This window comes from Sesamum indicum, linkage group LG13 (assembly GCF_026168435.1).
Source record: "Sesamum indicum cultivar Baizhima isolate 11 linkage group LG13, ASM2616843v1, whole genome shotgun sequence".
Classification (NCBI taxonomy): Eukaryota; Viridiplantae; Streptophyta; class Magnoliopsida; order Lamiales; family Pedaliaceae; genus Sesamum; species Sesamum indicum.
The window spans coordinates 11,858,159-11,928,722 of NC_142669.1; the positions used below are offsets into that span (position 1 = coordinate 11,858,159).

At 34.4% G+C, this 70,564-nt stretch overlaps 8 protein-coding genes across 13 annotated transcripts in view; 3 read left to right on the forward strand and 5 right to left on the reverse strand.

The window, feature by feature from the left end:
• The first annotated feature begins 8,929 nt into the window (after positions 1-8,929).
• Positions 8,930-12,498, forward strand: LOC105176818 (diiron containing four-helix bundle family ferritin protein, putative (Protein of unknown function DUF455)). The gene is made up of 7 exons (XM_011099735.3): positions 8,930-9,496; positions 10,374-10,615; positions 10,692-10,788; positions 11,328-11,511; positions 11,600-11,681; positions 11,789-11,834; positions 11,962-12,498. Exons 1-7 carry the CDS (start codon positions 9,053-9,055, stop codon positions 12,031-12,033), a joined length of 1,167 nt encoding a protein of 388 aa, XP_011098037.1. The 5' UTR covers positions 8,930-9,052; the 3' UTR covers positions 12,034-12,498.
• Positions 12,499-17,545: 5,047 nt separating this feature from the next.
• LOC105176816 (uncharacterized) lies at positions 17,546-20,505 on the reverse strand. Its single transcript, XM_011099734.3, has 2 exons — positions 18,938-20,505; positions 17,546-18,241 (listed from the first exon to the last, which is right to left on the reverse strand). Exons 1-2 carry the CDS (start codon positions 20,396-20,398, stop codon positions 17,864-17,866), a joined length of 1,839 nt encoding a protein of 612 aa, XP_011098036.1. The 5' UTR covers positions 20,399-20,505; the 3' UTR covers positions 17,546-17,863.
• A 3,586-nt stretch (positions 20,506-24,091) lies between these two features.
• Positions 24,092-29,479, reverse strand: LOC105176815 (uncharacterized). 5 transcript variants are annotated; one of them, XM_011099733.3, is made up of 7 exons: positions 29,332-29,479; positions 27,484-27,638; positions 25,875-26,649; positions 25,706-25,756; positions 25,503-25,592; positions 24,654-24,802; positions 24,092-24,580 (listed from the first exon to the last, which is right to left on the reverse strand). In XM_011099733.3, the coding sequence occupies exons 2-7, from the start codon at positions 27,568-27,570 to the stop codon at positions 24,392-24,394; spliced, it is 1,341 nt and encodes a 446-aa protein (XP_011098035.2). In that variant the 5' UTR covers positions 27,571-27,638; positions 29,332-29,479; the 3' UTR covers positions 24,092-24,391. The 5 variants fall into 5 exon arrangements, with proteins under 5 accessions (XP_011098035.2, XP_011098031.2, XP_011098033.2 ...); XM_011099729.3 differs by having other exon boundaries at positions 25,706-25,792; XM_011099731.3 differs by lacking the exon at positions 29,332-29,479 and adding an exon at positions 28,776-29,277 and having other exon boundaries at positions 25,706-25,792.
• An 8,970-nt stretch (positions 29,480-38,449) lies between these two features.
• Positions 38,450-44,611, forward strand: LOC148784512 (uncharacterized). Of its 2 annotated transcripts, none has more exons than XM_088877162.1 (8): positions 38,450-38,823; positions 40,511-40,623; positions 41,704-41,753; positions 42,323-42,556; positions 42,752-42,904; positions 43,685-43,780; positions 43,894-43,914; positions 44,336-44,611. In XM_088877162.1, the coding sequence occupies exons 1-8, from the start codon at positions 38,534-38,536 to the stop codon at positions 44,501-44,503; spliced, it is 1,125 nt and encodes a 374-aa protein (XP_088733288.1). In that variant the 5' UTR covers positions 38,450-38,533; the 3' UTR covers positions 44,504-44,611. The 2 variants fall into 2 exon arrangements, with proteins under 2 accessions (XP_088733288.1, XP_088733289.1); XM_088877163.1 differs by having other exon boundaries at positions 38,683-38,823; positions 40,516-40,623.
• Positions 44,612-45,406: 795 nt separating this feature from the next.
• On the forward strand, positions 45,407-52,228 carry LOC105176814 (Adaptin ear-binding coat-associated protein 1 NECAP-1). The gene is made up of 8 exons (XM_011099728.3): positions 45,407-45,702; positions 48,330-48,361; positions 49,889-49,989; positions 50,081-50,153; positions 50,338-50,369; positions 51,192-51,282; positions 51,542-51,653; positions 51,739-52,228. Exons 1-8 carry the CDS (start codon positions 45,598-45,600, stop codon positions 52,051-52,053), a joined length of 861 nt encoding a protein of 286 aa, XP_011098030.2. The 5' UTR covers positions 45,407-45,597; the 3' UTR covers positions 52,054-52,228.
• A 940-nt stretch (positions 52,229-53,168) lies between these two features.
• On the reverse strand, positions 53,169-57,326 carry LOC105176813 (Heavy metal transport/detoxification superfamily protein). Its single transcript, XM_011099727.3, has 3 exons — positions 57,194-57,326; positions 56,007-56,088; positions 53,169-53,656 (listed from the first exon to the last, which is right to left on the reverse strand). The coding sequence occupies exons 1-3, from the start codon at positions 57,197-57,199 to the stop codon at positions 53,295-53,297; spliced, it is 450 nt and encodes a 149-aa protein (XP_011098029.2). The 5' UTR covers positions 57,200-57,326; the 3' UTR covers positions 53,169-53,294.
• Positions 57,327-59,752: 2,426 nt separating this feature from the next.
• Positions 59,753-64,686, reverse strand: LOC105176812 (S-adenosyl-L-methionine-dependent methyltransferases superfamily protein). Its single transcript, XM_020698881.2, has 9 exons — positions 64,403-64,686; positions 63,947-64,091; positions 63,439-63,529; positions 62,956-63,153; positions 62,620-62,858; positions 62,344-62,475; positions 61,419-61,486; positions 61,257-61,318; positions 59,753-60,417 (listed from the first exon to the last, which is right to left on the reverse strand). The coding sequence occupies exons 1-9, from the start codon at positions 64,528-64,530 to the stop codon at positions 60,284-60,286; spliced, it is 1,197 nt and encodes a 398-aa protein (XP_020554540.1). The 5' UTR covers positions 64,531-64,686; the 3' UTR covers positions 59,753-60,283.
• Positions 64,687-65,712: 1,026 nt separating this feature from the next.
• LOC105176811 (Ribosomal protein L1p/L10e family) overlaps positions 65,713-70,564 on the reverse strand; it is a 10,688-nt gene continuing 5,836 nt past the window's right edge. Inside the window, exons 3-10 of the mRNA XM_011099724.3 lie at positions 70,512-70,553; positions 70,317-70,422; positions 69,551-69,615; positions 69,433-69,471; positions 69,247-69,354; positions 69,052-69,139; positions 67,722-67,768; positions 65,713-65,976 (exon numbers count right to left, since the gene is read on the reverse strand). Coding sequence (XP_011098026.2) covers positions 65,899-65,976; positions 67,722-67,768; positions 69,052-69,139; positions 69,247-69,354; positions 69,433-69,471; positions 69,551-69,615; positions 70,317-70,422; positions 70,512-70,553 — 573 coding nt within the window. The 3' untranslated portion in view covers positions 65,713-65,898. The remainder of the gene's footprint in view (positions 65,977-67,721; positions 67,769-69,051; positions 69,140-69,246; positions 69,355-69,432; positions 69,472-69,550; positions 69,616-70,316; positions 70,423-70,511; positions 70,554-70,564) is intronic.

Here is a 70,564-nt window from a genome sequence, read left to right on the forward strand (position 1 = left end):
TTATTGGGGTTTTTCCATAAATTTGACTTTCACTAAAAATTTTATTATTATGTTATTCATCGTTAGGTAGCAGACGCGCTGAATCTTCTGTAACTTATGAAACCTCTATCTCTAGTTTGTCAGATTGATAAATAATTGTGCTAAAGTTTTTGAAGTCAGACCCTTTTAGGTGTTGTGACTAAATAGCATTTCCTCATTACATAATATATAGCCATGTGACTGAACTGATTCAGCTACTCTAAGTGACCAATGCCTGCATTCTAATTTCTCTTACATAACATGTGGCTATTAGCACTATGTGACCACATCACTAAAGGATATGTGGATCGTAGAGATGCTGCAACAACCAAGAGAATAGTTGACATATGTCATCACTACAAAAAAAAAAAAAAAGCGGGATCCTCTCTAATTGGTTGTTGATAGCCTTTTGAAAAATTCGAGTTCCACATTGGAGTTGGGAGGAACCATCCTAACAGAATCCCATTATGTATAAATAGTTGTTGGAAAAGATTATAAGAAAGCTAAGAAGTATCAACAATTTTTATTAAAGTAATATTGTCTTGATGAGTATGATAATTAGTATCATTCTTGCCATTATGTGTTTGTTATGCTTATCGATTACGTCAAAAAAATGTTTTAACGTTACAATAAATGTTCATAAACTAATTAGATAACCCATGTAGTTGGGCTGCGCATCGAGTGGCAGCTAAGAAACCAACTTTTGATGGTGCTCTAAAACATTCCAAGTCGATGACCTCAAGACTGGGCATCAAGGGTTCTACATAAACTTGGTGAGTGTTGCATTTTCTTGGTGACAGACGTTGGGCGTTTATGCAATTTTAGTAGGTTAGTTGACAAGGTGGTCAACTAATTAAACTGATTCGTGGGACTCGTTATATGGAAGCCTTGGAGGCTTGGGTGGTATGACTGAAGTTCCAGACGTTGATAGTACAGAATTAGTTGTCAGACATGAGGAACCATGATAGTCACACATATGATGGATGTATTTTGCATCTGGCAAGAGATGATTGTATCTTAGACATAATCATTATAAGTCTTGTTCAGTGTAGTTATAATGTGTAGCGAGGATGGTTTTCAATAAGAGAATCCATCCTTAGTCAATATGTGATTGAAGTATCTCCTATATCTCTAAGACGCATTCGGGCTCTTAGAATCTATAGCCATATTGATTGGTCGAATAGAAATGGTATTCTATGTCAATTAATGGAGCAACAGTAATTTCGAGTCTCGAGCATAAATGCCTAATCCAAAATGGGAACTAACATCCAATTCCATGCCGTGAGCTAAGGCAAGAGATGGTTGTTGTTTTCTTTAATTGGCTATCGCCGTTGATTCCAATCTCCGTGTACGTCCACGTAAGATTGAAAATATCATTCACACCACACCGAAAATATGGGGTTTGTCCTCGTGCAAGTAAGGAACAAATTCAAAAAGAGGGGTGGAAAAATTGCATTATTGCTTAGTGTATTTTCAAATTTACCTAGTTATTGACTTGGTTCTAAATAAAAAAGAACACAAGAGATGGAGATGGATGATGGAAGAAATTTGTTGCACCCTTGGTAGAGGAAAGCGACTAGGCTAAGAGTTCTTTTAGTGTAGGGGGAGTTGAATTAAGTTGGGAGCAAAAGGGGGAAGACCTAGTCAACTAGATCATTTCCCCATGAAGTTCCCATAAATTCTCCCCTCAAACTAAAAAATCAGCACTTAGATTATTCCTGCAACCATTCTTCATGCTCAAAATCAAGACTAGTTGACCTAGAAAAGATCAACGTGGGCTAGAGCTTGCATACACTTGGACCTGGCTCAATTAACTAGCCCAATCCAATTAAATTGAGTTTTGTAACTTATTCTGTTGGGCTCATTATTTAATACAATAAATAAAATACCCAATAAAGAAAATTCATGTTAATATTCGATCCAATTAAAAACTCACAAGTCCACAATGCAATGAATTAATTAATAAATCTAATCCACTTAATTAATTAAGCTCCATCAAATATAATTAGTTTCTAACCCCATTTTAATTAATGAATTCAATCCACTAATTAGACAAGTCCATTACTAATTAATTAATGAATTCAATTCACTAATTAATTAGTTGAAGCCCCTTAAAAGTTAATTCAACCAATTTATAGTACTAAAAATCTATTTGATTGGAAATCTCCTAAGATTAGTACTAAAGAAATTTATAAGAAGTCATTTATTGATTTTAAATCTGCATATACTATAAACACTAGAAAACAAGTTTTACCATTAGTGTCAAATCAACAAAATTTTTACATTTATTTTTAAAATTTTCAATTATTAAACATATTAAGAATGGATATACATTTTTACATATTGGTCTTGTTCAAATTTCTATTAAACCTTTAACAAGAGAAGGAGCCAGTGTGTTCCTCACTTTATGAGATTATAAACACCTATTTCCATGACTCATTACCTTGTTGAGACCAACTTTTGCTATGGTCCAATTTATTTCAATTCTTTTCCAAATTTTACCATCTCCCTGAATGACCTCTATATTATTGACATTCTTACTTTAAATGTAAAAAAAGTACAATTATAAAATGAAGTCAGGATCTCACATTTATGACATATTTTATAGGCTTCATTATAAAATAATAGACACTCGTCTAGATATCCTTGTTATATCACACACCAAGTCACCAAGTCAAACAATATTTTTGGAAATAAATTGAGCCAAATCTAATCTTATGGTCCTTGAGACAAGAGAATGAAAAAAATGTCATCTTACCAGTAACATGAAATCTGCCTCCTGGTTCTATACCGTCATCTTATCTATAGAAAATTCAGAAATTGACCAAATTGCCCAACATCCTGATGGATCGGTAGGAGTTAAATTTTGTAGACAAAATTCTTTAAAAAACAATAGGAGTTTCTACTCTCATCCTGCTACTCTTTCTAGACATTCAACCTTAGAAGCTATTAGACCTACTACATCAAAATTTCATAGTATAAGAATAGATCAAAACCTTGCACAACCTATTTACCAAGACTATGAAGAATCTATCCAAACAAGATCTCCAAATTATGCACCCTCACAAATTCTAACTATTACTAAAGAATTTTCAATTAATAAAGATTTTCTAAAAAAGATTTCCTTTTTGAGGAAAATGATTCTAATAGAAAATGGTTCATGAGTAACTTTTCTGAATCTCAAAAAGAGCAAACATCATATCTGAATGGTACGAGTCTATGTCATACATTAAACAAAATATTTCTTTTTACCTTATTTATTCCAAACATATGGAGAAGATACATTAATAGTCATCCAAAAAACTATCAGAAAATGAACGAAACTTGATGGGTTAGTAATCTCCAATAAACATCCGACATAGAGGAATCGGGAATTTTCATAAAAGGTCAAGTCATTAAGTTCCTTCCTGTTAGTGAGCTAACCACCAACAAGGTAAGTACTGTTCAAATCAAACAGAATAATTTCTCAAATTTAATCCCCCATTCTATAGGAAAATAAATAGACCAAATTGAGAATAGAATGAAGAAGTTTCAGAAAAAAGAGATTGGATTTCATCATTTTCTTCCATAATTACATCCAAAGATTCAAGCCTTTATGTTATTGCTGATAGTCTTCCTTTTCAAATTTCTGATTATATACCAAAATTAAATTAAAAAAAAATCCATCCTTCTAGGGATCCAAGAAAGCTTAAGAAATTTAGGCAAAGACAAAGTCATTAACACAGTTGAACAAAATCCTGAAGCTTCTGATAAAAAATAAATTCCAAATTCGATTACTCTGCCCAACATTTACAATCTTATAGGAATTATTACAAACCAACTCCCCCAGATCTAAAAATAAAAGAAGCCCAAGATTTTAGGTCCTTTAATGGAAGTTCAATTTATGAATGGAATTTAAATAATTTATCTTAATATCAAATTCTTAACTTACGTAAACAAATGGTTATGGTATCAAATATTTATAAAGAAAGAGCAGGCCTAACTTATGAAGATACTACGAAAAATCTTATTTTAGAATTTAATGGTCAATTAAAAGGATGATGGGAGTCTAGAAACTACTGCCCAATAAAATTACCCTACAATAAAAAAGAAAATTCCGTCCATTGTTTTATCCATTTCTAGGTTTCAAGATGACATATTAAATCAAAAGTTTCTTTTAAAAATAGATTGTAGGGCTGCAAAAGATGTGCTTACAAAGGATGACAATAATTTAGTTTCAAAATAAATTTTTGCTGCAAAAGATGTGCTTTATTATCTATTTTTTATTCTGACACTGAATATATTAAGGAGACTTATAATTATATTGTTGACTTTTGGACAAGAGAATTTTTGCAGTGATGTCAAAATAGAAAGAAGAATCAAAGCTAAAGGTAAGTACTTTAGCAAAAACCCTCAACACAAATTCTCAAATTAGAATATCTTTCTATTAATACTCCAAATACACTAGAAAAATTGCAATTGTTGAAACCCCAAAGTTCTCAAAATCCAAAAACATTGCGAATTCTGCCCTTCAATTCAACCAAAAAATCTCACCCAATTAGCTTCAGAAGTCCTGTGTCAACCGCAAACTGCTGTACAAATCACAAACAAATTTACACCATTGGGAAAATCAATTCCTCTTGACCACCCAAACTCACCCAAACATACAAAGATGCTGCAGGGACTTCTACTGCTAGACCAACCAGTTCACCAACCAATTCCCGAAATTCACCATAGCTTGAAAATTTAGATTTCCACCTTGACTGTGTTATTGAAGATGAATGGTATCAGAGCTATACACTCCTGAATATATCCATATTAAGAAGTTCATAGTTTGCGAATCGGATTTCGACACGTAATAAGTCACCTTAATTAAACATTTGTGCCACGATAAATTATTGTCTGATCCAAAAGAGTAAAATATGAATGTCTAATAATATGGATATATCCAGGAGTACATGGCTCTGATGCCATTCGGTACTAGGATATCACAACCAAAATAAATTTGAATATAACAACCATTGTTGAAACTATGTAAGTAAATGTAAAGATCTTAAAAAATAAAAATATAGAAATAATTATTATAACAATTATGAAATAATAATTGATTAAAAAATAAACTATGAAGCACAAGTTGGAGATATAGATAGTGAAGAGAAAAATTTATTGATTATATTTCTGAATTGGAATATAAGGAATTTTTACAGAACAAAAGGATGTTCAAAGATATGAATTATCAAAGACATCCATTTTATGTATTCTTGATTATTTACAAAAGAGCTTGATAAGAAACAATTTCTAAAGAGTATTTAAGAGCAATATTTTGAAACTCAGCCCGTACCGGACGGTCAAATTGTTTGGACCTTCGACCCGGCACAAAACAAGCCAATTGAAACCTAAAAACTAGAAGTGCCAAAGGACCGTCTTTTTTTATGGAAACAGTTCGACCCACTAGTTGAACTGGTACTGGATTAATGGAACTGGGCGGGTCAATTTCAAGTATAAATAGATGATGAAATCCCTAATTTCTTTCTCAACTCTCTGCGTTCTCTGTTTCTCTTCTTTGTCATACAAACCCAAATCCCACCAATTCCGATTGCCAAAAGAGAACCTAATTTTCCCTTAATTTCTAGAAAACATGTCTGGAACTGGAAGTAATTCAGATCATAGAAGGGTAATCTTTCTCCAGAAGAAAAGGTTGAAGTTCACTGCAAAAAAAGGCGGGATTTGGGGCGGGTTTTGGAAAGGTTATAAGAACACATAACTTATTTGGAGCGGACTCTGGAACAAATTGAAATATGTCCCTGCAGATAGCATTACAAAAATGTAGGAATGATTTATGGGAAACTGTTCCACCTTGGGACGATAATTGTATCGGTCATTGGATACCGTTCCTAATATCGATTTAGTCGAAAACAGTTAGGGACGGGGTTTGAAATGGTTACATATGTTTTTTAGGTGCAATTTTGGAATGGTATTTGTAATACTCGTGATTTAATTTTGAAACTTTTTTTTTTTAAATGGGATCAATTTTGGGATCGGTGTTTGGAACATGTTTTTGCAACAGGTTATTGAATTTGGAACACATTTTTGGAACTATTTTAGTAATAAACTTAGGAACGGTTTATATAATTTGGAACACATATTAGATATTGATTAGTAATTTTATTTGGACCGGTAATATATTAATTTGGAACGGTTCATCCAGTTTAGAAAAACTTTTTGGGATAGTCGTTGTAACGGATTTTGGAACGAATTTTTTAAAAATTTGTAACATTTTCTTTAGTATTACTAAACCCATTCCCAATTTTTGAATTTTACAATTTTTTATAAATTATTAATATATTTAATAAATTTGAATAAATAAATAAATTTATACATTTTAATAAATTTTCATATATAATTAATTTAATTTAATGAAATTTCAATTAATTTTATCTATAAATTTAATTAGTTGAATAAATATCAAACAATTTTTCTTTAATAAATTCAAGGATTCTGTTCAACATGTTTAAGTCTCTATTTTGGAGTAATTTTATACTCTAAGATAGGAAATGAAATGGGGGTTGTGTTGTTTGTTGCTGATGGAGATAAGTAGCTACGAATCATCTGCTGCAATAGTGTGATTGGAAGAAGTCTGTAAAACAAGGGCTTGGACGTTGGCAAGGCGGTCAAATAAAAGTATGAATTTTATGGAGGTTTAATTTTATTTCAAAGATATGTTGGGCCTAACTTAGAGCAAGAGATGGAGTATAGGGCTTTTATCATCAAAAAGACAAAATGGTCATTATTTTGGTTAATGGACCAAAATTGTTGATATTTGAAAGATATAGGACTAAATTTTATACTTCAAAAGTTAAAGGATGAAAATAAATTTAGGACAAAATTAAAGGATGAAAATGTTTCTTTTTCCAATATTATTTTTTCCCCCTTTTCCTGCATAACTTAATGGTCACATGAGCTTGCCATCAGGAATCTAACCATGATACAAAAATGGAAAATTTCCATTTCTGCAATATCATTTCAAATCATAGTACAAATATTATAAAATATGCTATAATGCGGAGTTAAAATTACAATTTTCTTGAATATATCCAGCATATGAGAAATAAATTTGGGGAAAAATCCAAGGACAACTTCTGCGGTATTGAAAATATTCAGAACAATCCTTGTAAAAAATAAAGTATCAGTTATAGTCGTTGTGTTATAAAAAAGAATAAAAAAAACCTTTTCGCCCAAAATCAGGGCTACACGCGTGTTGACTGTGAAAAAAAAAGTGCTTTTCTCTCTCATTGTTTCCTTTCTCTCCCCTTAGTTTAAGGGCTAACTCATTCCTCTCTTCCCCCAACAAACTTTTTCCCATTTCTTGCATGCCCCTCAATTTTTTTTCCTTTTTTCTGATTTTGAAGCCATGTCCACACAATTAAGTGGATCGAAAAAAAAATAGAGGATGCAAGGAAGTGCGGAAAAAAATCAAGGATACAAGGAAGTGCTCGATTTGAGTTTTTCAGCTTCACCATTTTGTGGATGCAATTCAAATGCAGAAAATAGGGTAGTGAAATCTTTAAGAAAACCTTCTATAGGTAAGTTGTATTATTGTTGTAGATTTCAAATTTGTAATTTTTTTCGTTCAGTACAACCCAAAAGATCTACATGGGCACCAAGTGGGTTTTCGATGAACTTTGATTTTGGAGCACACATTGTACAAGTGGACAATGCATTTACAACACATGAAGATGAAAAAGATGGGTTTTATATAGATGAAGTGGTGTTGAAAGCATCAAACAGTGTGAGATAAAATTACACTGTTCAAGGGAACGAAAAAGTAATTACCAGTGTTAATTTTGGATAGGAATTAGTGCAGTTTTATCATTTGTGGTTTTTATTCTATTAATCAAGTAAAACTCAAGGATTATTGTAATTGCTTTTCTAATTTATCAAATTGGCAATTGAAATGTGCAAAAATTGACAACAATGTAAAATGGTATAAAAGAATGTTGTAAAAGACATTGAAAATGTGCACAAAATAAAAAGTCTAATTTCATTGACCACAATGTAAGCCAATTATACTAAATGTGCAAAAATACATTTTAGGCCAAAAACTACAACTGCAGATTTACATTCCCAGCCAAAAACACTAAATTTTTTAAACAGCTAACTCCATTTACAGTAACCAAAATGTACATCCATCTTACATAGCTTCACGGCCTCCATGGCATTTTATTGGACCTCACCATGATTCTTTCCATAACTTGAAAAATTGTTGGCTTTTTGTTTCTACTTGTATTTCTAGATCCTCTTGATCTTGCTCCAATAGTGTATCGGATCAAAGCAACATTTATGGGTCCTTGATAGCCACTTTCTCGTTGTTAAGAGAGAGAGAGAGAGAGAGAGAGAGAGAGAGTTCGAAGCAGTTGCAGTAAAATACAAAAATGAGGAATAATTGCCAACAGAACTTACAGTAGATGCACGTGTGCATGTTGGCAAAGTTTTTGCACTTGGTCCTCCTCTTGTTTTTTGCTTTTAAAGTAAAAATAACATGTTGATATTTGAGTAATAACTAATAATTATATTGAAAAAAATATATTAAGTAATAACTTACTTTGTGTTGTTGTTATAGACTAAAACGACAACTCATGCTCTTAGCTTGCTGCAGGGATTTGGGAACCTTGAATAGGTAAATGAGTTTGCCTCCAAATGAGGATTTCTACTCAGAAAAGAATTTAGGGGGAAAAAAATAAATTACTAATGGTTGTATTGTAGCTTTGACTTTGGATATGATGGACTCTTGCAACTGTCTTTATTGTGTCCTCTCCCCAAACACGTCTAGGGTTGGTCAAAAATTCCTCATATATATAATGGGACATTTTAGTTATTGTTTTCAAAGAAGTACGTTAGAATTTACCAAAATCCAGTGTGATTCATTATTGAAAATAAAGGGATAAAATTAATTTTTTATTTTCTAGGGGGAATTGTTTTATCTTTTAGCATATGACAGGATACAAAATGAATTTAACGCAATAAATTTGCGAGAACAGAGTAATTTCTTAAAGTGATGCAGCAGCTCAAGTTCAGAACGATGCTCTCCACAGCCATACATAGATTCAGTACCCACCTTATGCTACCCCTCCTGCCACCTAGGGGACACCGCCGGAGCTTTTCTTCTGCAACTTCCATAGACTATCAACCACTCGAGCACCACCCGCAGTGGTCCGGTCTCCACCACTGGCGGCGCAGTCCACTCAACCATGACCGCTATTGGGGGCCCAATGGCCCAATTAAAGGACCCAGTGAAATTGAATTCAGCTCGCCTTCTCCTCCACTACTGAGTTCTTGCTCTTCATTGGCAGAAATGGGCGCCATTGTCCTCTCCACTGCGGATCCCCTTACAAAAGCCGAGCTCTCTCACTTGGCCTATACAAAATGGCGCCAAAACAGCTTGCCTGTTGGAGTGTCTGAAGCCCCTCCTAGTCCTGCTCGCCCTCCTAAACCCCAACTGGTATGTTATTCCTATATTTTTTATTATTCGAATTATTTGATTCGTCCTTACTGTGCATGCTTGTATCTTTCCCCAAAATGATTTACTTTTTAAGAAACAGAAGCTGTAGACTGTTGAATATTGTTAACTTTGCATATTGGCTTGCGTTTATCCTTCTTTATGAAATTTGTTGATTCGCTCAATTTGTGATGGACGGTATGTTATCAAGAATTTCAACTGAATTTTTGCTGCTTTTATGAATGAATTAAATCGAGCAAACTTTTCTTGAGCTCTTAATGCCCTGTAAATCTCAAATATGTTGTTCATATTTCTGGTCTTTACAAGCCAGAAAACGGGTGAAAGATGAAAAAGGGTACTTCCTTGCTATTGGTCGTCGTAATCTTTTGTGGAGCTTTTGGTTATTGTTCTGATGTCCAGCACGCCCTAAAAGGTTGGACCAAGTGACCTATGCATTCATGTATCATCCATCTGGCAATATACTTTGAAATAAATGAATGGTTTGGGTTGCATTTGATTTCCATTTCTGCTTCCTGTCTTCATATTTAATGAGAGCTCAAAATATGGAGGTATCTGATAAATGGTTTTCGTTCAATTAGTGGGGTGCCAAAAGATGATTGTTATAGCATTCCTCCTCCATTTTTCATAAGGATAAGATATTGAATTTGCAGCAAATCGAAAAAAGGAAGATAAACTGATGAAGAATATTTGCTTTCATTTTCACTCTTTCCATTATTTACCCTGAAATTAGAATATTACTTAGCAGTCGCACAGCAATGGTGCTTTGGAAGTGTATTTTCCTTTGTCCAATTGACTTTTTAGCTTGTTCTTTTAGGCATGCTTATTACTTTCATTGACTGATGGCATCTTCTTGGTGCAGGTTTCCCCAAAAGAAATTCCACCTCCAAAAAGCTCCGGTTTGCCCCTTAATGCCTATCTGCTGCATAATCTCGCTCATGTTGAGCTAAATGCCATTGATCTTGCTTGGGATACTGTTGTTCGGTTTTCTCCATACGTTGAGCTCCTTGGTGAAGGGTTTTTCGCTGATTTTGCTCATGTAGCTGATGATGAAAGTCGCCATTTCAGTTGGTGTTTGCAGAGACTGGAAGAGCTTGGAGTAAGGTAGAGAGAGCTTGAATCTAGTATTTTGCACTCTGGTTATTTTGCTGACAACTGAATTATTTGTTTCTATGACTAGCTACGGCGACATGCCAGCTCATAGTTTTCTGTGGAGGGAATGTGACAAATCGTCGGATAATGTTGCTGCTCGGCTTGCAGTCATCCCATTGGTTCAGGTGCTCTCTTCAATTTCCTAACTGTGACGTAGTGATTCTAGTAATTCCTGCAATTTGTTTAATCATATGAATAAAAAAGAAGTAATTCTGTCTTTCCCTTAACCAGTTTGACAGTAAGTCATTGTCACGTCAATTTGTTTAAAAAGTTCCTTTGTTCTTCAGTGTTTTTCACGAGACAAAGTAAAAATGTACAGAAGTTGAAAGCCAAGTGTAAGTGTGGCTACTTTACCATTGAGCTATTCATTGTGCAGTGTTTCTGGTGGTGCATCTATCAAGTTTTACTGGATAAAAATACATTACCATCAACATATTTTGTGCTTGTGTTATCTGAAATCAACTAAAAAGTGGGAACCTGTAAGCAATCTGACCTAATAAGGTAGTATAATAACAATCTTCTGGTTTAATATTGTAGTTGAACATTTTAAGTCATTTCTCCTTTTCTATTTGTTTTTCAACATGCTATAGTCAACTGAAGATTTGCTATTGAAGCTGTGGTAATTTGCAATACTGAAACTTTCTTCATTTTTATGTCTGTGTAGGAGGCTAGAGGACTGGATGCTGGACCTCGACTTGTCAATAAGCTAATTGGCTTTGGAGATCACAGGAGCTCTAACATTGTCGCGAAGATAGCCGATGAAGAAATAGCACATGTGGCAGTTGGTGTTTATTGGTTTGTATCAGTTTGCCAGAAAATGGGTCGTGCTCCTGGTTCTACTTTCACAGGTCAAATCTTTACCCCACTCATGACCACTGTAAACACAGAAACAATCTTTGGATAACCTTGTTAAAATTTGTCTTCCTTATTTAACAGATATTCTAGAAGAGTATGGCGTGGAGCTAAAAGGTCCTTTCAATTATTCTGCTCGAGAGGAAGCTGGTATCCCACGAGAATGGTAGACTAACACACTTCAATAGATTTGGGGAAGATCTATCTTTTCCCAATTAATTCATTTGCATATAAAAATAGGATGGAACTAAGATGTGTTATAATGTTTTCTAGGTATGATCCTTCATCCACAAACGAAGGTAAAAACAAGTTTTCTGAGGTATGCCATCCTTTTAATATTGATTTGGTATAATAGTAAATTTTATTAGGAAATAGTGTTAAACAGGTCTTTAAGAATTTGGTTTGTCAATTGAGCTAATTTATCGAGAGTTTTAACATTGTTGCAGGTATACGATAGGCTTGCTTGCATAATTTCCATGGAGAAAGAAAATTCAAGTTTGGGAAAGCTACCTAAATGATTATAACGCAAGTGAAGTTTATTAGTCGCTACAAATGGCTTTTCCAACAGCATGTATGCTTCCCTGCTTAAGGTAAATTGGATCTATTTGAGCATAATTTTCTCCAAGGTGGGAATGAATAATTTGTGAAGCATTGCGAGGACTTCTTGAGAGTAATTATGGAGTAAGCATCAGCCTCTTTAAGCCATTTCTGTAGCTCTTCTTAGGATTTAGGATTTCTGAGTTAAATTCTGTTACTAGTTTACACAGTAGAAAAGAATTTTGTCCCGGAGTAAAAACTCTGGCAACTAGGAGGGATGATCATGGAGCACAGATTCAGCTAAGTATAGAGTTCTAGAAGTGATATCTTGTAATTGAGTAAAAAATTGTATATATATAAGATGTCGCAAAAAAGCGAGATCGACTAAATTTGTATTATAAAGGTGCTATTCAACATGTTTTACACAAAAGTTCAATACAAAGTTATTCGCTTCCTTCTCAAATGAGAAAATGAGGGGTATTTATATTAACACGAATGTGTGCTATTTTAGGTAGTTATCGGTAAAGTACTATTTTAAGCGTAATCTACCCCCTATTACATGGCTATGATTCATTAGCCAAGGTTATTCTAGTAATTTGTTGTGTCACATCAATTTGATAAGTTTTATATTGGACATTCCTTTTGGAGAATATCATTTTTGTTTTATTTGACTTGATTTCTTTCCTTCATTAACAGTCCCCCAATTCTTGGATATCCTTAAGATATTTAGGAATTAAATTGTGATCTCGGGCTCTTCTTCGGATCTGGCCTGTATTCGTATGTTGTTCAGGTTGTGACTTTTCTCTATGTAATAACTGTCTTCTTCACTTTTTTACTCGCTAGGAGAGATACTTTCTGCTTATAAGCAATTCTCTTTTCTTCCTCCCACTTTATTATTACTGTTGTCTTTCTTTTATGTGGGTTTGTGTTAATTAGCTTCAATCAGTCGACAAAGCGCTTGGGGAACGATTAGGTACCCGTCAAGGTTAGATAGCGATTTGTCTCATGTAGAGGATGCCTTAAAAACTATGCACAATGAGGATGAGTCGCAGTTGGGTAGGCACTGCCATCGGTGAGTTGGTGGCGAATAAATAGGAGGCTCGTGATCAAAGCACGTTATATATTTTACAAGCTAGAAACCTTTAGCTCTTCTATTAAATCTCTTCCTCTCAATTGCTCTTCTAAAAGTCCTCTTTTACAATAAAATTAAGGGTATTTATATTATGTTAGTCAAAAATCTATTGGAGTGTTGGGGGGGGGGGGGGGGTAAAGTCAATTTTACACCTTCACCAGCAACTAATTTGTTAATACAATTTACTATTTAGGGGTAATCTAAAATTACAAGGTACTTCAAATCGTACAATTTTGATCTCTTGTGGGTTTTTATAAAAAAGATTTTCTTACCTTTGATTATGCTTTTTGTCTCCATCAGTTTTTTAATATTCTTGGGAATACTCAGGAATTAAGTCATACTCCTTTTTTGGCTTAGACGTGGTTCCACTTGTAGTCTTCGCTCAACTGTGTTTGTCGTAATCCTGATTATATAAGTTAAGACTTTTCCACTGTACCACTAAAAAATTGCATTAGCACAGGCTATACTAAAAACAAGTAGTAGTGGCCAAGAGCGAAAGGGTACGCACTTTGAGGCTCGGTGGAAGCAAGCATCAACCAAATTTGGGGAATGCATGTCGAGGCTGTAGTATCTTGCGTCAACTTGATTCAGGGCTAGGGTGGAGTAGTTTTTTATAAGGAAGAAATCAAATTTTGTTAGATTTAGTTCAATCGATGTTTTACTGAACTGTTATGGTCCATACTAAATAGTAAGTTTTTGTCCTGCAAAGTATTTGAGTTTATGGGATGGTCTTGCATATCAAGTAGTGGTAGTCTGGTTTATACTGGATATTGTAAACATCATTTGTAATTGTATTTTTCTTATTGATTATACTTTAGTCTTCCGAGGGTTGCCTAGAAATCTTAGATACCTAAGTAGTATAGGTTTCTGAGTCTGAGCTCTCAATTGGATTACGATTCAAAAGGACGTGAGGAAAAATGATGAGGGATCAGTTTGAATCAACGACTTGGAGCTGTGTGATTTATGGAGTTCAAACTAGATTTGGAACGTCATATAATTGAAATTTTCATTTGGACGAGTTTCAAATGGAGTATGAATAGGTCAAGAACGAGCTTGAGGATTAGTAGGAATTTGATTATGTTCCTAATGTTTATGTGCGTAACGTCTTACTCATATGGAATAAAGTAAAGATGTTAGAAAACACTAAAACATAAACGTTGCTCACGCAATTCTCTATGAAGGAATAGATTCCTAATTTTAGGGATAAATGTAATATGTATATGGAGTGAGGTTAACATCATTATATTTTTTTCCTTGACAAGTACAAAATTATTATATGAAAATGTTAAATGAAGGGTAAAATTAAAAACTTATGTAATATGCTTGCTAACATCAACACTTTTCATTCAAATCCTAACAAAGGATAGCCTGCTGTAGATAGTAAATTTTTGCAGGGGGTATAAGTGTAATTTTAGAGGGAATCTAAGTGTAATTAACCCTTATATGCATCTTTTTTTCTTCTTATTTATAGTTGTAATATTATCGGAATTGCTTGCATTTTTCCCGTAAAATGAATGGTATCAATGGTTATTCTTTGGCTTCTAGAAAAAATAATAATAATGTTTTTAGTTGGTAGTAATGGGGGTTCTTTTTTGAAAAAAATTCCAACATGCTAGGTGGTTTTTCTTATAATGAGAAGTCCTGGACATTAAGGAGTGACAACATAGGGCAAAGTCATCAAGTTTTTATGGCCTCAAGTGTTATAATTCTATATTCTTATTCAGATTATACTTATATATTTTTATGACCTGAAATGTTATACATGTATATTTTGAAGGGTGTAATTGTAATATTTTTATATGTAGGTAATGTTAAACTTTTTAATCCTAATATTAAAAATATGGCCCATGACCCATGATAAGTCTAAGCCCATCTATCCCTAACTCTCAACCTCACCTGGATGACTCAGGCCTACTCGTGACTTTGGCCCATTTGGCTGGCTTAGCCCACTCTTGTTGGCCCATTGCCTCGACCCGCTTTGACCCGACTAAAAAGTGTACTTAACCCTAAAACCTTAACTCTATTCTCATTCTGCCTCCCTTCTCTGGTTCTTCTCTCTTCATTCTCTTTGTCCCTGATTTCCATGGCCTTGGAACTTATCTTCCACCGCCCCTTTACACCCTTCTCTTCAAAGCAGAACCACTATAAATTTAAGTGTGGTTTACAGGTTGTTAAGAGACAAAAATCCGCTATCTTCCTCTTCCTCCTTCTTCTACCCAATTATGTGTTTTGTGAGGAAATTCTTTAATTAGCCAAGGTTTCACGTTTAGGTTTTGAGCAACCGTGAGTTTGGCTACTGATCTTAGTAACCGTGGACTGTCCCTCAACAGATTTGGCTATCTGAGCCTTACTTGTGATTATTTATTATTTATCTTACATTGATACTATTAGATCTATAATTTATTCTTTATACTGTTATATATTTGTTTGTAACATTGGTCTGTAGTTAAGAGGTTTGGATACCTCACCATTGTTCTGTAATAGTTGTGCTAGGGATTTTACTAAAGGGTTTATATCCAACACTATTGGATTGAAATGTTATACGAATGTTAGATTTACATATTTCTCATGAGTGGTATTTTTATAATATTTATTTTTGTCCGTCTTAAATGTGTAGAGGTTGGTGGAGACCATAAATGAGGTTGGCCCTCATGGTGCAAATAGGAGGTATGCAAGACATATCTATGCCAATTTCACAGTGCATTGAAGAGGTATTTCTAACAACCAACCAAATCATAGGATGCACTAGCAGTAACAACCCCACCAATGCCTACACTACAAATTTCTTCATCCCAAACATTGCGCAGCACAAGCAAAGGTCGTTCAGTGTATACGGTCTACCGTCAAACTTTTAGAAAGGGATAGGAGGAGCAATAACAACCAGGGTGCTAAAGAGTCAACCCTGCAAACAATTGATGTGTTTTGAACTACTCATGAATTGGCATTTTGAAACTAATGATGTTAGGTAAATTCATATTACCCCTCAGACACCAAAATGTTGAAATAGACCCATGTGATAAAAAGTATCATATAACCCCTGTAAAATTTAAAAAGGTGTAAACTAGCTTCTAGTGTATTTGAACATGAGTTTGATGTTCCAATAACGAAAATACTCATTTTAAGTCAATTGCCTATATTTAATCTGATTTAAATTAATGGCCCAGATTTAATTATGCTTATTAAAAATCAAAGTATATTATTTTAATATATAAATAATTATATATTTTTTAATATGTAGATATATATTTGTATGATATATTCTAAATCTAGTTTTCTTCTCTTATCGCCCTGTTGTCCGACCACCTTTCAGAGCAAGCTTATACCTTTGGAAAGCCAATCTGACAGCAAGAATATTGATACCCCAGCCACTGCAAATCCAATCCGTTGGTGAGTTATCTTAATTTTTATGCTCAAAAAACCTAACCCGCGCCCCCATCTTCTATCATTTTTTTTTCCGCCTTCCGACCACCTCTTGATGCGTGCTTACAACCATTGAAAGCTCGTCCATTAATGAGCATTTTGATACCTCACCCACTGAAAATTTCAATCCATTGGTGAATTATATATATATTTTTGTTCCACAAACCCTATCTCATGCTCCCATCTTCTATCGTTTTTTTCTCCACCATCCAACATTTCTCAACGCAAGTCTACCACTGTTGGAAAACCCGTCTAACGACAAGGATTTTGACACCCCACCCACTGCCATTCTCCCATCTATTGGCCAATTATCTCCATTTTTTCATATTATATTTTTTAGGTGTCTTTATATATACATATGCCTAAATTATATTTTTTATATTATATTTTTAAAATATGCATAACTTAAAAACATGGGTAGTTTAATCATTTAAGGGCAAAATATATATAACCAATCGCACTTTGTGTGAAATACAACTCCAAAGGCAAAGATATATGTGCATCTTTTTAAATTTTACAGAGTGTTATATAATTTTAATTATAGAGATTTATTCGAACATTTTGAGTATCAAAGAGAATAATATCACTTTATTCAATTAATATTTATATAAAAATCGATGTGTTTAAATGACAAATCGAGACATCGATTTGAACAATATGTTCATAATTATTGGAATATTTTTTGTCAATAGTATGAATTACTCTATTTTGTGATGTTATTTTGTTATTTTCCTCATGTATATTCAATAGAATTTTGTGCAATCTCAACAGGCTGTTAGCGCAAGCTGACAGTTAGGATGACTTACATTGAGGTCCAAAAACTGTCAGATGGTGTGTAAATATCAATGCAACAATTACACACCATTTGACAGTTAAGATACTCACATTGAGGTCCAAAACCAAAACTAGTCCTAAAATATTTTTAAAAATTCAGAAAAATATACTTAAAAGGACATTCTTATCATTTCAATATTATTACATCCAAAAGAAAAATTTCGAGAATCAAACCCATCACAGAATTGTGAATCTCAGAATTTCCCTATGAGGCCTATCATTCGTTGATTATTTCTCCTCTAAATAAATGCTATGCCTTGAATATGAGAGAAGAACATCGTCCCAGAACATGTTAAGATATGAACATAGAGACCATATGTACAAAGTAGTTGTAAAGAAAGCATGACAGCCACGCGCAAGCTCGACACTGCATATTTATTCAATTCTATTCACAAACATGTCTGAAATTAACCTGAAACCTCAATTCAAATGCCTCCGCCGGGTCCTGTATATGGCTCATCTTTGCCCAGTGCTGTTTCATCTTTCTGTTCAATCACTTGAGCTGGATACTGCCCAACAAGAAGATCCTTCGTTGTCTGGCCGATCTCCACTATAGTTTCCCCAATGGCTCGTACGATGCTGCCACCCTGTTGCTGGACAGCACTCTCTCCCGGCCGATGCTTTTCTTCACCTTCTCCTTCTCCTACATGTTGTTGCTTCTCCTCACCTTCTCCCATATGTGGTTGCTTTCTTTCAGCTTCTGGTCCTCCGTGACCGGTTTCCCGGAATTTCTCGGACGGCATTTCAACTTGGGCTCTTGTGTCATGCTGCTCCGTGCTGGTAAATGTTTCTCCCCCTTGAATCTAACAAAAAGGTACAATGCTGTCAGACTCTTGTTTATGTTGTGGATTGCTACCTTACTAGAGAGGTGAAAGAACAAATCTCAAAAGAGGTATACGGACTCGTTCCGAAGTCCGGGAATGGGATTTATCCTTTCGAGTATGCAAATGCGACTAATCTTATCAGCCTACCAGGGGTCCAAGATAACCTGACGATGTACGATATACCTGATCACTCCGGTACTTTAAGTCCAGCATAACACAAACCATGACTTCCAAGGTTGCTAAATTACGAAAGAAATCAATATACAATGGAGGAATCAACTATGTCGGACCCTAAACTCTGTGGTTAGCTGCGAATTCTGTATAGGCTTAGTTCAAGCTTCTGGACTTGATTCCTATGGCTCGTAGTCTAGTAAATCACCATGAGCGAAGGCAGATATAAATAAACACGTTCTTAAGAGGTTATGACACATCATCCCATTTGCCAAATATAACAGACGAACCCCCCATATATTGTTGATGATGAAATGATCTCAAAACACAGTGTCAAACAATGAAAATTCTTGATTTGTTAAACTCCAAACAACCGGATAATGCGTATGTGTAGTTCTTCCCTGTAGTAAGTTTACCTCGTAGCCTATAAGCATCAGAAAGCATTCCCAAGAATCAATCATCGACAACATATGAACACATCAAAGCAAAACCAGAAACTTATACCTTCTCGGGTGATGATTTTTTCTCCTGCAAATCTCTCTCAGCCTCTGCCTTCTTCCTAGCTGCATATTCCGCCCCTTGTTCTTCCGTCGCCACTACCGCATCCTTAGCAGCTGCTAGCTTCTCCCCGGCATAGCCTGCCACCGTCTGCCCCGCACTAGCAACCTTATCTTTCGCCGCCACCACTTTCTCACCAGTGTACCCTGCAACACTTGAAGTAACACCCGCCATCGTCTTGGTGGCCTCAGCTACCTTCTCCAGAGTATAGTGCGCTGCCCCCCAACCAGCCACGACAGCTTGACCCTTCACATCGGCAGCCACTTTTCCAGCATATCCCGCTGCCCCTTTGCCACTTTCCACAGTCACATCCTTCGCAGCGCCAGCTTTTTCGCCCAGGTATCCTGCAGTAGTAACAGTAGTATCCACTGCAGTATCCTTTGCCACCTTGGCTTTCTCAGCGGCATATTGAGCAGCAGATTGCCCTTTTGACGAAATCACATCCTTGGCCGCAATCGCCTTTTCTGCTGTATAGTCTTTTGCTTCCATGGCCTTCTGCGCTGTGTAGTCTTTAGCCTTCTGGCCTTTTTCTGCAGCTAACTGAGCAGCAGATTGCCCTTTCGACGAGATCACATCCTTTGCCTCCATCGCTTTCTGCGCCGTGTAATCTTTAGCCTGTTGGCCTTTCTCAGCAACAGATTGCCCTTTCGAAGAGATCACATCCTTTGCCTCCATAGCCTTCTGCACCGTGTAATCTTTAGCCTGTTGGCCTTTCTCAGCAGCAGATTGCCCTTTCGACGAGATCACATCCTTTGCCTCCATAGCCTTCTGCACCGTGTAATCTTTAGCCTGTTGGCCTTTCTCAGCAGCATATTGCCCTTTTGACGAAATCACATCCTTCGCTTCAGCAGCCTTTTCCGCGGTATAATCCTTGGCCTGTTGACCTTTCTCCATGGCCATTTCTTTTGCCTTCTCATATCGCTCCTCAGCTGCTCTAATCGCCTCCATGGAATTCTGCTGGGCAGTCGATCTCAAGTTGGAAATCTCTTCCAAAGAAGGCCCCCCTTTCCCCTCTTCTCCGCCTGCTTTGCCGTGCATTTCTTTACTCCGATCATGACCAGCTTCAACCCCAACGTGCTGTTGTTGCACTTGAGACCCTTTCTCCGCAGCAGAATGCATTTGAGAACCCATTTTTCCACCTTCTTCAGCCTTCTTTTCTTTCCCAACTTCTCTCTCTGATCCTTTCTCTCCCCCAGCAGAATACTCGATCCCTCCAACTCTAACAGGAACAGCCTCAACCTGGAAATGGATTCTCTCACCATGAAGAGGATGAGCAACATCCTGCTCCCCTCTCGCTTTCTCTGCAAGAGACTCAAAATGGGTTGTCATCTTTGGAACTCTGTCTTTCTCCACCTCAATATTACGCTCATCCGTGACGTTCTCTCTTCTCGCTTGCTGTGAAGCCATTGTTGAACACCTCAAAGACAACACAAAACACACTACTATAGTCTATGATGTATGTAGTTTTACTTTCTTGGTTTTGCTGTGCGATTTTACGTGGGTTGTGAAGCAGAAGTGATCCTATAAAGCAAGACACAGTACCCTGCGAGGAGGGTTACCCCGCGGTCGAGTTGGAACGGCGATTGACAAGTGGCGCGGTACTTTAGGCGACGTGTTGCAGGATTCAGCGAAGAATACTGTGAGTAAGCAGTGAAACGTGCCAGGGCGTAACATGTGGCGTAGTGCATGGAAATGTAGTTTTTCCATTTATCTAGTACTCAAAACTGGTTTACTTCCTGTATTAGGATTATCTACATTTCATAGCGTTATCCTCTTCTTTTCCAAATGTGTTTGTCTTGTTTATTCGGTGAAGCTCGAAATTCCTTCCCAATTTCTGTTTGAAATTTAGAATAGTATTTGATTTTGGCGATAGACTTAGAATATTTGGTATAGTTATAAATAATTATTGATAGATGAAAAGTTGTAATTTATTTGTACATGTTGTATTAACCCCTTCGATTGAGATTCCAGAAAGTATGTGATTTTTCAATTTTGGGTGAACCAACAATGATACTTATCTACATTATTTAAGATTTAATTTCATTTACTTTTATTTGATCTTGTAAATAAGTAAATTATATCTCTATAAATAGTATTATTTTATTTGTTGTGTGCTCTAAAATGAAGCAATTTATTTTTCTATTTAAAGAGGTAAATTGCTTCATTTTAAAAAACACAGTGGGATAAATTATTATATTTTTAAAAACACAGAAACACGATTTGCTTTTTTTTTTTATAAGAAGTAATTTGCTCATTTATACTATCACAATAGGGTACTTCCAATATTGCAAGGGAGTTCTCATCCTGGACTAGGCATCTACGTTTAGTACTCGAGATTGAGTTCGATATAAGAAATCATTTCCTATTCTATCAATCGCTGTGGCTACAAGTTCTAAAATCATGAACGCATCTCCAAATGTATAGAAGATAACGCTATCACATACTGACAAGAGATGGATTCTCTTTTTGAAACCTACGATCCTCACATATTCTGACTGCACTGGGACATGTTTATAATAATCATGTCTATTATGCGGTCACCTTTGTTAGATCCAAGATACAGCTATAGTATGTATATGACTGTCATGGTTCCTCAAATTTGAGAACTACTCTCATACTATCGGAGCAGGAAATTTCAGTCATAACAACTAAGCCTCTAAGGCTTCCATACGACAATTTGTCGCAAGTCAGTTCAGTCAGTTCGACACCTATTCAACCAATCCACTAAGATCGCATAGACGTTCAATGTCTATCGCTGATAAAACACAACATTCATCCAATAAATTCGATGTTTAGTGCAAGTCTCTATAAGGCACTCGACACCTTGTCTCAAGGTACTTGACCTGAAACATTTCAAACCCAACCTTCAACAGTTAGTTTCACAATCGCCATCCAATATGTGGCCCAACTGCATGAGTCATCTATCTAGTCTATGGACTTTGTGGTGATGTTATTGAAATTCAACATAAGTAAAATGAGCACATTATATATAAAAGTCAAAATTAAATACTCCATTTTATTCATTAATAATATTGCATTACATCAAAATTGTCAAATATATTACATAAAGGCCAATCTAATTAGCTTTTCATACACCTAATCTAACTAGTAATTTGTGGAACACCCTATGTGTGTTGAAATTCTAACATATTATTAAAATAAAATATTTATTATTTAATAAAGTATATATGACATAATATTAATATTAAAAAATTAATAAAAATAATGTAAAAAATGCATTAAAAATTAATTATCAAAAGATAGTAGGGGAATGAGGGTTAGTTAAGAGTGGGTGCCTCCAAAGTTAATAAATAAAATAATATATTAATAAATTAAATTAATTATTAAAATTGACATATCGAAATAATTAAGATATCAATTCACCCCTCTTCAATTATATAGTATAAATAGCACATGCATGCGATTTGGGGGGACTCGTGCATATCTGCAAAAGTTAAGTGATAATCACAATAAATAATGAGATGGGAGAGACTTGGCGACACAAGGGAAGACCCACTTATGGTGCAGTGCAAGGCACGACCCGATATGGGTTGACTATTCAGTGGGGCAGGTCAAAGTATGTCTTGGTCAGAAACTTGTCACAGAGAATACAGACCAGAACTTGTCAGCAAAAGCACAGGTTTGAACCTGTTAATATTAGCACACAGGCCGTCAACAGAGCTTTATCCCATCTGTAGGAACACAAATCGGAGCACGTCAACAGGGGTTGAACCCATCAGGAGCACAGTCAAGAGCTCATCAGCAAGAACATAGGTTGAAGCCCATCAGTAGGGCCAAAGCCCTCAGTAGGAGCACAAACTGGAGACTATCAACAAGAGCACAGGCTGAAAAACTGTCATTAGCAAGTAAGTTCACAATTAGTAGGTCATTAGTAGCTATGCAAATCATCATAATAGCATGTAATAGAAGTTTGGAAAACATAGTAAATGAAGCTCATCAAGGCAAATTACAACAACCTCCCAGCCCTAAGATTTGGCATAACTACGATTTACCCATGTTATTTGAAAAATTATCACTACCCCCTAATTTTAACAGTCGTCTAAGAATTAGTCTAATTCGTTATGTTTCCATCTAATTTTTGTGGTGAACTAACTAAAATGCCCTTGTGAATTAAGAATCATAATTTTATTTAATTTTTTATTTTTTTATGTATTAAGGGATAATTTTTTATAATATTTAAAAATTTTCTATCCACCTTGTTCATTTCTTTATAAGTTTTAAATTTTTTAAAAAATAATACAGTAAGGACAAAGTTGACAATTTCACACCGCCATCGAAAGATTACATTATTTCATTAAACATCGGGAGAATTCATAATTTTTCAAACAATGAGAATGTATTTATAATTATGTCAAATCTCAAAAATTATGATTGTAACTTACCCTAAAAGATATAAGTTTTCTATCATGAACTTAGTTTTAAAACATAGGGTACCAATGGCATCGATATTGAATCATGCAATAATCTATGGGTCATCCTTATTAGTAATTGACCCTAAATTTTATTATTTACCCTATCCCACATTTTATCTATTCAGATCCTATCAATTAATTATCCCAAGTACAAAAGTAAACTGCCCTAATAGCACAACCGCTACCAACATCATAGAGCTCATGACATAAAACTGATTCAGGCACTCTGACGACGCAAGATTTAACGACCCCTACACCAATGGACCACTCTCCGTCATGTTTAAGTTTCAAGAAGAAAACCTTATTTAATAGGACTAATTCCTCTCACTCTACAGCTTTGCCGATCAATGAAAGATATATGTTTTCAGATTTTCGTCTGAAATGAGAATAGATTTGAAGATAAAATAAGTTACAACATCTAGATATAATCAGTATTCTCATAATAAGTTATAAAATTATGAACTCATACACCGTAATCGCTTTTTTTTCAAAATAATTCTTTCATAATAAATTATGCGACTGTCGGGCCAAACTGAAGCGAGACCTGATCCCATCATCAAACCGGGCTTGGAAAAGAATATACCAAAGGGCACCAAGAACATGCAATACTTGTTCCCTGGGTATCTTCTTTCTCCTCACCTCTACAATAAGGTACTTGCAAGAGTGATGATCCCACCCACAAACCATAAGAGGATTGTCATATCACATTATGATATGGGAGGTAATATACAGAAGGCATCTGCACCAACTGCAGCATCAACCCTTTGAATATATTAGCTATTTACATATTATGATGTTGATTGGCGAAAGAGATAATCAGTGCAAGCACTTTCGTTCCCCGTATTCATTTTATTCAAACTTTGATATATGATAGAGCGAGCATTCTCTCGGTGATTATTAACAATAAGAACATCTTCATAGCCACTATTGATGGAGGCAAACCAGATCTCTTGAGGCAGCAGTTTATCTAGAGCAGCTCCCAGTCAGATTCGAGAGAATGATTTGCTGGGAATTCTCTTTTCTCAGAGTCTATAGTGAGAACAGGAACTGCCGCCACCACGTTGTCATTTCCATGTAGATCTTTATGTTGGGGAGCACACTCATTGTGTTGCCTTGTTGATCTCAATTTTGATAAAAGAGCTTGGCGGATCTTTTTCTGAAAAGAACAAGTTTAGTGAAAACATGCATGCAATGCATAGACACCAAGAGAGAGAAGCAGGATATAGAACCTTGTATGAATTTCTCCCAGTTCCTTGAGGAACATATCCTTCCACTAACACACAGGAGTCCTCCAAGTTTGGCCTTTGAACTGGCTCAGAGATTTCTAGTCTGAGTTGAGCAAATTCCTCAATCTTGATGACCTCCATGTCAAAGTTATCTGAATTCCACAAAAAAATAGACATTAGCAAAGGCAATAACGGCGCTCAAACAGAACCATTCCGACAGCATACCATGTTGAACTCATTTGAGCAAATGAACTAAACGGATGAATCTGCATTCGAGGCAGAAGGACTGAGCATAATTATCACACATGTTCGTATAGTAGTACTATTGAAACTCTTCCTTGGGGAACTAAGAAACGCATTGTGGGAAGTGAAAAGCAGGTATGCCCAGATTTCTACAACTAGGCAAACTGGTTTACGTTTAGTACTTACTGGTCATATTTTTTTCACTGCAAGTCAAGTGGATGCTTTCGAGGAATTGGTGAACAAATGTTCTGTATGTCTTTTGCTCAATTCTTACTAATGGATTACCTCTATATCTACTCTAAAAGGCTTAAGTATTCCAAAATTTGCTCTATCTATGCACTATACTCTCATTATGCATACAGCTGTGCTGGACCCCTTCCTCTGGAGTTGCCCAAACAAAAAGAATCACTTTCCTCTTCAATTAACTGCATACACTGAACTACAATAGTGTTCTACACTCTCTTACATTCTGCCAATATTTCTCAAAACATTTATGCAAGCTACCTAGAAATTTTTCTTCTCACAAAAGAATATATCATCAGGAAAAGCGTTCTATTTTCCCTGTAAGACAAACAAGGAGATAGTTTACACTGTCCATCTTTGAAGTACCTTCATTTGACACGAGAACCTCCTTGTCCGAAGCCTCATCATGGCAGATATTCCTGCTAACATCTGATGAGCCATCATTAATTGATATACCTGCCAAGGATTAAAAAAAAAGGAAACAGTCAATAATACATGCTTTTGTTTTACCAACCAGACAACAGGGAGATACTTGACAATATCCATCTCTAAATAGTTGAGTGATATACCTTCATTAAATGTCATAACCTCCTTGTTCTCAGCTTTAGCAATACCTGAGCCTGTATTAGAAAAGGAATTTTCATTCATCGATGTACCTGCCAAGGGAAAAAAAAAGTTCATACAGCCATGACAGGAGGCAACAAAGATATTAAGTAGAATTTATCCAAAATTACATACAAATGGATTCTGTTCGGGAGCCACGACAGGATGAGGTACACTCAGAATCTCCTTTCTTTAGCCTTGCAGATTCAGCTGATGCAATATTGTCAGAAACAGAGGAGATACCCTTAGAAGTCTCACTCTTTTGCCTCTCAGATTCAGCTGACAAAATTTGGTGAGAAGGGGTCTTATCAGATATAAGTGCATTTCCTTTTACTGCTTCTCCAGTATCATGTCTCACATCTAAGTCAGAGGATGATAGCACATTCCTATCACCAGAGGCCTCCAGAGAACTACTTCTCAAGTCACAAGATGCAAGCTTTCTGCTCCTAGCTCCTGATAGAGGAGTCGCTTGATAAGAACCTTTTGAAGGATGATTGTTCTGAGGAATTCTTTTGATGCCAACAGGGCGTCTGTATACTCCAATTTTCTTAGTTTTTCCAGAAGACACCTCATAGCATTTATCTTGAACCAAAACTCCAGGAGACCGGGGAGAAAAAGAGTTCACATCATAATGGCCATTTAGAGGTGAGCCTTTTTCTGCAGTCATATGAGAAATCACTTCATCTTCATTTTCTTTCTTCTTAAGATCCCTAGGATTGTCCAATAAGCTTGGCATCTGCTTCTTATTGATATCAGTATGAGCATAAGGGTCAAAGAACGAGTCGGCAGAAGGTACTTTCATGGGATCCACGCAAGATGGGAGAAGCAAATCTTCCATTACTTCTGAATAGAACTTCTTCACACTAACACTGACTTTCTGCACCTGATTTTCCACATATTTAACAGTATCCTGTTGAAGAACAATTGAATATGTTGTGGTGGTCAGTTCTAATATCGTCAAACAGCACAATGACATGGTCTACTGGAAACAAGGAGCAAATACCAACATTACCTAAATTCAATATGGTTGTAGAAAAAGGTCATCTATTTGCTTAAAACAAGATCTGGTGCATCGAAACCCCCCATCTTACTAGATGAAGGAAAGGCTAAGAGATTCTATGCCTAGTGGTTTTGGGAAATGGGGAATCACTTAACTGTTGGTCCAACCCGCAGACCTTACTCTTAGCCTCTAAAATTACTTTGAAATTATTTTTCAGTGCCTTGTAAAGGACAAAACTAGTTGCCACAGAGGGCCAAAACGTCCTTCATGCTTCAAGTAACTCAAGATATCACCTTTCATGCATTACCACATCCTATATAAAGGCTCTGAAGCCTCAGGGGACACGCAATAGGCAAGGATCCCACTAACTAAGCTCACCAGTACCGCATCTGATGCCTCTACATCAATATTTAAAAGATCAAATTAGCTCCTACTTGTAAGCGTAAATTTAAGAGGGAGTTGGTTAGTCCAGCCTATATAGCGGAATTCATGATATCAAGCCTTTACAACCACACGAGGCACTTCAAGCTTGCTCATGTGACAATTTTGTTAAACAGAATGCAATAACTCAGAAAGCTAAATATAGACATCTAGAAAGAAAGAGAGAGAGGAGAAAAAGAAGAAGAGGAAGAGGAAGAGGAAGAGACCCCAAATGAAGAAGAAACTCAAGAAAGCCACTGGAGAGAAATCAACAGGGCTAAGGCATGGAAATTGCAGGACAAAACAAAGTAATGGAGGCTTTACCTGGTACATAACCTCTTCCACCTCCAGGCACATGGCTTCAAACTTCTGGTACATATTACCAGCCCAGGTTATACCTTTGAAATCCATTGCACAATATCCCTTTTGATATAAAATGGCTTTCTCCGTCCAAATTCGAAGATGAGGTCGCTACTCACCTTCAAGAATTAAGACAAAAATGATCAATAAAATAGGAGTTTTAGGATACACAGGAACTCTCCATCAACCACTATAAACAAACAGAAACGTTTATTCTTATCTCACAGTAATTATTCTCCAAATGTTCAGCCAATTTTTAATACTTAATAGAGAACAAACTGCCTTCATAGATATCCATGATATTCTACACATGGCTCACAAGATGTGAAATCATGACATATGAAAAGTGTAAGATAGTGAAAAAAAGTTACTCTCCTAGATGCACATCATAGTCTTAGGCATCTTGCTAATTATTGGGTAGAAAGAAGCTCTACGCAACAGACTTCAGCAAAGGTTTCATATTATCACATACTCTATCATCTGACATGAAACACTCCCTCCCATTGCTCCCAATTAGTGCTATGAAACTGATACTGGGCATTAGAAAAATGCTCAAAAGTAAATTAGGCTCATAAAGGCAGACCGTCGGATGACTTATAGTGGATTATAAATGTCGATTTCTGTCATCAAAGTAATATTATGGTAGATCAGAAGTTCAAATTAACAAATGTAAATACACCTAAAAGGCTATAAAGTTGATGCAATCTAAAGGACAGAAAGACTTTAAAATATAAAGCTTTTATCAGCAAATTTGTAAACGAATAGTATCATTAACATTTGAAAACACAACATCAAGAGTAGAAAGATGCAATTCTCCTGACAATAGAAAAGGAAGTAAGAAGTTTACTCCACTGGCACGCCTAATCAAGAAAACTGGCCAGAAAAACAGGAAGCATAGTTTGTTACTTGCACAGGCAAGAAGTAAACCTAATAAAGCCCGACATGAACTGCCAAAATTTGAGAAAAATAAAGGAAAACCAACCAAATTTTGCCAATCAGTAGCTGCAGTTGAAGATATTATGGCTCGTAAAACATGAACACACATCCAAGATTCAAGTATTGCGTCCTCATATACTCCATATGATTGAAATTAACACATGATACAAGCTTACCACACAGAAACAAAAAGATCGACCCCTTTTTCTCTCACAACATGTAAAGACCAAAACCACAGGAGGGCTTTCATTTGTTGGGGTTTGCAGGCATAAAGACATGAAAAACGGTGCAGAAATACCCCTACAGAAGAAAGCCCTTACCGTAGCTTCAGAGTATAAACTCAGAGATACCTATACCCAATGGTGACACAAATGCTTCGCACCCAAAAGTAAAACTTTCTGAGAACCCTTTTCGTGTACTTGGAATAAATTCTCTCATAATTCTACTTCTATCACACCAAGAATCATACTACTTCACATATATCAAACGCCATTTCGAGTTTCTCTATGTTCAGATGAAGGGTTACTCTTCACCTTAGCTAAACTAATACCAAATTTTCAGCAGATGTTTCCCAAACCATCAAGTCAACAACACAACACTTTACCCCATACGTTCCAAGAAAGCAAAATTTATTATACTACTACCTAACACCCACAAAAGTCATAGAAAAGGAAATAGTTCAAAAACACATGATGAAGATTTATTTCAGCACAGAATAATCTCAGCACCAGTTCTGATAAGGGAAAAAACAAGCGTAAATACACAATACAAAAACGGCGGAAAACAGAAAGCGAACGAAAAGTTCTTGAAAAAGTGATAATTGTCTATACAGAATTAACAAAAGAAAGAATTAAAGGCCGACGAACAGGCACTTACAAACAGTAAGAAGAAATAACCCCAGAAGCAGAAAGCTTCATATATGAATTTATTTTCAAGATAAACAAATATAGAAAAAGGAGATGAAAATACCACAACAGAACATATACTGAGGGGGGTGGGGGGGGGGGGGGTAGGGTTGAATAAAGAATGAGAAACGTAGAGGCTACAAGCAGAGCCGTAGAGTTCAACTGGTTTCTTTAGAACATGGGTTTCCGACACGTGTACAAAATGTCACCCCTTGACCCTAAAGCAATTGCAAATTTATGGCGATTCATATAAATCATTTTATCCGTTAGTAGGACCCGTGCCAATATAAATAAAATTATGAAATTTTAAGATATAAAATAAATTTATAAATTATTGGCATCAAAATATTTTTAGAATAAATTATCAATTAAAATTTAAATAAATTGGCTAGTATTTGGGTTTGAAAATAAAATTACATAATAAATTTGGACTTTTCATATATTTTCAAAACATTGAATTCATAAAGTCGTGCCAAATTTGGATCATATGAGTTCTTATGGGTCAATTCAGAAAAACATAAAGTTACTTCATTTATTTTAGATTGACTAAATTGGGTCAAATAATGTTCAAATAGAGTCCGTCAGGAGATTAACTCATACCCAAATACATGGTATACAAGTCTAATGAAAGAGAGCTCAAGCGACCTAAAGCCTTACTCACGCCTATAAAAAGGGGCATCTACCTCTTACAAGTCATTACACACACTTAGCAAATCCAAAGCAAAACCAAATCCAAAAATTTTCTGCCACGACAAAGCTCTACAACCAGCATGCAATATCCTTCCACAAATCATAAGAAGATTGCACATCTAATTCGAAAACAAACTCCAAACCCTTGAATCCATATCAATAGAGAAAGATTAGAGGGTTATTTTGTATTCAAGGATAATATTTAAATCAATACATCTCATTGATCTATATTATTTCTTGTCTTGTAATCTTTTTTTGCAAATATAAAATTTTGTGCACATAAATGATTGTAAATAAATATAAAGTAATTAATAAGCATAAAATACAAAAGTTTTTTGAATATAACATAAGTTTTTTATCTTATTTTACAAATAAATTATATTTAGAAAAGAAAGTTAATTTTTTTTAGATAAAGATAATCAATGGTATACTTATTTGAATGAAACATACAAACTAACTTTTTAAGTACAATTAGATATCAAAATTAGATTTAAATGTATTATTAACTAATTTATTCAAAACAATTGGTGATTCTTTTGGATAAAGATAAATACCGGTACACTTATTTAAATTTAAATAAAAATAAAAATAGTTTAGTACACATGACAAAATGAAATTCAAAGAAGTCATCCGAATATTACAATAGGTGATCAAAGAGTCAATTGAATTAGTAGTTTTGAGAACTCTTTAGCAATCTTTATTAAGGTAATATTAATTTGATGAATACAGTAAGTGTTCATCATTGGCATTATGTATTTGTTGTGATTTGGTGCACATCCGATGATAGCTATAAAATTATTTTTTAAAGGTTGGTCTGAAATATTTTAAGTTGCGAATTTTGAGACATCGAAAATCCTATAGAGACTTGCATTAAATAGTGTATTCCTTAGATAACTGTCATGTTTTATCGACAATAGGCATGGGACATCAATACAATTTTAGTGGGTTAGTTGATAAGGTTATCAGCTGACTGAACGGACTAGAGGAATTATCATATGGAAGCTTTGATTCTTGGTCGGTATAACTGAATTCTCAGCTCCAATAGTACTAGATCAGTCCTCTGACTTGAGGAGTCATGACATTCACTTATATATAATAGCGTATCTTTAATCTGGCAACAGATGACCGTATCTTTGATATGATCATTATAAACCTTGTCCGTTGCAATAAAAGTATGTAGTGAGGATGGTGGATTTCAAGATAAAATATGTCCCCTGTCAATATACGACGAATATGTCTCCTGTGAGCTTTGAGATGGTTTGAACTCTTTAAGTTTATGGCCATACCGATTGATTGAGTGGAGTGGTTCCTAATGTCAATCAATAGAGTAAAGACATCTCGAGTATTAAGCATAATTGTTTAGTCCAAAATCAAAACCAACGCCCAATTCCATATCTTAAACTACTGTCAAAAGATTGTCGACAAAAGGACTATACCTGTATAAAACTCGGAAGGCTAAATATTCACGCTGACATTCACCTAAACTCTAGTACAATGAACCACTGCTAAATGGCTACACCTGGTGACGGGTGTTTTTGATGAATGGTTAATAAAAAATAATTAATTAAATTAATCAATTATATTGGACAAGCCCAAGTTTAGTTGAGGGTGAATATAAAGAGTTACATACAAATCATTAACGAAATTTAGTCCAATTACTTCAAGGATAACATAAAAGATTGGATTATTTATTTGAAAAAGTCCATTGGATGGATGACACAAGAATTAATTATTTACTATTTCGGGCTTAGCACTTTTAAATTAATTTGATTAATTTATTGAGTTTGATTTAATTAATTAATTGGATAAATTAATTAAAGTTTTGGGCTTATATTCATTCAAGAGGATTAAATAAACTCTTTGATTTCAATTAGATTTAAAATTAACTGAATTAATTTGGAACTCATGAAGCTTGATTGGACTTAATTTAATTTAATTAAAACCAATTTATACCTTAAAGTTCAAACCCAATAAATTAAAGCAAGTTGAGAGGAGTGGAAACACCTCCATTTGAGATGAGTGAGAGAGTGTACTAGTAGTGAACCTTCATGGTTGGAAGTTATTGCACAACTTGTGCAAATGTGTCTACTTGTTTTTCTTGAAATTGGATTTCATGTTTGACTACTACACACAACACTTGATCTCACTTGCTCACTTGCATCATAACTCAGGACCTGCACCCTCTTTGAAATAGGAAAATCCTTCTCCATATTTTTTTTTGTGTGTGTTTTATTTTAAACTAAGTTTAAGTATAGAATCAAAATAATTCAAATATACTAATCAATAATATTTATTTTGGATTTGTTTCTTCTCATATTTAATTCTGTCTAGCAATAGAGTTAAACTATATTCGGAAGTGCGGTGCAGACAAATTAGAGGAGTTCTAATTTGAATCTTAAATGAACGGAAAAGCAACTGTTGGGAATTTATTCCAGTGAGGAGCCCAAAAATTATATAGCCATAATCAACTATAACAACAATTAGAGTTATAACAACAGTTATATTAAATAAAGCGGAAACATAGAAAATCAAAACATAATCAAAGAGGTTCAAGGAGCCAAGATCAAGGGGACGAAGCAAACAACCTCATCGCCGACGACCCACCACCGATTGCACCAATAAACCACAATCACCAAAGCACAGACCCACTTCTCAAAAACTCTCAGTTTCTTTGTCAATTGCTCATTTTTTCTCTCTTATTCTTTTGGTTCAAAAGGGGGTGATTTATGCTGGAGAAATTTTGAAGATTTGGGCGGTGGTGAGTGTTTCCATAATATTGAGAATGATAGAAAATAAAAAACAAGAGAGAGGAGAGAGAAGGGAGAGAGTAAGTCCAGCAAAACAAATGAGGATGGAGGGAAATTTTACGGGCATTTTAATTGAGACTAGGTCGGGTCATGGGTGGTGGGTCGAGTCGACGGGTTGGGCCATCAGGTGGTGGGTTGGGCCTACCAATAAAGATTGGTCATGGGCCAAAAAATCCAACAAATTCTTCCTTGAACTAGGACACAAAAGGGAACCTAGTCCAAGAACTGAACTGGCTATCATCATCGCCATTTATACCTGCAAAATAAAGATGTTAGTAACAGTATTCAACTTATGGTATTTCAAGCACAAACCATAGCATACAACATAATTAACTTTTGCATACAACAATTAACACTAAGTTAATAATAACCCAGCTATAGCCCATTGCCACTAAGGCACATTCACAAATACCCAACCAGCCACAAAGGCTCAACAAACCATCTAGGTTCAACCAGCCACTTAGGCACATTTCACGAAGACTCAATTAGCCACTTAGGCACACACATACAGCCACATAGGTTCATTTTCAAAGACACTTAGCCACCTAAGCTAATGACACAAAGACTAAAAATATCTACGAAGAAACACTACTTGATGCACTAAGCATTAATATCATACACAACAAAAATGCACATAGCGATCATTTGCACAAAGCCAAAAATATTCTTCAATAGTAATGCACTAAACATCAAATTGCACATAGCATTCACGAAGCGAGAAAATCAAGGATTCCCAGGCCAAATTTCGATTAGATACCCGCGACTCAAAGGTCCAACCAGGTGAGGGATTAGCGGGGAATAAGCCTCGATTTTTAACAAGAAATTTAACAGAATATAGTCAATCAATAGATTAACAATATTTCAACGGATACACTTAGCAAAATAATATTGCAATATATTTCGCACTAAGCAAAATAATTTCATAACAACATTATCTACAGATTTTGCACTAAGCATAATAACAATATTATCAAAAGTATTTTTCAATAGTTAACTAATTCCTCAAGGAAATATCACAATAGGAATTTTGCACTGAGCAAAAAATTTTAAATGATTTTTCCACTAAGTAAAAAAATCAATTTTAGAAATATTCTCCACAATTTTCAAAGAATAATATCCAAAAAATATTTTGCACAAAGCAGAGAATAATAAAAAAAAAAATCACCAAGCAAAAAACAGTACTCGAGATAAACTTTAACTGTGATATCGTCAAAACAATGTGGCAGTTTTTTAGCGAAATATTTTCAGCAAATATTTACAAAAAAATTACCAACGGTAAAGAAAAATAAAAAATAAAAGAGCGAGAGTTAGAGATTTGTTATCACGTCGGAGCCGAAAATAGAAACCACAGCTCTGATACCACTGTTGGGAATTTATCCATAGAAAATCAGAACATAATCAAAGAAGCTCAAGGAGCCAACATCAGGGCACAAAGCACACAGCCTCATCGCCGACAACCCACCACCGGTTGCACCAATAAACCACGCCACTGAAACACAGACCTACTTCTCAGAAACTCTTTCTTTGTCAATTGCTCATATTTTCTCTCTTATTTTTTTGGTTCAAAATTTATGCTGAAGAAATTTTGAAGATTTGGGCGGTGGTGAGTGTTTCCATAACATTGAGAATGATAGAAAATAAAGAACAAGAGAGAGAAGAGAGAAGGGAGGGAGTTGGCCGTGTGAAGAAGAAAGAGAGTGAGTGCAGCAAAATGAGGATGGAAGGGATTTTAGGGGCTTTTAATTGGGACCAGGTTGAGTCATGGGTGGTGGGCCGGGTCGACGGGTTGGGACATCAGGTGATGGGTTGGGCCTACCAATAAAGACTGGTCCTAGGCCAAGAAATCCAACAGAAACATAAAAGAGAACAACACTTGTTGCCTTTCTATATTAAAAAACGAAAACATAAAGTTTTGATTTTAAATTTTTGCATCTTTTTGTTTTCTTCTTTAGCTCCCTATTCAAGTATCTTTTATCTGTGGTAATGATGTATTTGAAAACATGAAACGCTCGAAGAAATCAAAGGGAACCCCCCTCTGAAAATCAATTTTAATTTATTTTATTTTATGCATCCTTCGCGTTCCCGAGCCGTACCATTTTTTCAGTAGTATCAGAGCCTGATTCGGTATTATGACTTTATGAATAATGTGTTTTTATATGACAGGCATGATAAATTGGGAAGGCATGTTTTGCAATTTTGAGCATGATTATGTGTTTAAAAATATGTGTTAATTTTATTTTTAATTATGGATATCCATGATTTTTTTAAAATTAATTTTTTTGTAAATGCATGCTTTAATTTTAGTTTTTAATTAAAATTTTTTAAAAATAATGTAGGAAATAGTTCAACAGTAACCTCTGTCAGCCGAGATTAAAAATCAAGCAGTTTGATTAAATTCAAGTCTTCCATCCACAATAATGTGGTGGACACTACTTCCACCTTTCATGGTCTCACGAGTCTTGGTATTCTTAACTATTATAATTATTCTTAATTAACTAAAATATATTTAATTAATATTATCAAATTAATTAAAAAAACGAGGGCGGCTCCAGACGTCGTTGCGTAGATCATGAGCCACGGCGTCGCCGTTGCACCCTCTCTTTATTTGGGCGACGCCACCATTGCTTAAATCATACTATCGCTCAAATTCATCACTCCCATCTATGGGGCAGCGTCATCGTCCCCCAATTTGAGGGGGACGGCAGGGGCAAGGGCGGCTCACTGGGAAGGAGGGAAGTGGCTGGGTGGGGGTGGCAATGATTGGGGAGGGGGTAGGCAGCGCAGGTAGGGGTTAGCTAGGGTTTTTCTAAAAATAATAATAATAATTCTTTTTTATAATTTTAAATTATTTATATATAATATAAGTTGAATAATTTGTTGAATCCAAACCTTCTATTTTTTTAAAATCTAACAGTTGAGATTCATTTATTAGATCTAATGATCATTATTTAATCAAACATATCCAACGGTCATTAAAATATAAAATAATATATATTGAGTAAGGGTATAATAGTTATTTTATAAAAAAAAGAAAAATTTATGTTGTTAGTTAGATTTAACAGAGAATGGCGATTGAGCTATGTTAAGAAAACAGAGAGGGATTTTTCACCTATTTTTAAAACACAGGAGAGGTTTTAGCGGACTTTTTAAAACACATGGGGATTTTATGCATTTTAGCTTGCCCAAATGAAGCAAAACAACTAGGTTAGATAATTGCAACTATCTCAATTGTTTAATCTAGATTTAACTGTTTTGCTGATGCAAATGTTTTTATTGAATTTATTGAATTGAATTGCAACTATCTCAGTCGTGAGATAATAAGTTTTGATTTAAATGCTTGAGACAAGTCAATTTCAATAGGAAAACAAGAGTTTATTTTAGGTGAAGATATTAAACCATTGGAAGAAAAGAACGCCAAAAAGTCCCAAATGAAGCCAAAAAACAATCAAGGAAAGATGAGACAAAAACAGACTTGAACACTCAATAAGATGTGATCACACCCTATTGATTGCACGAGTCTGTCTCCACAAAAATGGACAATTTGGAAAGATTTGTTACATTATTTTATTTCTTTTTCCAAACCTCAAGTTGGAAGGCAAGAGAGAACGTTTTTGGTGCTATAAAAGGGGTGTGGAGGTTGAAGGTCAAGCATCTAAGTTCATATTTTATTACTCTATTAGTTTAGATCATCACTCATCTTTTTCTTCTTCTTCTTAGTTTATGTTTTCTAGAATTTTCTACAAACATGATGTGTAGCTAATCCCATTTTTTGATTCAAGAGAAACGTTAAACCCAATTGTTATATTTTGAGATCTTGATTTTTATCTGATTTTATAGTGTATTTCTTGATTTAGATCTTCTGGAATAATTATTATTGATAGATCTTACAATTTGATTCGATATTAATTATTCTACTGATATCCATGAGTTCAGTGATTTGTAATTATTATGAATAAGTGGTACAAGTAGCAAGCAAATTAATTTTGTGCTTCGCATAATTTATTTGTAGGGACAAGAAAATTAGGTTAGATGATTGCAACTACCTCAATTGTTTAATCTAGGTTCAACTGTTTTCACTTATGCAAATGCTATTATTATATGCAACACTATTGTGACCAATAATGAGATAATAAGTTTTGATTTAGATGTTTGAGACAAGTCAATTACAATAAAAAAATAGGAATTTACTATGGCTATCCTAATAGATTTCGAAATTGAATGATTAGTTGTGAAATTAATCTTACGCGATTAATCTTGTGTAATTCTTGAGGCTATAGATTTAACCGAACAAACTACAATAACTGGCTACAAAAATCTCAGGATTATCCTAAATTTCGAGCATCAAATTTATGTTTTGGATAAGTCTCTTTGTCGAGCCTACCGGAAGAGTCCACGTCTGAAGAACGTTTGACGTTCGAGAAGTGGCATAAGGACAATCGAAAGGTTCGCAATGTCGTACTGGCATCAATAGCCAATAACATTCAAAAACAAAACGATAGACACAATAATGCTCCGCATGAGCCAAGTTTATGAGTTTCGAATCAACGTATTAGATATGCTGCGACTAGACATGATAGAGCCAACCAAATTCACAACTATTAAGCAAAAACGAATGTCAAATTCATGGTAGAACCAAGGGGAGAGAGAACCGAATTTACAACTATCAAAGCCCATACTCAACACAAGACATGATAAGTGTAACAAAAAGTCTGTGAAAAAATATAGCAATTTACCTTCCTATATTTTTTAAAATGAAGCAATTTACCTCCTTATACAGAGAGGTAAATGCTTCATTTTAAAAATCATAGGGAGATAAATTATTATATTTTAAAAAATATAGGGAGGTAAATTGCTAGTTATTTTTTTATAAGGAGGTAATTCTCATTTGCGATATTACAAGAGGTTGCTTGCATTTTTTTCATTAATTATTTATACATATATATAAAAGGTATATGTACTAAATATTGCTTGAATATCATTTGAAAAAGCTGTGTTGAATTTATACTTGGGTAAAACCATATCAATATTCTTTAAAAATTAGAATACTTACACATGTTTTCTATTACTTAAAAAATTATAAATATGTCTTTGAAGTTCGTAGCCTTAATTACACGTAAACGTACTACAAAAAATGTAATATTTTTAACCATCATAATAGTACATAGCCGTAGTAAAAAATCATCGACCACGACTATGTAATGATTGTTTCTCATGATTTTTGCATTGGTGGATAAGACATTTGTCATAGAAAAGCAATTACAAATATTTTTACTATAACTTTTAATTGTAGCAAATAATTTTTTTTATGATGGAAAAACTAGTTTTTTTTACATTAATTTTACTTAACCACGATTAACAATAATTATTTATCATAATTTTTAATTACAAATACGTCCCTGAATAAATTATATTGCCACCCTCCACAAAATGTACTTTAAGTATAATTTAGCCTTTTATATTTTAACATTTAGGAGAGAATAAGATATCAACTAATGCTAACGGTTGAAAAGAAATTCCAATCGTGCTAGACACGTGTTGATACACCATTGGCTAGTGAGATTTGTACAAGGATTACATTTCCTTCTCACATATTATTTTTCAACCGCCGTTGCCGCCCAAAAACCTCCCCGCCACCGCACGACAACCCGCAAACCACCAATTCACAGCCGTGAAAACATGGCCTTGAGTACCATCTCCAAGCTCAGCAATGTGAATACCTCGGCTGTAACCTCGACAAGATCCCGCTACCCTAACTCTAGCACTCGCAAAAGAAGTGCACCTGCTAGAATCCGGACTGCGTCAGAGCGGTCAAGCGGCGGCGGAATGGTGGCGGACTTCGAGGAGGGAGAGCCCGAAAGACCCAGATGGACCGGAGAAACGGCGCTTTCTCGACTCGTGGGTTCGCTCATTTCCTTCAAACCTCTGTATTCTGTTCTCAAACTTGGTGCTAGACAAGTTTTGATCAGGTAAATTTCTAAGCATTCTCAAGCAATTTTTGCGTTCCCTTTTTGTTTTTTTTTTGGGATAATCACATGCTCGTCGGATGAGGTTTGGCGTAATTATATATATACGCCCTATGATTTAGAAAACTATATATACTATTTTTGAGGTTTGCTCACTCAATTAGTTAAACTTATCGAATTTGATGAATTCAATAAAAAAAATTGAAAAAGATTTAATCAATGACTTATTAATGATTTATGGTAGATCAAATAATTTTTTTTAGGATCAAATTATACTTTAGACATCTTCACATGGTAATACATGTAGCGAAATATATCTTCACTATTACCTTTGTCTTTTTAATTCGAGCATATATATTTTAATTTCTATCGTTTATGCCAATCAAAATATTTTATTTTCATGTAGTATAATTATATATTTGGAGTTATTATTTGTTGCAGTTGCTATTGAAATTAAACTATAAGATGGTATTTATTTTATTAACTATGTATTATAAAATGTCTTTATTACATTGATATATACATATAAAATTGCTAATTTAGTGTAATATTGAATCAATTATGATTAAATGAAATATTTATGCATGACAAAATAATTTATATTTTTGTAGCTAATAATATGAAATAAACGTTTCATCAAAAAATTAAGAAAAATACAAACTTTCCTCCTAAATCAAAGGTTTTGTAGGAAAATCAAGAAAATGGGAGTCTTTTAAAGGAAACTAGGTAATTTCGAAAGTGCCATCTATTTTCATTTCGATAAACTCGAAAATGAAAAAAATTTCACAGTTTTGATGGAAACATATGAAAATTTTAAACCATGGTACCCATAATGTATATACTTCATCAAGTTCATCCATGTTTTCATTTTGCACGCATATGCAAAGAAATTGCATGCAGCCACATCAACCTATGTGGCTCAACTGGTGCTTTATCGTTGACATGTTATTCTGAAAGATAAGTTACATGGACTTCCTCTGAGATTAGGCTTAATTACACAAGTACCCCTTATTTTTTGTGAACTTATAGGCACACCCCCGAGGGGTGTTAAGTGTAATGTAACTCAAGGGGTGGTTGTGTAAAATTTCACAACTGAATAGGGGGTCTATTTATAACTACAACTGCAACGTCTAGGGTGTGTGTAATTTTGCAGAGGGAGGGGGTGTTTGTAATTAGGCTTAACCTTAGGAGTTGTCAATATAATTTAGTGCTCGCTAAACTTATTGAAAGGATTCTAAAAGTTTTCTATTTTGTAAGATACTTTCAAGCTTATATGATAGCTTTCAATGTGGTCAAAGTTAAGTATAAGTTTAAAGGGTTTGGATTTTATTTGCTTTTCTGGTAAAAAATTACTAAAAATTTTAGTGGGAGCTTATATGCTTCTCTCTTAGAAAGATTTAACAAATATTTTAGGACATTTTATAAGTTTACCAACATCTTTTTAAAAGTCTTGAAGCTCACACCAAACATGTTAAGGGATTCAATATCTCACAAAAGGTAAGCGTTATTGAGTTGAATCACGTAAACCTGTGTTGATTTTACTCCTTTGTGATTTTGCTCATTTTTTCAATTTTTTCATGAGATGTTCTTGGTAATCTGAAGTGTGATTGTTTAGATTATTCAAGATTTTGATTCTTTGCATTGTTGGATTCATAATATATGAACTTTTTTGGGATTTGTATTTGGACAGTACAGCTGAGAAAGGAAACATTCCTTGGAGGGATATGACTAAGGAGATTTTGGAGTCAGACGTATACAGCGAGAAGGATGCTATTGAGGATCCATCAATTGTTTATCCTGATTGTAATTGCCTCAATCCTATGAATGTTGTGCCTTTCATGCATGCCTTTGCCTATGTTTACTAACTTGTCTGATTTCTCTGATGCAAGCAGTCTAGTTTATTCAAGAACAATTATTGCTTCTACTGAATAACTACCTGAGACTAGACATGTTCTTGAAATTCAGCTTATCTTTTATGCACGTTCAACTTTTTCAAAGATTCACCAAGGAATTTTCTTCAAAAGGAGATATTGGTAGAAGAATAGAAATACACATAGTTGATGCTTGATGATGATAAATGTCGATTATCAAATTCAGTTAAGTCATTGTAGAACTAGGAAGCATCAACCCTACTTCAGTCAATATATACAGATTTTTTAGAATATTGGATACCCCTCTTTGATCCTCCATGGAGAATGTTGCAGGTCTAAGGTATACATTCCTTTCCTGGGACTAAAGAATTCCAGTATGTAAATGGACACTGACAGTTACCATGGTGCTCTGTGCTTTGCTATTCATAGATCAAGCAGTAGACGAGTTTCTTGTTGATAAGTAAGTCTACTGATATAGATTTTAAAGGGCAGAATATTGCTAAAAAATTTGGATGAACTGTTTGAATAGCCAAATACCCGTGTAATACTTGTCCATTTTTTGCAAAATACATTGATGTTTTAAATCTCTTATAGACAATTGATAAGGGATACTTGTCTCATTTATGAAATTCTGGCAGTTCCAATGCTTCATTTGAGCCTCTTTTCAGAAATTCTTGGATGGAAGCAACAGTACTTGAGAAGCTTGTAACAGCTGATGCATATAGCTCCTGTGGCAAATAGCTTTTTGTCTCTCTGTGAGGAATTTCACAGAGAATTTCTGTCTGAAAATTTGAATTTGGTTACATTTCCATTGTTTGAATAATCATGTGCATTGCTAAGAAGTAATCTTTAAATTAGAGTATCAAGGTTACGGCTGAGGTGCACAATGTTGAGTATTCAATATTTTTCTTAGATTTCACTTGGAAGAACAAGTATGTCTGAAATGGGAAGAACATGCATCGCTAGTTGGCATTGTGAAGGAATTTTATCCATTTGCTTCTCTTTTGTGCAGATTATCTCAATCCTTTCCATGCATATGATGAGGGAAACCTTTCTTGGCTGGTAATTGATCTAGAAATTTCCTCTTACAAAATTGATCTTTTTGTTTCCATTTGCTCGACTCAGTAGATTCTTTTCTTGTATTTCCTTTCTTGGCTAGTATTTGATGTACGACATTTCCTCTGACAACATTGGTCTTTTTGCTTCCTGTTGCTATGGAGTCAATTGTTTCTTTTCTTGTATTAGTGAATTTGCAGCCTACAAATCTGCCTATGAAATATTCTGATAAATTTGTTTGAATCCAATGAGCTTAATTCTGACCAAGAAGTTGTTGGATTATTGAAATCTTTGTACGGCTTGTATAATGCTTCATTTCCTGGTTCCAATATGTTTTGGGATTGGATGGAAGTCTTCACTTAATTATTTTGATTTAGTAAGAATCCAGTGATAAATTTAAGGCAAAATGCAATCTTTTAATCCATAACTTTGATACAGGTGCATATGCATAAACCTGTACATATCTCGCTCTTACCTTTTGATTACAAACAACAACCATAGTCAAAATGAGTGAATCTTATTCAGAATTTAAACATTAATAAGCAATGATTTCTGGAGCTACTTCTCTATAACAGGCTGCAGCAGAAGCAGAGGCCGCAACTATGTCTATAGCAAAACGGGCTATACCTTCTGCTTCATCGGTTGATGAAGCAAACCAGATAGTTCGGGGCAATTGGCTTCAAGCAATTGAAAGCCATCACCAGAAATATTCAGGAAATTCCACAATTAGAGAAATTCTAGATATTGGATGCTCTGTTGGTGTAAGCACAAGATTTCTTGCTGACAAATTCCCCTCAGCAAAAGTCACGGTATGTTTAGATGTTTCCAGTTATTCAAGAATATTATGTTTTCTGTAGCTATGTCTGTGCAGGAAATAGTATGATTTAACTAAATAGAGAGCTTGATAAGTATAATCTTACATATAAATTAAAATGGATGCTTATTAATCTGTGGGCCTGTTCATATTTGCCTACGTATTAATTTTTACTTGGCATAATCTGCAGGGACTGGATTTATCTCCTTACTTCCTTGCTGTTGCTCAATATAAGGATAATAAAATAAACCAGGGAACAGAACCAATAAGGTGGATCCATGCAAATGGCGAAAATACGGGCTTGCCTTCAAAATCGTTCGACCTTGTTTCAATTGCTTATGTGGTATATCTCATTTTCTGATAGACATACCTCTCCACCAGCATAATGAGCCACTGATACTGCATTCATCTTATCTGGAGTAGCATTTTTTATTGTCAATTTTCAGTTAGAAATCGAATTCATAAGAAGATTTGAACTGTTTTAACAAAATAATTGTAAAATTATGCTTCTTATTGTCGAATTTAAGATTAAAGCATGTGCTAACATTCCTAATTCTTCTTAATACTTTGCCCCTGCACTGCCCATCTGGAAGGAAGTAGAAGCAATTTGCCCTGTGAGTTAGCACATATTTCTCATTATAAGGGACTTGCATTTTCTGCAAGTAGCAAACATGAGATCAAAACTCCCTTCAAAAGTACCATAATATTCCATGATTGAAAAACCATCCTGCACTATGGCTATATATATGAACTCCGCCCGGATGATCAAAAGAGGAAAGAAGGGATTTACTAATGATCAAGTTTTCACAAGTAGCGTGAACCATCTAAGACATACGAACTTACTCCATAATCTTTTATTGTTGTGACTTTGTAATAATGAGGTTGAGGAAATAAACTGTTTAGTCTATATTTCTGTAAACCTGCTAATTTAGTTATCGCAGGCTGCATAAAGTGAATATATGAGAAGTTTTCAAACTCAAATCTTGATTCGAGTAGTTAAAACCTGAACAGTTAAAGAAAAATAGAACTGTTACGAGTCTATCCTACTTCATGCACAAATAGACTATTTATTGGTCGTTGGAGCTTGTAATGCATATTTGTCGTTACTACCTTGAGAACTCAGTTTCATGAGTGCCCTGAAAGAGCAATCAAGAATATGGTGAAGGAAGCATTCCGTCTGCTTAGACCAGGAGGCACTTTTGCTGTCACAGACAATTCGGTAACTAGACTGGAATCATAATTCTCTCGAGTAAATTTAAATCGTATGTCAGTAATTAGAGGGCTTGCAGGTTGAGTATTGCTCACGTACTTCTCTTTTTGTTGTTTTTGCAGCCAAAATCAAAGATTCTTCAGGTAACACTTCTTCTGACTTTTCCTTGTTCTTTATGACTTAGTTTTTGTCCATACTAGTCAGCTTCCGGGGAAGCAAAAAGTAAGTTCTGTTGAGACAGGTTTATGACTCCTTATTCTATATGTTATAAAGAATCATATGCATGTTTAGATTCAACACCTTTCTACCAAGATTCATCTTTTTGGAAAGAACAAGTGTCAAATTCACTGCTCTTTTGAAAATTTATTGCTATGAAATTATGTTTGCCTTTCTTTTCACACATGTTGCAACGAAAAGTGTATCCAGATTTGAGATGATGACCCCATCTTATTCAGTTTCTTGGTTCCCTGTCATCGACGAGCTTTAACAATTCTGTTACCGTTCTGAGTCCCCTTCGGCAGACTTGTAAGCAACTTAAGGCTGTTTTCTTTATTCATGTTTTAGGAACTATCTCCGGTGCTATTCACATTGATGAAGAGCACAGAACCTTTTCTGGACGAATACTACCTGACTGATCTGGAAGGAACACTGCAGCAAGTAGGCTTTGTCAATGTGCAGTCAGCATTGACAGATCCTAGACACAAAACCGTTACTGCTACTGTGCCCAACTAATTGTGTTTCTTTACATTCTCTTCTTCTGGACTGTCTGCTGGGAATTTGAATACATCACAAGTTTTAACATTAATATTTGAGAAAAATGCAAAATCATATTTTTTAAAATAGTCTATTCGGTGTCATACAATGGGGGAATAAGGCAGAGTTGATACCATAGTTTACTAAAGTTTGCAATTTTAGTACCTTTGTTTCTGGGTTGGCAATTTTACCTTACCATATCTTTTGATAATATCATTTTGAATCCTTTAAGTTTGATTTTCTCGCGAATTTAATCCCATGATTTGGAAAATAGTATCAGAACCCAACTACATAGGTTATCCAATTGGTCTATAGGCGTCTGTGATAATGTTAAAACGTCGTTTAACGTAAACGATAAATACAACAGACACATATCCCAAGAATGTCTACTTACCATATCCACAAGGACAGTATAACTTTTAATAAAAACTACTGAATAATTCTCAAAATTACCAATCTAATTTGCTTTCTTATCACATATTCCTACAACCCCGACCACTAATTTAAACTACTCCTAGAAGCGTGAATTTGGTGTCATATTTTTGCAAAACTACCTTTGAATAGTCTTTTTTGTTTATTATTTTTCTCTTTTCAACGTAAGGTCGTTATGTTTTTTTTTATATCAACAATTATTCATCAAAACTAATATTTATATGAATTTATTATTTATATATATTAAGTATTTTCATTGTCATTGAGAATTGAATAATAAAATTCGTGAAAATATTTTAGTTTCAGTAATTTTAAAAAATTAGACACGCGCATAACATTATTTACTAAAATAAAATATTAAAAAAATAGTTTAGTATGGTCAACAATTTAAAATTGAATTAAATGTAAAATATATGCAAAGTAATACCAAACATTAAAGCACCTACAGACTACAAAGACCGAAAAATAAATCTAATACACCAAACAAATTACATATGCGAGATTGCTGTTCAGATCAACGAGAATTGCTTGCTTGCAGCTCTCTACTACTTCGTGAATTGTTTCCGCCGGAATTTCCAATTCAACTACATCAAAACAATTCAATTATTCTTCTGATTGAGTTGATTAATTAGGCGGATCGTATGGAGAAAGAAAATAAATCAGAAGAAAACGCAGGAGGAGAAGAAGAAGTAGAAGAAGCACTTGAGCTGGTTCTGTTTCATGTTTCTGAATGCTATGTTTACTTGGTAAATTTCCTTTTCTACTCCCCATAACTCTTTTCTTTCTCGCTTGTGCATATGTAAATGTAGATAGAATTATGTTTTTCCCCCCTAAATGAAAGGGTTTTTTGGGAAGTTATGTTATAATTCATTTGAGTTTTCAATTATGAACTTGGACTATTTTGTTGTCTGGTGATTTCGTCGTCCGGTTTTGGGTTCTTTTATTTTTCAATTGAATGAGGTTTAAGCTTTATAGTATTATGGGAATATGGTGAAAAATTGCTAGGTACTGGCATAACTGGTACATGAAATATTTTCCTTCAGGAGCTCAAGGCATTGCTCCGCAAATGGCTGCCTAATAATCTATGTAATTGAAGACAAAGCTGACTAGGAGGTTGGAAAAGGGGAAAAAGAAAAGACAAGTAGTGTCCATTGGGACAGGAAGCAATGCTGAAACTGGTTTGGGAATAGTTTTAATTTCATATTGGGTGTTTCCGGGTGTGAATTCCTTTCATGAAGTCGAATTACTGAGAGAGACTAGTCATTAGCTTCATATAAATTTCGGGGCTGCTCGTTTGGGGGGTATTGCAATTTGGTGAAAGCATATACTTTGCTTGTAAGTCCAGTAATGTGTTCTTTGGAACTGCTAGCATTTTAGAATCAAGCAACAGCCATAATTAGCAGGTATGAAACCTCATCCATTGTGATTAATCTTTTAAATAAGTTTACATTCTAATGCTATTAGGCTGTCTCATAAGAGGAGTACTCCCATAACACTGAACAAATGCTTTTGACCAAAATTATTAACATAGATCCTGCCTCGCATGCTTCTACCAATCCATCCATTGATCTGGATGCATAGTTTGCTGAATTATTCTATAATTCCAAGTACGCTGTACAGACGATGACTGTTTTTTTTTAATCTTCAATTGCCTTAATATTGCCATTTGAACCATATTCCCAGCAAAATGCTCTGAAATTCCATTGGATAGCTTGACAATGGAATTTCAGAATTACTGAGCAGCAGTTTTGGTTTTTTCTTTAGCATAATGGCATTACTTTAAGCTACAATGGGATAGCCTTTCCAATTGGATCACATAAGAAGCAAACAGATAGAGAAGATGGAGAAGTATTTTGAATTTTGATATTTCAGTTTATGAAGATTATATGACCTGCTGCTGAAGATCATAAATGTTGCCTAACTTCAAAGTTGATGTGCTTTCTCAGGGTTAACATACATGAAAAAGGTTATTATCTCTTCCCCCTTAAGCATGGGGAGCTGATCAATATTTTTTCTCTTTTAGAATATAATCATCTAATGAGAAAACAGATGTATGAATAACAAGCCAATAATTGTAACCAGGCTTCTGTCCGGAAACATCTAAAAATAGGATTAGGCTGCATTCAATCCAAATTTGGTGAGTTGTTTAAAGATATTGAAGTTTTGAGTGAACAAGCTTTTACTTTGTTAAAATCAGGTTGAGATACCTGAATGAATTTCCAACCTTAACTTTAAACTATCTTTAAGGTGAAGAAATTAGTGTAGACTGGTATCTTAGAATCCATATTGATACCAGAAAGAAAAAAAGAATGTTTTTCATTTTGATATTAAAGAGAATCTCATTAATAATAAAGAGAGGTTACAAGGAAGAATGAAAAAATTCCTCAAAAGCACATGAAAAAGTCGAATCAAATCACTTGCCGATCTCTCAGCAAGTCCAAAAGGTAGAACCCTAAAAGACCCTTGCACCAATGAGATGCAGGTGTAACTTTTTGCCAAATGCAACTATTAGTTGCCCAATTGTCCTTAATGACATGTGCATTCCTTCCTACGAAAATATACTAATCCATAGCAAAGACAACGAATTTCAAGGATATTCTTTGATAACTCAAAAGGGTTCCCTTGAAGTGCCTTTGCAACTGGTAAATGCAGAAAAAGATGAACTTGATACTTCTCCTGATCTTTTAAACAAGACAGACCTTTGTTGGCCTAATGTCCTATAAGTTCTCCTCAGTTGTAGCAAATTATTGGTGTTTGCCTCTCATGAATGAATGAAATGACCAACGAAAGGAAGAAAAATATATTCACTGGAGAATTATTTTAAGCTTTGTGAAGGAAAGAATAAGATAATTTTATGACCTGGTCATATGAAAGATTCAAACACCTTAAGTTTTGGGTATAAAAAAATGATTCTTGTTGTTGTCAAATTCAATTTTGGTTGCAGATAATGTGTACCTGGGTCTGTTCTTTTCTTTCTTTCTGAATTGAGCTCCTCTAGGTTAGACAAGATCCGTACAATTTTAAGTTCTTATAGAAAACATCCTGGCACAAACTAGCTGCAACTAAAGTAACTCTACAAACATTAACTCCTAAGTTAGAATGTCGCTGCGGGTGCTTTTCCTCTTTTCCATTCTGTAGGTAATCATAAAAATCGCACCTCCAGAATTGGTGGCAAGAATTCAAAGTATTAATGGCATGTAACGTAATTGTATCGCATGATAGATCTAATAACTTCACCATAGGCTCCTGATGAACGATCTAAATTCAGCTGAATCTTTATTTGATAATTGAAGTGTACTCTTAGGATTGCTCTGTTGCTTTGAAAGTTCCTTGGATATCAATCTAATGTTTCAACCTTACAAAAATCTTGCAGATACCTCCACGGAAAACTGCAGCTTCTTACAGGTTTTTCTCTGCTACATTCAAATTCTGAAAACAAGACAAGTTTCATGATGTGAAGTTGCAAATCCTGTATCTTTGTCTGCTCATTCTTGCTTGTCGCTATAATCACCAAATCTCAATAACATTCTGTCTTGTTTTTGTGGGCTCTACACAAGTAACCTCTTCCACCCTTACTGTTGTGTCTATAAATGCATTCTAGAAAACAAGTAGATTTAGTGCGGGATGGTATCTGCATCCTAACAGCGAATACCTATATTTGGAATCACAAATCTTTGAGAAGGTTTTGATCAATAAAATTTTAGGGATAGTTACACTAACAATGCTCCGCGAATAGTCAAAATACTCAATTTACCCCTCTACTATGATTTATTACACTAAACTACCTTAAATTGTCACATGTGTAACACTGCCCTCCCATCAGGGCTTCCCGGGCTGCAAAATGCTGGTATCACAAAAAATCAATGAAAATCCAATTTTGCTTTTGGACTTTTGGTTAACACTTTGACAACTTCTTTCGGACAAGTATACCTCTATGTATGAGATGGTATACGTTATATTCTTACATAATTTAGGGGGTCAAAATGTAATAATTTCTCAAGTTTGAGATTCCAGCTAACTTACTTGATAATTTAAGAAATATATGTTTTTTATTCAGCGGAAATGTGATAAAATTGTACTTTTATTTACAAGATTTTGATTCAGACTCTTGTATATTAAGAAAAGATTAGTTACTAATTTATGATTTTAAAAATCTAATAATTCTTTTGGCATTTTATTTTTCTCTTCAAATTTTTTATAAATTAAAAATTTATTGAACTATAATTAGATAAATAATGCTTAAATATCAACATATGTTTAGTTTTTATATTCTTTTTCATTTTTGTTCTTTCCATAGTCATCTTCTTCAATCTTACTCATTATCCAACATCAGTTCTGTCTCAAACTTAGTGTCCTGTGTGGGTGTGTCTTAGATAAGGAATTGGAAATTGGGCCTAGAAAAGTTAAAGGGAAAATGAAGATAAGACAAGAAACCCACCATTTCCCAGACCCAATTTTCTGTTGTGTTGGTTGGATGTGTGTGTATGTGTGTGTGTTGCAGAGTGTCTGTGTTGCGTATACAAGTACATATATATACACACTATATAAATACATATGCACATTATATAATATATGTATATATCTATACAAATATAAAAAGCAAAATATACAAAAACAGTTTAGATTGGAAATTTTAAACAAAGGTAAAAAATCCTCGTAATCACCTCAGTTTGAATTATTTCTTTTCCTTTTTTGGACGTCACTGAAGGGGCATAAATCCTTTTTCTTTTCCCAGCCACTTTTGGACAAACAAGGGTCCGGTAGTAGATGGGTAGTTTGCTTATTTTGACTGTTCTTAAGTGGGTGTTAGTGTAATCATCCCAAAATAAGACCAGATCACTAGAAAAACTTACTATACTTGGTGCAAGCTTCAATTCTCAGGAATCATTTTCTAGGTTCAATGAAGCAAAAGTTAATATTTCCTTCTTGTAGGGCTGATGAGTGGAATGTCAACAAATGGGCATGGGAAGGCACTCTCAAAGTTGTGACTAAAGGAGAAGAATGCATTATTCGATTAGAGGATAAAAAAACAGGTAGCTTCTTTCTACATGGTTGATATAAGCATTTGCTCAGTTTTGTCATATTCATCTATATTCTGTATCTTAATTGTTATTATCTGAATAGGTGAATTGTACGCTCGGGCATTTCTGCGAGAGGGGGAACCACATCCAGTGGAGCCTGTGATTGATAGCAGCAGGTCTGAATATTGATTTCAAATTGATATGTCCTGACTTGGAGGACCATTGTGTAGTTTAATACGCCGTGTTTTATCTGTGTGACTTCTATTGAGGTTACTATATATACTCATAGACTTTACCTTGTATTGTTATTTATATCTCATCTGTTCTCTAACCTTTTCTTTGAATTTTATGCTTTTGCAGATACTTTGTTCTACGGGTAGAAGAGAATATTGGTATTTAAGCTGCTTCTCCTTTTAAATGATTTAGTTACCAGTTCTGTTTCTCTCGTTTTATTGACTTGTTGAAACAATACATGGTTAGAAATGGTCTGGAAGTATTTACATTATCTAAAGTGCGGCCTGTATTTATTTAAATATTTTTTTACTTCCCCACCCTTGCATATGCGCTTAAGTAAATAATGTGCATGACAATCATATGAGTTACAAATTAGAGCCTGAATGTTAAAAAAAGGTCTTCTTTCTGGAATTCTGAACATATAGCTATCAATATGCTTATAGATTTCACAACCATGGACTAAGTATTGATAACTAGTACGTAAATATTGTGCTAAGGTATGCCAAATTACTTGTTGTGGATAGAGAAAGCAATGCCTCTTATCCAATCATTAACCAATATTATGTTACCAACTCAAGTTTGATTGAAATTTCCAGTATAGTGCTTCTTAACCTGTTATAGTAAATGATTGGCACTGATGTTAGCAGAAAGTGAAAACTAAACAGCAGATATTTTCTGCACACCAATGGAATTTATTCACAACAGGTGGTTTATATATTTAGATTCATTTACCTAAAACTCAGATGATCCAATTGGACTGGGTGTGTCAGAAGTAGATCCTTGTATGTACATAAATAAATTATGATATCATATCAATAGAGAAACTCCACCTATTGTTAGTTTAGCAACATCTTTTTCCAGGCACAGATATGGCACGCTTCATTATTACATTCCCCTTGTTTTACGCATCGGCATTTCTATTACTTGTTTCTTAGCTATTGATTGATAAATGGCAATGGTACTGATTTCCATGCATTCAGGCGGCCGCCTTCGGCATGCTTTCATTGGGATAGGGTTTCGAGAAAGAACTGAAGCTTATGACTTCCAAGCTGCCCTTCATGACCATATGAAGTACTTTCCCTGTCCTTATTCTTGTTATCATTTTCCCTTACTTTTCGAGTTGTATTTTCATTTGTATATTATTGGGGGTTTAGTTACTGCTTTGAAAGGTTTCATTGGGGGCTTAGATCTGCTAGGTGCAGGCATTAGTCTGTAGTGTAGACTCAGTTTCTGGTTGAGTTGCTGTTCAGAGTTCAATTAGTTCAACTTTGTATCTCCTGATGGACCTGCTAGTAAGACACTGGTTTAATATCCAAATTCGACTCTGAAGGTACCTAAATAAGAAGAAAACTGCTGAAGAGATGGAGCAACACTTCCAAAAGACTTCTTCAGTTGATTACAGTTTAAAAGATGGGGAGACGTTGGTGCTTCAATTAAAGAATGTAAGTCCTTTCAGTCATTTTTTGAATCGACGAAAGTTGTACATGCATCTTCAGCTTCCATTTGATTCTTTTTGGTGTGCTACAGAAAGGTGGCGGCGGCGTAAAATCCAAGTTTTTTGAGCAAGGTTTGAATAATCTTCATTTGGATGATAAAAGTAGAAAAACAGAAAGCACATTAGGTATCAAACTGCCTCCGCCTCCGCCTCCGCCTGCACCGCTCTCACCTGTTGCTGAAAAGTCTCCCTCGGAATTCCCCACAAAATGTAGCCCAGACAGATGTTCAGAAGTCAAGGCATTGAAATCAGAAAAAGATCAACCAAAAGAATCAGAGTCAGCTGAAAACAAAAGTTCACTAGATATACCAGAAGATGATTTTGGGGATTTTCAAGCAGCTGGATGATGTGGTGTTAAGAGTGAATTTGCTTGCACTTAACAATTACGTTGCGTTTCATGTGTGTTTAAATTGGTCTGGTTTATGTATAAGATGCATTCACATGGTTTCTAGCGCAATCATCATCGTATATTTCACATCTGGCTGAGTTAACTTCTGCAAAGAATTATCTCAGGTTTCATTCTCTCTTTGACATCAATTGTGCTGGGCTGAATGTATCCATAATGTCAATGGGCAGATGTTCACAATCTCTCTTGCTCGTTATACCTGCCTTAAAGTTTCATACAAGTGTCGTATGGGAATTATATTTGTTACGGGAAATGGCTGCTTAGACCTCAAATTAGGTTCATCAGAATGGCAGGCACTTGAATTTTAGCTTTCCATCAGATTGAATTCAACAATCTTTTCTGGCGTTACCAGCTTGTTTTAGTGCTGAATACAGATGCCAAGTAATGAAGAGAAACCAAATACGCATTGTGGTTTTAGTTGGACTCTGGTTGGACTTGGGATGTTCGTTGCATCTCTTTTTTCTGAAATTTGGTATAATTATATATAATTTTTTTGTGATTTGAAAAACTACATTTAGTATTTTGAAGTTTGTTTTTGTTTAACAAATAAGTTTCCCAGTTAGTCAAAACTTAACGCCAGCCTCAATTTTTTAACGAAATTCCCCTTTGGTCCTGAAATAAAAAAAAAAAAATCCACATTTTGAACTAAATGTGCGAATTGACCTGAGTGTGGGACTAAAAAATTAGAAACATGTCCACTTATAGGACCAAAATTGTAATTTACCCTAATATATATATAGAATCATTAGGATGGAGGGGCATTATATTATAATATGCCACCTTTTTTTATTTTTATTAAATTATTAACGGAAGGAGTACGTGTATCCGTTAAAGTTCAACATTGACAGAAATTACAATTTTTTTGAATTTGTGGGACTAAATTTATTGAATTATAAACTAATAAAATCAAAATTATAAATAAAATAAGTTATGAGACATAAATTATAATTTTTTCTAATTTTTACTCTTCCACTCTGACATGCCGCCATATACTTGAAATCAAAGTAAACGAAAAAGAGAGAGAGAAAGAGAGTATAGTGATGGAAAGAATCGAAATCGCCAAATATCAAAGAATTACATAAATATTTAACAATACAAGAACCAAAAATATATTTATTCATTATTATTTGTGAGAGCAGTGAAGAATGCATGCATTTGTTGGAGCATTAGAAACATAACTTACTACATTATAAAACAAGCATTAGGGTTTTCATCACTGAACGTATCGCCCATTCGGTTCCCATAACTCCCAGCGCCGTAGTACGTGGGGGCACCGACGTGGCTGTCGTAGCCGTGCTTGTAGTAGTTGTAGCACGACGCCGCCGGCTGGGCTGCATAGTAAGTGGAAGGGCCGCCGTAGTTGTTCTGGTAGTGGTAGTGGTGGCCGGTGAAATTATGGCTTCTCGTCTGAGGATTGTAAGGGAATTGCCACAACTCAGCCCTTCTTCCTGTTCTTCTAACTGTTTTCAGAACTTTCTTCTGATCAGCCCATCCTGTTACTGTCACCTTCTGCAGCCCCATGTCTATATCCACTTCCTCCACACCTGAGTTTACATCCAAAGAATAATGCTTAATCTTGTCCATTTTTATATATAAAGTTTGTCGGCTTAAATGTATTTTTCGTCTCGTAATTTAATTAGATCATTTGTCATTTTCGTTCTTTAATTTTTCAGGGTGGCATTTTAATCCTGCAATTTTAAAATTTTTGTGATGTTTTAGTCCTTTTGTTCGCCGGAGATCATCTGAACTCTGGTGGAAAAAGTAGGAAAATCACAAAAATTAAAAAGATTCACGACTAATGCTATCCTAGCACAAAGTAAAATGGAGATGATGTTCAACTTATAAGTATATAATATGAGAAAATCGTAAGAAATCGAACTAAATGAAAACATTTGCGACCAAAAATACAATTTTCTCCAATTTAATTGATAGGAGGTGCATTGTGATATTGAAACTGGTGTTATGTGTTTACTAGTCAATTTGGGCGTAAATTATATTACACGTCAGTGATTTATAGATGATGAGGTGACAGTCCAGTTTTGTATAGATAAGTCAAACATGTACAAGGACAAAATTAAATGTCCATTTCATCATATAATGTCAATTTAATTGGATCATAGGCAAATAACATATAATTTTACTGTCAAATTAGCTGAAAAATAATAAAATTTAAAATTATAAAACTAAATTATTATGCAGAACCAAAATATCATCCATTAAATTATAGGATTAAAAATATTTTGTTTCCACATTATGATTATGTAAATATATATTAATATATAGCATATGTTGTTTTCATAAAGATAATGATTGAGACCATCAATTAATAGATATAAATTACTGTGTTTTAAGAATTTAGACGAAAATTTTCTTGTGTTAAAAGAAATAAATAAAAATATCTTCTTAAAATAATGCACGCTCTCCTTTCACTAGTTATATATGTTTAATGGCGTTAAAACTTTTACTGAATTGTCCATTATATCCTTTTTAGAATACCCATTAATTTTCAATAATTAAAAAATAAACGGCCTAAATTTTAAATAATTTAAAATATATTTTTTTATTTATATATATAGACTATATATGAATATTTTATACATTATACATATAGACGTCGACAATCTGCGGGCGACGTTGTCCAAGCAGAAAGGGGCGACTTCTCCACCGCCCCCTTCAATTGTCGGCCCCTGATCTAAGCTTCGGTGGCCCCATTGCACAGATTCGCGAGCTGCTACCGGCGGGGTGTAAAAAAATATTATTTTTAATAAGTAAAACAGTTTATTTTTTAAAAAATAGAAATAATTTTTATAGATTGCAATTGTATTTTTCATTTAAATATTATTTATAATAACTTAAAAAAATTGATATAACTTTTATGTAATATGATATTTAATTAGTATTTTCTATAAATAAATATAGTTTATTGAGATAAATTTAAACTAATAATAAATTAATTTTATTAATAATCTATAATTCTATTGTATATAATTTATATTTTTATAAATATTTAAATTAGAAGAATGAATTTTAGTATATTAATTTTTGTATTGTGATTTTTCAATTTAAAATGTGAACTTTAAAACATTGTTCTATTTTTTAAAGTAATTAATATATTCCACAAATAAATATAATTTATTAAAGCATATTTAAACTAAATTATATTTTAAATTAATCAAATATACAATTTACTAAACTAATTTAAATCAACAAAATATAATTTATTAAAATATATTTAAATATAAAAAAAAAAGAACAAATTGAACATTTTCGTATATAAAATTACCCCAAAAATGATTAAAAACATAATGTAATCATTTCTTATACCACAAGGACAACTTTATAATTTAGAGGGTGTTGGGCTAAATTTGTTTAAAATATCTTATAAAATATATATGTTAAAGCTTATAAGTTGTTTTGTCTTATTTAAAAAAATAAGTTCATTAAATATTTGAATAAAAATAAGATTATGGAGCTTATAAGATATTAATAATGATAGATTTATAATTAATTTGAAAGAATTTGTCAAAATTTTAATTAGAAGAAATTGACAACTTATTACTCTTTTTTTTTTTTTTTTTGAAGGAGCTTATAATCACGTGTACATCTTACTTTTAGGCCTTATAATTAGAATTATTTCCTAAAAAATATACCAAATACTTTGTAATATCTTATAAGCTCTCGAACATCTTATAAGATGTTTTAAAAAATTTATAAGTTCACCAAAACACCCTCTTAATCTAACTTCATGAATCGTATACCATAAATCCACATAAACATGTTGAGGAAAAACTTAGATTTGACCAGATTAAATCAGATAAAAATATATATACACACTAATTGAGGGTTAAATGCAATTTAACCTCATGTGATATAAGAAATTGAAGGTGTACGTACCTTTGCAATTGTGGAGAGCTTGTTTAATTTTGCTTTCACATCCGGGGCAATCCATATGCACGCGCATTTCTGTGATCTGAGACTGTAAAATTTGTTGTTTAATTAACAATGGGTGCATAGCAATTTACTTCTCTATGATATTGAAAATGAGTACATTACTCTCCTATAAAAAAAAATATAGCAATTTATCTCCCTATACTTTTTAAAATGAAGCAATTTACCTCTTTATACAGGAAGGTAAATTGCTTCATTTTAAAAATTATAGGGAGGTAACTTATCGTATGTTAAAATATATAGGGAGGTAAATCTCTATTTGTTTTTTCATAATGAGGTAATTTGCCTATTTGCAATATCACAAGGGAGTTGCTTGCATTTTTTCCAATTAACAATAGACGTAATGATAATAACCAACCCAAATCTATATTACAATTTCAAAGATTTGAAAATTTTCAATAGTACTAATATTGGTAATTATGTACAAAAACAAGTGAAAATTTGATACGTACACATTTCATTATTTTTACAAAAACTTGTATATGTTTCTTATAAGACTATAACCATGCTCATAAAAACGGGTTTAATTGCGTTTCTAGTCCTGTAATTATAGTCATATAGTATTTTAGTCCAGTAAATTATTAGGACGGCAAGATGGTCTTTTACCTTTTCTAATTTAGTGATTTTTGGACAAAATTGCAGAACTTTTCTAGATTAGCCGGAAAGTTGCATGTACCTGTCACTGGCCAGTTAAAAATTCGAGAAATGCATTTTATTGGCTGAGTTTTGCTAACGTGGCAAGTTATGACACACATCCCATTTTCTTTTTCTTTCTAACATCAACCACCACGAAAAATTCTAATTCAGAACAACAAGCTTGGCCGAATCAATCAATCACAGATCAAGTGTGACACACTTGCCACGTCAATAAAAATCAACAAATAAGATGGAGGACCATTTGCTCAACTTTTTACCAACACATGACAGATATATACTACTTTTTAGCCAATTTTGTGCCCAAATCTCTAAATTAAAAAAGATGAAGGACCATTTTATAACTCTAACAAATTAGGGGTCTAAATTTCTGTAAAACAAACACAAAAAATGTGGAAAAGTCTGTATAAAAGAGACAAGTGATATATATATATATATATATATATATATATTTAGAGAGAGAGAGAGAGAGAGATTACCGTCATATTGGTAGAGGTTGTTGATGATGATGAGCTTAGGTTCTTTACAAAATGAATGGCAAAATGACAAAGAAAGGAAGCAACTGTTGAATCTTATTCCTTGTGTATATGTATATATAGAATTTAAGTAACGTTACTCGCCACCGACCTCTCCCATGTCTTCCGCCAGAGTTCACTCAAATAAAATCAGTTTAAAACCAATTTCTTCATTTTTCTCTTTCAGGATCGACACTTTTGGTTCTGTAACTTATTCTATTTGTCTATTATTTCTTGTTCTGATGAATTAAGTTCGAATATGTCGTATTTGGTCCCTTTTTGACTAGTTTAAGCATGTATTAACAATTTTAGTCCACTTCACACTGTAATAGATCTCATTTTCTGTCTTGTAACTATGAGTCGTTAGGACCAAAACTGTCGATACATGACCAAACTTATCTTTACATGTTCTATTAGTATTCCGATCATGTTGCACTCCAGTTAATTACCACATTTAATTTATGGTAAATTACAACGACCTTTCTCGAAATTTGGCATAATCACGAATATTATCTTTTTGTTTCAAAAATTACAAATGTCCACTTGATTTTAACGGTTATATAATAATTAGCTCAATTCATTAGGTTTTCATCAATTTTTTGTGGTGAACTAACTAAAAATTTCCTTGTAGATTAAGAATTCTAATTTGATTTATTTTTAAAATTTTCTAATTTTTTTAATGGACTAATTTTATAAATTTTTTTTAGTTTTCAATTTTTTTTTCATCCACCCCATCTAATTTTTTTTACAAATATTTAAATTTTTGCAAAAAAAATAAAAAAAATACAATAAGGACAAAGTTGATAATTCCATACCTCAATCCAAGAATTACATAATTTCATCAAACATCAGGAGATATTTATAAATTTTCAAACAAATGAGAAAGTTTTCGTAATTATACCAAATTTTAAAAAATATCGTTGCAATTTACCCTTTAATTTATCACTCGGGTGAAAATTAGGTCCTTCTTGGCATATTGTTATAAGTCAAATGTTAAATAATTTATCATAATCGATAGGGTTATATATTAATTATCAACAAAAAAGCATAAATACCCTTCTTACCAAAGGATAATACCAGTTATGCCACAAGATCCGCGCCCCTCGTGTTCAAGCCAGGTCGCTCTATAATTTACATTTATTATACTTCATTTATGGTAAAATATATTTATTACATTTCCCAATATTAAATATTTCAGTTTGAATTATTCAATCTCGATTTCGAACTAATTTAAATATCGAAAAATTTTAGTTAAAGACTTTCCAATAAATCTAATGAATAGTGCTTCACATCTCATTTAAAATAAATACCCTTAAAAGGACCTCAACGTCGAACCCGGATCAATAATGCTTCTTCTCTATGCAAAAAGAAGAGCGTTATGCTTTTAGTACATGGAAAGCGAACGACTGAAAGAGTTGAAAAAATGCATGTGGATGGCGAATCAAACGGATCATGTCCTCTCCGACTCCTCCATTTGTTGCTTCAATTATTACAGAATATAATTATTTTAGTTATAATTAATGGGCGAATTGCAATTTAGGCTGAACAAGAGAAGAAAAAGAATTAATTTACTCGTTTCGAACTAAAATTGTAGAGTGGAATCACAAAAATCGAGAGGTATTCATGATGATTTAACTAATTTGAATTATTAAAAAGAATTATTACGTACTTTTTAAAATAAATTGATTGTGTATATTTTTTAAACCACATTTAATTAAAAACTTATATATAAGACATACGTGTTTATTTTTATATTTTATCTTTATTTTCTTCAAACTAAATATTTTAGATTATGAGAAATTGGTATATATAATAAAAAATATATTATATATAGTCTTGTCGGTGTCGTGTTGTGTCCCAATATTTTTATATTTTTCGTGTTGTTCGTGTATGTGTCGTATCACTCAAGGATACAACATATGATGCATTGACATTGACACAATTTTTTTTCAATCTTATTCCCGCCTTCCCTATTTCAATCTTTTAAAACGTAGATGCATTATAAGATACAACATTCCCATGGAGGTGGAGGACATATGGGATCTCCTAAAGCAGCATGAATACTCTCCATAGATCTATATTCAGAAGAAGCAAGACAAGATGAGCCCAGCAAGACAAGATGAGCCCAGTTAAGAACTTACTAGAACAACAGAAAGAACTTACTAATTCTAAGTTCGTCAAGCATCGGTGCAAACCGACTGCAACAACAATAAGATGGGTTCATGCACCAATATTCAAACTGCCCATACTATCCATGTAGAGGATGTCGACTCATTCTGGGGGAAGACAAACAAGTGATCTATAACTGAAGGCATTAGCTTGAATTCATCGGTACTTCTCAGATGAGCAAAAACGCAGATGCATATTCTAAAAAGAATGGGAAATTGAATGGAACTTAACTCATTAGTGAATGGAACAGGGGGAAAGTAACATTATTCCATATAAATTACCATCTACAAAAGTGAACTGGTATACATATTGGCATAAATATTCGATTATAACATCAAACATTTGAATTAAATATTATGTTTCCTTGTAATTTTGAGTAGTTGGATAGATATATAGTTTAGGGTAAAAAAACAAGTAATCAGCTATGATGTTTCTTATCTTACAAAATAATGTAAGAGGAAACAATACAACTACAAACCTGATAATGCGACAGAAATCATACTTCGCATGATGGGCTCATTTCATTCCATGCGCTTGGATAGCCGCTCCAGGACTGTGACAATTTGCATTATGCATACTGTGTATCACTGCATGGCATCATTATGTGCACACTTGATGACTCATAAACCTACTCAGTGAATTACTACCTAAGAGAGTGGATTCTATAGACACTCAATTCAAAGAGACTGAAGGTATTCTTTTCTTGAGAAACTATCAGCATAGGATAACCCTCAGTTTTGATTCTGGCAGCAAAGAGCTTCGTTGAGTCTCCCAGAGATTTTTACAAACTAGCTGTCTCTAGACCAATGTAACAGAAGGCTTTCTTTAATAACCTATCAAGACCACCTTCAAAAGGACAAATTCAGTCTGCTAATGTAACAATGATCAAATGTCCAACTTTGTGAACTTGGCAACAAAAAGCCCACTTGTAGATGATGTAAGTGGATCAAACCGTAAAGTCTTTGGTATTCTTGCTTGCCTACAGGGCCAATTCTTGGCAGCTTCTATCTCCAGCAACTCTGCAAAAACGGCATGATGTGAATAACACAGTGCCTCAGGCCATACAGAAAACCATTGCATGAGCTCCTGGTGATGTACTTCAACTCATAAGAATGCCAATGTCTAAACAAAAAATAAATAAAAAAAATTGGGACACTGGAAACATTTGCAAGTGTTTAAGAAAAATTTTCAGATTTTGGCTAAAAAAAACACTAAAGTATAATGTTTGATAAACTAACTTCTGATAGTGAACTTCTGACAATTACTTTTCACGAAAACTGAAGGCAAAGTTCAAAGATGCTTCTGGTTGCAGTGGGCTTCTTGTAAATAAGTCTTACTTTGTTTTGCACATTTTTGCCCTCAGTATTATTGCCACATTCCAGAAAATGCTATTCAGTACTCAAGGGGAAACTAGCCTTCTGATAATTAATTTGTCATTAAAAGCCAATTTTACCAAACACTTCTACTTTCACTTTTTCCAACTTTCCACTGTTTGTTGCAAATACTTCAACTTTTGATTCTATTGCAAATTCTAAGTTTTCTATATTTTATCACTTCTTAGAAGCTTTTGCAAACACTCTATGTTCAAAAGAATCCCTCTGTTATTTTTGTTTCAAAATGTACAGAAAGAGATATCTGAAGCATGGGGGTCCGGGGACATCGGAGAGAGCCTGTCAACATGGTTGTTGCAGTTCCCTCACTCCTCAACCAGGCCTGAAACTCAGTATTACATAATATGGAGTTTTAGAAGCTTGTGTGCTTATTTGCATCAGTCAGAATATGGGTCGGACACTAGCGATGGATTAGGAACAACAAAAATAGTTAAAATGAGACCAGCCATTGTAAAGACAACACATACCAGCTGATACATGTCGTGAAAGGAACTGCTCTACTATATCTTCATTCTGAGCAACTGTCAAACTACATCAGAGGATAAACATAAACACAAAGGTAGAAAGTAATTTATATGAAAGAACAATGAATGACTGTTTGCATTTCAGGAAATTCTGAAGTAAGCCACCTGCAGGTGCTATAGACAAGACATCCCCCAGCTTTGAGTAATCTGAATCCATTGGTGAGCAACTTTAACTGCAACAGGACCTTCTTTTAGTGAATGAAAGTACAAAAACTGATTGTGAAAAAACAAAAAAGAAGGAAAGAAATGTGGACCAAAAATCCAAAATCCAATCCACCAAGAAATTCTTGGACCCAGGCCCAACCCACCCCAGATCCAGGACCCACAGGGTTTGACCTGACAGAGACCCAGTTTAAAAATTTTCCAAATATTAAATATGTTACTTATATATACATTCAAAATACAAATTACTAATATCATTATTTTAATTTAAAAAAACAGTAATTTTATGTATTAAATGTAAGTATAAATATACACACTTTTTCGTACATGTATAAATATACTTCATATAAGTATACAGGGTATTTTAAACTCAGGTCCAGGTCGTTTGGATCCAAAACACCAAGAGCGGAGACCCCCCACCCCAAGGCCTGGTTATGGTTTTATAACCCACCCGACAAAGGGCGGTGCGGGTCTCGATTAGTCTGACATAAATGACTCGGGTTCTTTTATCAGATATATTAGAATACTATGAATGATTATGGAGAACTGGGAGGTCCTATCTTTAGATAATTTGCAGAACAAATTATTATATGACCAAGTAAAAACTGAAAAGCCTTAAAAAGGAAACACAATGTCCCGCTGTAACATGATTAAACTTGTGCTTCGCCAAGTAACTTGGAGTTCGCGGAACCAGTAAGGAAAAATGAGATGATATAATTTTACCAAAATCATATGTAATCTTCTAGATCGTAGGCAAACTAGCATCTAATCTTGTGTTTCAAAGTCATTAAACTATACCAAATAATAATCACAACCACCAAGTTACCTTGGAATAAAGTTTAAACAAGTTAGAAGCAGATATTTGTACCTGAAGAACAGTCAAGGCATCAGTCCTCTCAGCATCCAGTACACGGCGTGAAAGTGTTGTCCAGCCCCATTGTTCAAACTTCTGAATGTGTTTAATTGAACCATCGTGTGTGCATTCTGCATCCACAAGAACCTGAACTAAATTTCAACAAGCAGGCAATCTTTTAGCAGAGAAGACATGATATAAAAGGACATGACGCGATACTAAAAGTTAGAATTGGAAGAATAGAAAGAAAATCACCGAAACACGAGCCGACTGATAAAAACTACCATATACCTTGTCATAGCCAAATTGCGAAATCTCAATGTCATCAAAGGTTTGGAACACGTCGTGTTTGCTCAAACCAACCACCCCAGAGTGACGACCATAGAATATAAGTTCTGGATCCTGAACTTGTCTGGACATCATAGAATCAATATATTCCATAGCTTTAGCCATCCTTTTCCGTTCTTTCCATGGTCTCCTAGGAGTCCACTCCTTGTATATCTCCAAATTTTTTTCCATTTCAGCATTGCCTGTTGAAGAATGACTCCTTTAGTATGGGGTATGACCATACGGTACAACCACACTTTTAAAAATTAAACTCCGTGAAGTCTTTCCCAGATTCATTACATGATTTAGAGTTAGATTCGACCCTGACTGGAATAAGGGAGAATGTTGTTCCATCCGCAACAAAAAGACGACATCGGTCACCAAGAGCATATTTCTGCAGCATTGTTCTAGAAGCTGCTAACCTATGTCTAGCAACATCTACACCAGTTACAGAACCTGAACAGCCAAGAAGGTCCAATATCATACAAAGTTTAGCACCTGCAAAACAGATAAGACTCTTAAATGGAAGAGGCCATATAGTTAATCAGATCAGTGATGAAGAGAACCTTGAGAGATTATGTACATAGATATGCATGCACGCACGCATATACAAAAAAAACAAAGCACACTTGACAGTGAGATGTCGGGAAACATGAGTGCACACTCACACACACAGAGCAATTGCCAATAATTTCAGAAACCAAGATATACATAAACATGAAATTTAATTGTAATGGGTGGAATAAGTTTGAAACATGATAGCGGTATGAAAGGATCACGAACCAGGAGCTGCACAGAGGTCAAGAACATGATCTCCCTGAGAAATATCCAAAGCAACAACAGCAGCTCCTGAAGCTGCATCTATGCCATATATCTACGGCATTGAGTCAAGTTAAGTGACAAAAACCTTTCTGCAAAACATTTTGTCTAAACATATGAAGTATCAAAGACAATATTTGGAAACAAGGGCAGGGTCCGCGGGGAAATGGTGAGACACACGCTAGATACATAAAACAGAAAAAACAAGGCAAAAACATGAATAAAATATAATAACTATAAAAAAAGAAGACATAGGCTGCATTTGAACCAAGGGTTTTAGAACTGTTTTCCTTTATCCCAAATAATACAACTTTTGGCTATATGTTCATTTCTTTTCCGTTTTCTTTGCTTTAGGAAAACTGAGATGCATGCCAACGTATCTGCCAATCATGGAAACAGAAGCTGAACAAATTGCAGTTTTGCATAGCAATCCGATTTCCAAGTATCAAGAATTAGAATTCTCATTTGTCACCTTTCCTTCTTGATAGGCTTTCGTGCTGGCTATTCGAACTTCAGGCAGAAGATAGTAGAAGTTGGGCAACCAACTCACTTCGTTAAGCTTACATTTAATCTCTGCTTCAATTTCCGGAAGCTGGGCTTCAGACCCTGGTTTTAACCTTCAAGAAAAGAACAGAAAAAACACACATGATGACAATCTTTCACATAATAAAATATTCATCTCCGCAAACTCCAAATTGTCATAATGCTCTCATTTCAGTTCGCTTACAACGTCAGGAAAAGGTACAGGGCCGAACATTTTTCAGCTCTGTGAGTTCAGATATACGCACTTGTAGATGCTCAAATTATCAGAAACCAAACTTGTACCGATTTATTATAGTAGAAAAACTTTAGTGCACAGAAATTCAGAAGTGCTGCAAGTACGCGAGCGCGCACACCAGAAATAAAATGTTAGCCAGAAGAGGGGCACCTAATATAACGAGGAGTAGAGTGAGAAGCAACATAAATTGAAGGATCCAAGCCGTTTTGATTGAGAAAATGCAGAAAGTCTTCCGGCAGTGGTAATTCGGAGGAAGTTTCAACCACCTCGTTATCCATAGCTCAAAGCAGATGACATCAAGAACAGAGAACACTAAAGAGATGAAAATTTTCCGTCAGAAGTAGGAGCCGGCGGAAGACGGCGGAGTGGGGGCTTATACGGGGGAATTGTATGCGCTATGTCGGTATTAGAACCTTTTCCCTTAAAGCCCAAATCACCGTGGGAATAATTATTTTTTAATAGGGAGTAATTTATTTATTTATAATATCATAATAAGATAATTATATTTAATTCTTAATATAAGTATTAGTCATTATAGTATGCGTCTCTCCACGTATATAATAAATAATTTTTTATATTTTAAATATATTATAAATAAAAATATAAATATAAATATATAAACTAATATCAAAAATTATTTTGATACATGAGTTTTATCATTATTTATCATTTTTAATTTTTTTTTTTTGGGAAAGAGGTAATTTTCGTTAAGTAAATAAAATAAGAAATATTTTGCAATAAATAAGTTTGATCGAACCAAAAAAATCATACAACAAGTGTAATTTGTCACTTTTTCTGAATTGTACATCATTCACACAACTAGTGTATTGCATTATCATATAATTGGTTTAGATTTGACCGAGCCAATTTTGGGCTAGAATTTCGGCTAAAATGCCTTTTACCCCCTCCCCCCGTGTTTTGTTAAAATAACTAAAAATCCCTCTATTTTTTAAGTAAGTTAAAAACCTCTTGTGTTTTGTAAAACTCAACAAAAAGCACTTGTTTCGTTAATTTGGGGGTATTTTTTAGCGCTTTTGACTAAAATTTCCTCACGGTGTTTATAAATTTTCACATGTATATTTTTTACTTGTTTTAAGTGATTTTTTTTGCATTTTTATCTATCTGGCAGTCCCTAAGTAGATCATCCATTGTTCTGGATGCCCATGGTACAGACTTAATTTCATGTGTGATTACAAGTTGGAGTCCCAACCAATGCGCCCACATTTCTGCTTTATTGTTTCAAGTAATGCCGAGTCGACTTGAGAAGCCGATAATGTTCTCCAATCACTCCACCAATCCCTGCTAAGCCTGAGTTAGCCTTTGCGGCACCATCGACATTTAGTTTATGCCAAGGCTCTGAGGTATACTCCCCATTTTAAGTGTGTTTCTATAAATTGTAGTTTTCTGTGTTGTGTTTGTAAATAAGCTATGTCAAGTTAACTATGTCAAAAAGCTTCATCTTGGAGTGGTGAACTTCTTCATAATCAGCACTCAGAAAACTGCCTTCCTTTCATGACAACAGGCATTTATCTAGTTTTATGCATATAAGACTGTTATGGCCATCCTTGCAGTTCAAAGAGAATAATAGAGCAGCATTAGGTACAACAAAAGATTCAGTTAAATTGGATCTATGTCGATTCAGATTGTTATCGCAGCTGCAATCTGTTGTAGCGGTCTGCAGCCATTGACAACGATTGTACTGAAATAGGGAATGACGGCCCCATCTGCATATTTTCACAACATATTGCATTAGAAATGGTTAAAGTGATGGATTGAACAAAAAAGAAAAGATTGAATACCAGCAACTACGAATAGGAGAAGTCCTCATATGTAAAAGAGAAGAATTCGCATGCCAACCATGGAAGGAATAAATTGGAAAATTGTGGGAGATAAATTTGCTGTGAAACCAAAACATTCACAGCAAGCTATTTATGAAAGCAGTGAAAGAAACTGGTGAATAACATACAGAAACACAAGTCATGCAACAGCTCAGTGAACCTTCCAAAGCAAACATAAATCCCATTCCTATAGATGAGATTATGAAAGAAACCTTGTTAGGTTTCGGGTGTATGTAAAGAAGCATAGGCTTAAAATTTCAAGTGCTCTCAAGAAACCACGATCAGGTCAATCAGTGGCATATTATCTACCAGTGCAAGTATAAACTTTGAGTTTCACTCCCCAGCAGGAATACTAGACTTATCAACAATTTACCCTTTGCCTAAAGTGAAACTACTTCAGCATTACTAATTCTTGGCTGACAACCCTTTTGACTGAATATGAAGTATATCGCAGCTCTTCATGCAAATATCAAACAGATTTAATAAGTAATCTGAAAATATATATTGAAGTATACGAAAGAGTAAACCTCATTTTATCGACACACTTGGAACCTAGAGCCTAATTTGTAGCCACATCCAACAGAAACAAGTTCTTAAGCTAGTCCAATTATACACAAAAAGACTGGTGCTAATGAAACTCAAAGGTGTGCAGCAGATTATTGAGAAAAAATAAATAAGTGAAGCAAATGACCTCCAGCTAAACCTCAAGTTTATCACTAAGGGCTTTTCTTATGTCAAAGAACAGAAAAAGTTAAATCTATATTTATTCCATCCTCTGCTTATATAAACTACTTAAAACCACGAGGTTTTCGCAAGTAAACATTACCAAACTGATCCTAGCCAAAGGCTGTTGCATGCTTGTCTAAACTCAAAGTCCAGAGCTAGAATGTTAAATTTAGCATCTTTCTTATGCTCCAGAGTCCAGTATACCCAATATTTTCCAAGTGCTAACTCACGGGATGCTCACATTTTCAGAGAGGTACATTAATATCCAATTTCTCATGGAATTCACTTGTAATATTTAGAGGAAAGAAACATTTTATAATCATATGAATCCTGGCATTATGCTATTCACTGACAGAACCTCTTCTAAGCATTAGCAGCAGCAATCATAATGTTTTTGAAACTAATGCCCCATATTAAAAGCTTACAAGGAGCTTTCCCCACCAGGCAGATCCATTTGTCGAACTATTTTGGGTATTGAATGCCATTATTTTTCCAGTTTAATAATGTTTCAGAATATGTAGCAACTGCTACAAAAAAAAGGAGTATATTAGCAACTTTCTTAATTTCTATCAATCAAGAAACAGCATTATGAACACCGGGACAAAAATTCCATTTTCTTGGCTAATGGACAAAAGCATCATAAAATGCCAACTATGTAACTTTATATGTGATGCAAAGACGTACAAGAGTCATTATCTGAAAATATTTCCAAATCTTAATGACACTAAACTCATTATCTGAAAATATTTCCAAATCTTAATGAAACTAAACTCCAACTACATCTTGGCATTGCAAAATTACAGCCTTCTGTGCTACACGCTTTCGACCAATGCTGTGTTTCCAATTAGACCAATCATTTGTAGCGACAAAAACTTTAACAAAACCATGATGATGAATAGGCTTACCGTGCTGCAAACATGAAAGGAGTCCACATACCCAGCATACTTGGAACCTGCAATGATAACAGGAGATTTGATTATGAACTAAGGACAATCATAAGACTCCTCTCAAAGAATACCAAAAACTGATTCATGTTCTCTTAAATGTACAATCGGCTATTCATTATAGCTTACACTTCCTGTGCCGTATACATATCATCCCTATAAGCATGCTATCAAGGATTGGATATCATCCTCCATATTAAGGTAAAGAGTATTTGATTTACAGCCAATCATGTATTTGTACTAGTGCAGAAAGCTACAAATTCCTCAACTATTAAAAGTAAAGGACCAATCTTTAAAGGATCAACGATACAATGTTCCCTGCTCATAATGTAAATTGGAAGTTATGTTGGGACATTAAGAGTTCAAACACCAGGACCATTATTGTCTAAACATGGAAACACAAGGGACTTAAACGAGCAGGGTTGAGGGGTGAAATTGAATCAGGGGCGATGATGAGGGATACAAAGATGTAAATATCCTCATAGATCTTCACAAGTATCGCCAAACACATTGGAAAGCAAAACCAAAGTCTGAACTAGACTTATTAGAAGGAGCTGAATAAAGATTTGTCTTTTTCCTACCTTCTTTCTCATTTAGGATTTGATTGCTATACATTCACTTTATAGTATAACAATTCAAGTTAGAAGATAAGAACTATATCCAACTAACTAGAAAATCAGTAGAAATATTTCATCAATACAGGGAGTACACTAAATGAGTTTGAGGAACAAAACGCAAAAATCATGTTACCTGCCTTCGTATAGTTGAACAATTATTGTATCTCTTTTCACATTACCAAGCACTACAATCTTTCTCACCAAGCTAAACTCACAAGGAAAATAATATTCTCCAACCAACTGTAGAACATGTAAATGAAATTGTGCAGGAAGCAACAAAAGAATTTTATGGCTTTCATCAGCTTATTAGCACCCAGCATCCACAATACCCAGAGAATCATGCATCTCTGTTTCTTATATGATGAATATCCAAGGATTGTTCCAGAATGAATTTGACCCATATTCATTATGAACAAATGTCATACATGCATTGTGTCAGAACTGCATCATAAGCATTGACAAAAATAAGACAGGTAGGATGAAAATGCAAGAGCTATTTTGTACTACCATTGCATACAAAATAAATCTACTTTTTACTAGTTTTCTGTTTCATGCAAAACAAATATTTCTGCAGCCAGAATTCAACCGATCATTTTACCCCGAGCCTTTCCCAACTCTATCTTAACCAAATCATAATACAATGAAGTACCAAATGCGCAATGAAGTAGGCTTACTCTTTTTCAAACCAGCAGGTTTTGCAAGCAAGAGAGCGTTTACAAAAGCACCAACATTTTCCCTTAAAGCATCCTCTGAAAAACTAACCTGTAAACCAGCATTTATGAACAAACAGTAGATATGCAGTTCCAACATGCTATAAATGAAGCAAAAAGCTTCCAGCTAGAAGAGAGTAGCATCATAAAGTAAAGTACCTTCCCCAATCCGACATGAACAATTGCAGTTTTATCTTTCTTGAAAAGAACACTTTGCTCCTTTGCTTCTTTGACAGACCGAGATATATCATTGGTTAATGTACCTTTCTGCACTTTAAGATGTTTGTTAGATACAATGGAGTCCTATTGGAACTGTAAAATGATAAGATGTTGATGAGAACTGACCTTGGTGTCTGGCATTAATTGTTTAAGATTTCTCGATAACTGCCAAAAATTGATAATAAGGTACAACGTTGGATAAAGATATGCCAACAAGAAAATTAGAAAATTCAAAAAGCTAAACCTTTTTCACATGCTCCATCATAGACGGAGTAGAAATACACTTGTCAAAATCTACTTTGACTTGACCTGCATGTAATCAAAATCAATCCATTGAGCTAACTTTATCATTTGACATAAACAGAAGAAAATCAAATACAAAAGTTTCTCAAAGACACTCCTCAAAAGAATGCTACTCAACAAAATCTATGATTAAAATAACAAAGATAAAAGAAAAAGAAACCAGAAATATAACAGTTACTCATGGCCTTTTATAAATTGGTTTTAATTTTCAGGAAGACAAGCAGGACTACAAGACTGCCTATAAAATTTAATACACATGTTGTGCTGTATTGACAAGACAACTTATAACATCAGAAGGGAAAATAATTTAAGGGTCATAATGACAACCAGGAAATGCACAAGAAACTCCCAATATTTTCTAGTTCTGGTTAATGTTGTTAACAGTTGACTGATTACTGGAAGGTTATCAGCTCAAATTATAATTTTCTTTAAACCTTTTTCTTCAATTTTTATCATCTACCTATTTGTCATTATCTTTTTCTCCAGGAGGTGCCGGCAGCGGGACTCTGGGTAGAATGGGGAGTTTTCCAGCCTGCATACTATGTAGGGGGATGAGCTATGGTGGATGAGTTGGGTGCTGTACAACACAACACAGAAGGGTTTAACAGCAAAAGAGTTGCATAGGTTGTCTTTTAACTGGGCTTGTTGTACACATGTCCAATCATTTACTTTATGAATATGGCAGAACAAGGACATTGGTTCATCACCAGTCCGGATATTCTCCACAAGCTCGGGGCCGCCAACAATATCAGCTCCAGCATCTCGGGCCTCCTCTGCAGCAGCTCCTTCCGCAAAGACAGCCACCCGATATGTCTGATAAGAATTTCATTTATCAGACAAAGAAATATAGGAGCAACAACATGGTTGCTGAACTTGCAATACGACTGAAACATCCGATTTACCTTGCCAAATCCATGTGGAAGGCGCACAAAACCACTCAGTTTCTGCATTCAAC

Coding starts and splice junctions, on each gene's coding strand:
- LOC105176818 (XM_011099735.3), top strand. CDS start 9,053: ATGCAGCAGCTCAAGTTCAGAACGATGCTCTCCACAGCCATACATAGA. Junction 9,497..10,373: donor GCCCTCCTAAACCCCAACTG/GTATGTTATTCC, acceptor TTCTTGGTGCAG/GTTTCCCCAAAAGAAATTCC. Junction 11,512..11,599: donor TCCTGGTTCTACTTTCACAG/GTCAAATCTTTA, acceptor CTTATTTAACAG/ATATTCTAGAAGAGTATGGC.
- LOC105176816 (XM_011099734.3), bottom strand. CDS start 20,398: ATGGCTTCACAGCAAGCGAGAAGAGAGAACGTCACGGATGAGCGTAAT. Junction 18,242..18,937: donor AAAAATCATCACCCGAGAAG/GTATAAGTTTCT, acceptor CCTTTTTGTTAG/ATTCAAGGGGGAGAAACATT.
- LOC105176815 (XM_011099729.3), bottom strand. CDS start 27,570: ATGGATTTCAAAGGTATAACCTGGGCTGGTAATATGTACCAGAAGTTT. Junction 25,593..25,705: donor GGTTATGACATTTAATGAAG/GTATATCACTCA, acceptor AATCCTTGGCAG/GTATATCAATTAATGATGGC. Junction 24,581..24,653: donor CTGGGAGAAATTCATACAAG/GTTCTATATCCT, acceptor TGTTCTTTTCAG/AAAAAGATCCGCCAAGCTCT.
- LOC148784512 (XM_088877162.1), top strand. CDS start 38,534: ATGGCCTTGAGTACCATCTCCAAGCTCAGCAATGTGAATACCTCGGCT. Junction 41,754..42,322: donor AGGGAAACCTTTCTTGGCTG/GTAATTGATCTA, acceptor TCTCTATAACAG/GCTGCAGCAGAAGCAGAGGC. Junction 43,915..44,335: donor CAAAATCAAAGATTCTTCAG/GTAACACTTCTT, acceptor TTCATGTTTTAG/GAACTATCTCCGGTGCTATT.
- LOC105176814 (XM_011099728.3), top strand. CDS start 45,598: ATGGAGAAAGAAAATAAATCAGAAGAAAACGCAGGAGGAGAAGAAGAA. Junction 50,370..51,191: donor ACGGGTAGAAGAGAATATTG/GTATTTAAGCTG, acceptor CCATGCATTCAG/GCGGCCGCCTTCGGCATGCT. Junction 51,283..51,541: donor GCCCTTCATGACCATATGAA/GTACTTTCCCTG, acceptor TCGACTCTGAAG/GTACCTAAATAAGAAGAAAA.
- LOC105176813 (XM_011099727.3), bottom strand. Junction 53,657..56,006: donor AGCTCTCCACAATTGCAAAG/GTACGTACACCT, acceptor ATGTAAACTCAG/GTGTGGAGGAAGTGGATATA.
- LOC105176812 (XM_020698881.2), bottom strand. CDS start 64,530: ATGGATAACGAGGTGGTTGAAACTTCCTCCGAATTACCACTGCCGGAA. Junction 62,859..62,955: donor CGAATCTAACTCTAAATCAT/GTAATGAATCTG, acceptor ATTCTTCAACAG/GCAATGCTGAAATGGAAAAA. Junction 60,418..61,256: donor TTCACGACATGTATCAGCTG/GTATGTGTTGTC, acceptor CCGTTTTTGCAG/AGTTGCTGGAGATAGAAGCT.